Raw genomic sequence first — 72,089 nt, forward strand, 5'->3', positions numbered from 1 at the left:
CATTTCAGAACCTCCTTTGTTAACTTCTTAAGACATTACTGAATATAATTATACATTGGTTTATTGATTTCTTCCTCTACTTTGAACTTGATTGCCTGTTTATTTTCCTGGCCGCGGAACCCAAAACTCAGTAAAGTGCAAGAGGCCAAAAATCATATCTGGTTGGTTTATTAAATCATGCTTGGGCCTACAAGAATGCGTTAAACCGTGGGGGTTCTCAGTAATTACCTGGAGAAGACAGGAGAATGAGGAGTTAACTGCAGTCTAAATAAAAATTAATAGCCTGTATTAAGAGATAGACAGTGAAAATGGACAGAAAAGAATGTAATAAAATGTAGTTTGGAGGTAAAATCTTCAGATATATTGTCATATTTGTGAAATTAGATGAAATGACTACGTGCATTAGCTTTGTCAGGGGAATTTCTTTTCTAAGAAGTGACAGGGACTTTTCAGAAGTTAAAAATAAAGTTGTGGTTTTCCAATAAAAATGTAATATACTCTGCAAAAGTTGCAGTTTAAAGAAACATTTAAAATAAAATAAGCTAGTTTTGACCAGTAGAAATAACCTGTTAAAAATAGACAAATATGCTATAATAAGCAACTTATGATCATTTCCTGCTAAATGTGGTACCCCAGTACAGATATGTTCTCTTTCCTAATCTGATCTTGTTAAGGTGGAAAATTTGGATTGTTACCATGGAGAGGTGACACACAGAGTTGTGGGTATGGCCTTTCGATTAGATGGAAGCGTGACTCTGCTTATTCAAGGTGGGTTGTGATTAGTTTACCAGAGTCCTTTAAAAGAGTAAACATTTTTGGTGAAAGCTCAGAGTTGACCAAGACAGACATTTGGACATGCTTAGAGTACCAAAAACAGAGAGACCAGATGCCTAAACATGGTCATTGGGAGATAGAGAGACCAATAGACGTAGCCATGTGCCTTCCCATGAGATGCTCAGCAAGCCATAAACCAGAGTTTTGTACCAGAGGACTTAGAGAGTTGGTTAGAGGAGAAGTCACTGGCATCAGAAGCTGGAAACAACAGAACCAGGAACAAGGGCTGGTAGATGCCAGCCACATGCCTTCCCATTGACAGATATCAGCCTTCCTTAAGTCAAGCTATCTATCTCTGAATGACTTAGTTTGAACATTTCTATGGCCTTAGAACTGTACACTTGTAACTTAATAAACTTCCTTTTTAAAAACCATTCCATTTCTGGTATATTGCATTCTAGTAGTATTAACAAACTAAAACACTTGGTTTCTTTGAACATATAGTAGGGATCAAAAAGGAATAATTCATTTTTGTTCTTTTTTTCAATACACATTTAAAATATAGTATTGTAACTTCAATAACTACATGAACTGAAAGAAAAAGACAAATTAATCATAACCTAAATTTGAAATGAAATCTAATGAGTGTGTGTGTGTATGTGTGTATCCATGATAAAACACAATCTAGTGAATGAAGCAAATAGGTTAAATTTTAAACCCAACATGAAATTTTTTATGGATATTATCAATTGCCTCAGTATATTAAATTATATTTATCTAGACTTTTGCCAGCATAAGACTATCTCCAGATATTTCTAGTGCATTTTTAATTTATTAATATGATTTCCATATGTGAATAATGGTATATTAGATAAGGTTTGCATTTGGTTGCAAATAATAATTAATTAAGATATACTTATTAACTTTTTTAAAAGTCTGAAGTATCTCAACATCATTTGAATATTCCCAACTGCTAAAGTCTAAGTTATACTAAACTCTAGTGTATTTATTGCAAATATTTTGTTGAGTTTAATTTTTACTTCTTTCTTTTTTCTTAGATGGATGGTATTGACAGTATGTAAAAAACAGAAAAAATATTTTTATGGATAATTTGCTGATGTTATTCTAAACTCCCGAAAATGTAAAAAAGCACAGTTTCATCTAAAGCATCTGTTATTTCATTTTTGTGCCCTACTACATGCATATTCTTTAAAATTTTTATGTATGATGAATTATTTTATATTTTAAAACTTTTTTTATGTTATACTTATTCAGTTATATTATTTTATTGTTTACATGGAAATGTAATTCATTTCTGGAAATCATTTTACACTTGGATGTTTTAACGAATAATTGTAATTCAGTTAACTTTATATTTAATTTAATGTAAAACTAATTCATAAGTATGTAATTTAGTTTGCATGATTTTATATCTATATTTGTCACAGAGAACTAAATCAAATGTCAAATATCCTGATGAATACTTGCGGCAAGAGTTTATAACCATGTCAAATTTTTCTGTGTAAAAAGAGAATTTTCAGGCGGGCAAATGTGGCTCAGGGACAGAGTTCTCACCTGCCATGCTGGAGAACCAGATTCATTTCCCAGAGCTTGCCCGTGTCAAAAATAAATAAGTAAATAAATAAAAAGAGGATTTTCTTTTTTGCTATTGAGTGATTGTCTGATTGCATGAGAGTGGTATTCTTAACCATCTTTAAAGTTTCTTTTTCTGACTAGATAATTTGTAGCAGTCCTCATGAATGTACTAGATACCATTTATAATTAAGAATGAAGGTACCATCTAGGGCAAAAAATAAAAGTTGTCAAGATAATATTAAATGACAGGTGCAAGATAGAAAGGATGCCTATTTTTATATCATTCTGGATTATTTAAGTTGCAGACAAGAAAAAAATAACTTATTCAGTCAAAAAGAAAAGACTTGCTTTTAACCCACTTAATTGAAAAAACCTCAAGGTTGCATATACTGCAAGTGTTGCTTAATCAAGAATAAATCACATTTTTTGTGATTCTCTTGTGATGACAACTTTCCTTGTGCTGGCTTCATCCTCTGAGTGACTGAAGCAGTTTCTTGCATCATATTGGTCCAACACACTTTTAAGAACAAGAAAGACAATTTGTGCTGCAGACAATAGTCTGCCTGCCACATAGATTTTTACTCTTGAAACAAATTTTGCAGATTGGATAATACTTCCTAATGATTGGTTAAAGAAAGTACGATGAAACCAATCACTGTTGACTTCAAAAGTTTAGTCCAGTGGTTTTTCAATCCTGGCAGCATAATAGAACTGTGCAGTTATTAAAAATATAGATATTGTTAATGGCATCTTCTCCTAGACCTACTAAATCAATCTTAGAAGGCATTTTATTATTTGGAAATTTATATTGAAATTATACTGAGCCTGGGTATTTTTAAAAAAATCTTTACAAATTGTTCCAATGTTCTTTATTTATTAAAGTCTTGCTCTTATTCTCTTAAGAATATTGACATATAAAATTTTTCTCTTTCAATATAACATATAAGGTGAAAGAGAATTTATTACTGGGTTGCTAGTCTGAGAAAAGAAAAATGCTAGATCAGTATAAAAAGTTTCATAAGAAACAAAATATCCTGTCACATCAAAAAGTATGTTTTGCTTTGTGTGCTTTTCCTATGTTCCCTAGCTGGTGATATTATTGTAAAATTTTCCAAGATCTAAAAATGGCCTTGAATTTCTTCTGCTTCAGTTGTAAGTCTATTAATAGGATGGGCAGAGAATTGTAATGCTTTGTTGCTTTCAGCTGATGGAGGAGAATAGAAGGACCACTTACTTTCAAAGTGGCACTGAAGTAAAATCATCTCCACCAGATATCCAGAATTGGAGTAAAGTAAAACAGGCTTTAATTTTCTCCTCAGGTTTGCGGAAGATGCACATACATTATTTTTTTAATTATTTTTCACAATACCTGAGCAATTTAAAATTTTGAAGCAATTTAGTTGCTTTTTTCTTAAAGTAAGGATGATGAATGGCATGACTGTATAGCTAACACTTATATTCAAGCATGGATCACAGTTTATATATATGTGTGTGTGTGTGTGTGTGTATGTGTGTGTGTGTGAGGTTGTTACATTGTGGTCCAATAAGGTTCAATTACAGGATAAAAGTTTTCTTATATGGGCTGCAAATGGCCTCATTTTCCCTCAAAATAAAATGACATTCATAAAATAATAATTTACTTTGATAATGTTCTACAAAAAGTTTTCACTTGAATAAATATAATTTTGTAAGTAGCAATGCATATATTATGAAGGAATTTGTATTAAAAATGATTTGGAGATCCATATACCAAAAAAATGTCTAGTATAGAAAATCATCTCCAAAAAGTTAGTTTTAAGCCTATCTGTTCTAGTTTGCTAGCTGTCAGAATGCAATATACCAGAAACGGAATGTCTTTGCAAAAGGGAAATTAAATAACTTGCTAGTTTACAGTTCTAAGGCTGAGAAAATATCCCAATTAAAACAAATCTATAGAAATGTCCAATCTAAGGCATCCAGGGAAAGATACCTTGGTTCAAGAAGGCCGATGAAGTTCAGAGTTTCCTTCTCAAGTGAGAAGACACATGGCAAACACAGTCAGGGTTACTCTCCATCTGGAAAGGCACGTGGCGAACATGGCATCATCTGCTAGCTTTCTCTCCTGGCTTCCTGTTTCATGAAGCTCCCTGAAAGATGTTTTCTTTCTTCATCTCCAAAGGTCACTAGCTGATGGACTCTCTGCTTTGTGCTGCTGTAGCATTCTCTTCTCTCTCTGAATCTCTCTTTCTCCAAAATGTTGCTTGTTTTATAGGACTTCAGAAACTAATCAAGACCCACCAAAATGGGTGGAGACACGCCTCTACCTAATTCAGCTTAACAACCACTCTTCATTAAATCATATCTCCAGGGAGATGATCTAATTACAGTTTCAAGCATACAGTACTGAATAGGGATTAGAAGAAACGGCTGCTTTTACAAAATGGGATTAGGATTAAAATGTGATTTTTCTAGGGTACATACACCATTTCAAACCAGCACACTATCTTTACATGAAAATGTAATGAATGCATTGAGAACATAAATTTAACACTCCATATTCATCTTCATGTATTTAATAATTTATATCAAATCAATAATTATGGACTTTTTAGTGTTTCCTCACCTTAAAAACTTTGGTCAACATATAATAGGTTCAGAACAAATAGCACCAGATGCAAAATAAACTAAGAAATTTGAATTACCCATACAGAGAAAAAATACCTATGAAAATAGAGTGGATCACATTAGAACATATGAAAAAGGGAATGGTGATAAAATTCATTAAATAATTTCACCCACCATAGCAGGGCATTGGTCTCTTTTCAAAATAAAAATGCATACACACACACAATTCCATTGACCCAAAGTGAAAAGCCTATATAATTTCAAGAATTGTTAAGAGGTCAAATAACTGTTTTCTGTGGAAACACAGAAATTGATAAACAAAGAATTTTATTATTAAAAAGACACCACTTATATACTTTACTTTACCTGAATCTCAATTTTGTGAATGAGTTGTAAATTATATTCCTATTGGTGCTGCAACATTGCCACAAACTCAGTGAGTTTAAAACAACAAAAAATTATTATCTTATGGTTTGAAAGTAAGAAGTTCTAAATGGTTTTCATAGGGCTAAAATCAATGTATCCTCTGAGAGGCATTCATTCTGAACACTCCACAGGAGAATCTTTTCTTTGCTTTTCCCAGCTTCTAGCAACTGCTTGCCACTCCAATTTATAAGTAACTTCCTTTGTTACATATCTGTTTTGGTTTGCTGCTGGAATGTAATATACCAGAAATGGGCTGGCTTTTACCGTAGAGATTTATTAGTTTACAAATTTACAGTTCTGAGGCCATGAAAATATCCAAATTAAGGCATCTGAGGAAGATATTTTCTGTGTGGAAATGCTGCTGGCATCTGAGATTCCTCTTTCAAATGCAAAGGCATATGGCTGAGATCTGTGGGTCCTTCTCTCCTGGGTTCTTGTTTCAATGGCTCTTTCTCTCTGAGCTTCTATGGGCATTTTTTTTTCTCTTTTATCCTTATAAAGGATCCCAGTAAAGGGATTAAGGCCCTCCATGAATGGACTGGGTCACATTTCAATTGACCCAAAAGTCCCACCCACTATAGGTCTGCTCCACAGGTATGGATTAAAAATACATGGCCTTCAAATCTGAGCCACCGGTCTGCTGGAGTGTGAACTTTTTCTTCAAGATGCAAAGAAGTGATCATTTTTCCTACAGTAGCTGCTGTAGAGTGGAAAGCAAGCCCAGAGAAGGGAAAAGGGCTTCCCAAGGCCGATTGTGCTCAGTGGGCCAGGCTAGACCAGAAGCCCCCATTCTAGGGCTGCCCAGTGGGGCTCAAAAATAAATAGAACCCTGCAGCAGCCCCCCGAGGGAGGCCCAGACCTCACGCTCCAGGTGATGGCCTCACAGTTAGAATGTGGAAGGGTGAAGGGTTCAGGTTGGTTTTGGTTTTGTACTTTAAATAAAAGCATAAATTGTGTTTATTTCACGAATAGCAAAAAAAAAAACAAAACATGGCCTTTTGGGGAGGTACACAACAATACCAAATTACTATAAAATCTTTCTCCAACTCTGAACCTACTGCCTCCATTTTATAAGGACCCATGGAATCATAACTGGCCCACATGGTTAATCCAGGTAGTCACCCCATCTCAGGATTCTTAATCTCAGTGCATCTATAAACTCCCCTTTGCCTTGCAGAGTAACATTTTCAAAGGTTTTGGAGACTTGGAGGTGGAAATCTTTGAAGCATCATTATTCTCTCTACTGTAGTTAGAACACACTAATAGAAGGAAAGTATAAAGAGAGTAACTCAGTGTTTTAGTTTGCTAAAGCTGCTGGAATGCAGTGTGTATGACTCTGTAGATACTTATGCCTAGGCTAACTGTGGATTTGACTTCAAAAAGCTCCCTGCAATTGCAGTGGGAAAATGTATGGTAACTGTCCACTAATGGAAATTCAGCTAGCATTCTTTTTGTCTTCAGTGTCATATCAAACACCTTTTTGTAATAAGCTTCTGTGGTAACTTATAAGCACAATAGATCTCAATGCTGAGTGTGCACTGAACTGCCACCATTGGGTACCACTGGCCGTCTTGGGCTGTGACTCCTTTGCATTGGACTGTGTAGAATAGCCTGCTGACCTGGCAGAATTCAGCACATCATAAAAATCTGGAAGAGAATCTTCTCATTTAAGACTGAAATCACAGGTTTCATCAATTATCAGTACAATGATTTCATTCTTTCTTAGCCATGTTGTCCTCACTTTGTGGAGTTACCTCTGTGTCTTCTTTACTGTTAATGAATGCAATGTCTGTTCTATGGCTAATGTAGCCTTCTGTGTGGAAGTGGATTGTAAAGACCCAGGGCCCAGACCCCACTACCTCCTCCATTTTGAGAGCAATTCACATAGACACCTACATGACCAGGACAGATGTTAAAGGTCAAAGAATGTTAAAACCTCCTTCCCTAATAATCAAGTATCATGAAAGTCTGCTGAAACTCCACTGTAACCAAATCCCGTGAGACTATCAAATTTTATAAGTTGTTCCTGGGCATGCCTCTTTCTCTCTCTCTCTCTCTCTCGGCTTTGGGAGGAGTGTAGACATTCATCTCCCAACCAGCCACCTTTAGGGAAGATCTTCTTTCTGTCCATTGACTCTTAAATAAGTTGATCAGTAATCTTCTGCCTAGTATGTTAACTGGCTTCAGGGTTGTGCTGGGATGGACTATCTATATTATTATTAGGCATAGAGTTTTTAAGGAATCCACATGGACAATTGGAAACCACAGTGACTGTGCTGGTTTGGGGGAGTGGAGTGACTGGATGGCTGCTCCCATAGCCCCAAGGGGACGGAAACTCAAACCTTAGTCTGAACTCCAAATGGTGTCGACTGGAAGGCAGTCCCATAACCCAAAGGGGCTGAAAAGCTAAGCCTCAGTCAGGTCTCCATCCCTGGTTTTGGCACCATTATAGTAGAGATGGAGTCATTAAGGATTCCACACAAGACATTGAGTCAAATTTTAACAGGTTTATTGAGAGAGAAAGCAACAGTGAGAGCAAGTGGAGAGCAGGCAGGTGGGAGCAAGTGAAGGGAAAGGAAAATGGTGCCCCCTCTCTTACTAACAGCCTATGGTTTTAATGGAAGAAATATGCCAAGAGTGGTATGGAGGTGTTGTGCAGCTGCAGGCATCACCAAGACATATCAGGCTGGTGCAGCTCATAACTTCATGCTCATGGTTATCTGATTGGGCCTCTGGTGGGTGGAGCATTGGCATGTTCATGCTCATCTATCTTGCTGGTACATCAGGTCCTGTCAGAGGACCTGCTTGTAGAGAGAAACCGAAGAGGCCCCCATGACACAGAATCTATTTTGTATGTCAAATTTTATTGTCTGAGACCTGGAAATTTTCTTGATAATAAATGTTTTATCATGTTTGAGGCCCCTGACAGGATGCCAAGGACTCACTCTTCCATGTGAGTTCTGAATTATTTGAAAACTAGGCAGTAAACTTAGAAATCAAAATATTACTAGTGTAACTAAAGAGATTACTTGGAAAAATACTTAGATGTGGCATACGAAATCTACTTCTTGCTTGTAGATCTAACATATTACTCTGTCCATATCTCAGAACTCTCCCCAACAACAGAAGAAATCATGTAAAAAGCTATTCTCATCCAATAAAGACAACATCTGTTCAAGCAAAGTACCCAAATACAGAATTCAAAAAAATCTGTGACCTGAGAGAATAAAAATTCAACAGATTTAGTCCAAAATGATGATGAAGCAAATTGCACATTTTTATCTCACCAGAGAGATACCTTCCTTTCTTTAAAACAGAATTACTGAACACACAGCAAGTGAGAAAAATTGAGTCAGTTATTCTGCATCATGTAGTTGCTCTCTTATGTAAAGAAGCAGAAATTGGGGAGGTGAAATTATCAGTAGTATAGATTGCCAATTCTTCACCCTTCCTTCTATTCCAATTCTTCACCCTTCCTTCTATTCCAATTCTTCACCCTTCCTTCTATTCCCTTCTATTCAGACACTTTGAAAAAAAAATGTTGTGCTCTCTCACTCTGATTCTGAATTTAGCTTTGAGGTTTGCTTTCAAAACAATAAGTTGTTGGCAACTCATTGTAATGGTTAACAAAGACTTTAAAATTCTTGTGTGTTTAGCCTTGCTTACTCTTGCTTCTGTTATCACTATTAGGAAGAAAGAGTCCAAGTAAACTGCTAGTTCCTGAGCAACAGGATGAGAGACATGTAAAACAGAAATGTTTCCAGCTCATAATAAGCAGGTCAAACCACAGGCACATATGTGCTTCCAGCCAAGCCTAGCAAACCTTAACCAATGCAACTAAATCCAGTAGATGTATCTATGAGAAGTAAATGTTTATTGCTGGATGTCTCTTGATTTCAAGATTTTTGAAGCACAGCCTTGTTAAGTCAGCAAACAATGAGTAAAAATGATTTCCCCCTGTTCTAGTTTGCTAGTTGCTGCAATGCAGTACAGAAAAAGAATGGCTTTTTACAAAGGGGAATTAAAAAGTTACAAGTTTACAGTTCTAAAGCCATGGAAATGTCCCAATTAATGCAAGTCTATAGAAATTTCCCATCTAAGGCATCCAGGGAAAGATACCTTGATTCAAGGAGGCTCATGAAGTTCAGGGTTTCTCTCTCAAATGGAAACGCACACGGTGAACAGCATCAGCGTTTCTCTCTCACCTGTAAAGGCACATGGCAAACACAGCAGCATCTGCTAGCTTTCTCTTCAGGCCTCTTGTTTCATGAAGCTCCCCAGGAGGCATTTTCTTCTTCATCTCCAAAGGCCACTGGCTGGTAGACTCTCTGCTTCATGGTTTTGAGGCATTCTGAAGCTTTCTCCAAAATATTCTTCTTTTATAGGATTCCAGTAAACTCATCAAGAGCAACTTAGAATGAGTAGAGACATGTATCCATCTAATCAATTTTAATACCCACAGTTGATTGAGTCACATCTCCATGGAGATAACCCAGTCAAGTTTCCAATCTATAGTACTGAATAGGTATTAGAAGAAACCATTGTTTTGACAAGCGGGTTGAGGATTAAAACATTGCTCTTTTAGGGTACATAAATCCTTTCAAATTGGCACACCCCCTCATCAATGACATTATTTTGGTCCCCAGTCTCAATAGATAACATCTATCTTTCCAGTGGTATTTTTTAGTTCAAATTGTCAAGAAAGGAAACTTCATAAACATATTATTTTGTCACCAGTTCAAATTATATATTGCCTATTGGCCTAATGGAGTGGCTATTCTTGTGACAGGTATAACTTGGATCTCACCCAATTTGTTCCCATCGGGTTTTCTTCCCACACAGTTAGAGCATCAAATTGTGGACATGTAAATCCACAAAACTTTATTTTATGATCTACAACAACTAAAGTCAACAGAAAGTTTCTGAGCATGCTAACCTAACTTAACTTCTTTGTTTCTAATTCAAATCATTCTGGGTATCTGCATTTGCTGTGAAATTTCAGCTAAATCTCTTCCCCAGATTTTCCTCTGGGTGGGAGTATTTAGAAAATATATTGTTGTGTCCCTAATATTCAAAAGGCTTTAAAAATGTACCCTTATCATAATGAGGAAGCCATATAATAACCAAGAAAATTAAAGGTATTTTATATTCAGTTCTATTTTAGATACCCTGCTGCACTTCCCAAATTCCAAATATTATCTTGAGTAACCGATTTTTGGTAACAATTTAAATATTCTACAATTTGATATTTCAAATATATGTCTCCACACAAATTTTCAATAATCTGTGTACCTTTCTATCAATTTATTATTATTCATTTTATTTCTTGTAAATTGTCTTGAATGCTTTTTGTACTCTGTGAAATTGGATTCCCTTTAAATGCAACATCAGTTACTCAATATAAAGCACTTTTAAAAATAGAACAAAACAAAACTAAAATAAATTAAAAAATTTATAGTCACAACCATTGGAGATCCTTTACATAAAAAAATAGCTTTAGCCAGTTCCCTTTTATAGAAGGAATGAGGGGAAATTTACCCTAGAAGATATTTTAAGGGGACATTGTATTAAAATAAGGTATCTAATAACTCAAAAGAGAGGAAACTTCATATAGCAATAATATATATAATAAAAAAATATATAATATTTTGTTTCTTTCATCTTTAATCCACATAAAAAATGAACTCCATAACAAAAAAAATAAAAATATAAAAGTGATATCATTCCAGAATTTGGTGAAAAGACATCCATGTTATAAGGAATTATGATAACAAATAATTGAAACTAAAGGAAAACTATTAAATTTTAATTACTGTACCAAGAATATACTTGAGATGTTTTGAATGTATTTATAATGAGAAATTATTTTCCTGTATTAACAAAAAATAACATTATAAATATAAGTTGGTTTTAGCTTCTTGCAAAATAGAGTAAGTAAAGGTCTTCTGTACAATAGCTGTGTACAAACAGCCACCCTCAAAAAAAATTTAAAGGCTTTAAACATTTGCAATTTTAAATGCAGATTTTCTTCACTTAAAATTTGCAGAGAGAAGTAATTTCAGCAAAACCAAAGGGACATATCATAGAATAAAGATGTTTTTTTCAATGAGTTTCTTTATAGCTACCTCAAACCTGAAATATTCAATGTAGTGGAAATAAAAATAAAATAAGTAAACATAGGTGATGTTCTTATAACTGGTTGCAAGCTGGCAAAGGTCCCAGCAAAGTCTTGTTCCAGGTTCCATTGTCTTGACGCTAAAAGAATTTAGGGGTGAGAAGGCCTATAAAAATAGGTAGTAAAGATTATTAAAGAGAAAGCGAGAGAGTACAAGCTAAAGAGATAATGCGCACATGGTCAAGGAAGAGCATGCACTGAATGGGAGTGGGTTAGCTTGTTTTATAGAAAGGTTTTTCCTAGCAGCAGGTTTCCACAGTAACCACTAGAGGTGACATAGTTTGTATTAACCAGATGTTTACAAAGCTATCCTTGTTTGAGAAGAGATAACTATTGACTCTGATGGCCAGCTCCCTTGATATGCAAAATTTGTCTTTTGACAGATGTTTAAAAATTTTTACAACTCCAGTCTTTCTGTTATTAACTAAGACTTTGCTTCAGGTCTATAATTTTAAAACTTTTCATGGCTAGTAGAGGTTTCTGTGGTTAGGAGAGTTTTGGGGGTTTTAGGGGAATTTTTGTCCCCTGAAGTTTACAGATGCAGTTTTCAGTGTACACTACTTCCTTTGGAGCTAGCTAAGAAACAAAGGACTTGCAGTTCTCCATTAACTCTTTTAAGAGGTGGGTAGGAAATTAGGGACTTACAATTGTCTGTTAACTCTTTCAGAGATGGATAGGAAACCAGGGACTTGCAGTTGTCCTATTTAATCCTACTTTAACCTTATTTAGAGAAAGTGTTTAAATAATAAGTGTACTTGTCATGGTCAGGTTCATGTGTCAGCTTGGCCAAGTGATGGTACCTGTTTGTCTGGTTGGGCAGGCACTGGCTTGTCTCTTGCAATGAGGACATTTCATAGAATGAAATCATGATCATGTCAGCTGCATACACAGCTGATTCCATTTGAAATCAGCCAAAGAGGAGAGTCTTCTGCAATGAGTGATGCTTAATCTAATCACTGGAAGCCTTTTAAGGAGGATTCAGAAGAGACAGGCTCTCTTCCTGCTTTGGCTGGCAAGCCTCTCCTGTGAAGTTGTCCAGACCCTCCATCGAAGTCGTCAGCTTCACAGCCTGCCCTGCGAATTTTGTACTCTGGGTTCCTGCGGTAAACGTGAGACACTTTATAAATTTTACATTTGCGAGTATTCCCTGTTGATTCTGTTTCTCTAGAGAACCCTAACTAATACAGTGCTTTATTGAAATTTTATAAAGGAAAATATTTTGTAGCTCCTGGTATTATAAATCACATCAAAATCGCAAAATAGGAGAAACAGTACAAATGAATTATGGATATGTGTTTAGTATCACTCCCAAAACTATTTCAAATTAAAAGAAATGTTAATTTCACACAATATAAAACAAATTCTTTTTATAGGAAATCAACATGCTAAATAGCTAAACTACTTCCTTCATAAGTAATCAAATTAATGGAGATGTTAAAAATGAACGTATTTATCTATCATGTTGACAAAGGGGTAAGAACAGTCACCTACGCTAATGAAGAGGTGAAGATTCAGTAACGATTTTGAAGATATGGTTTATCTCATCCATCAGCATTATTCTTTACAAATTTTACCTTTATGTCCGTACTTAAAACTTCTTATGGAGAATTAAGATTGCACAATCTGCTATTTTATTCTAGTAATTAGTTTTTTTATATTTAAACTTTATTTCCTGTGGAATTTATTTTTGTTAACTATGTCATTTTAATATGTCTTTGTTCTTTTTGATGTATGATGACATTTTTAATTCATATATTTTAAGTGATGCTATATTCCCGATAGTTATGATTAATATATCCCCATTGCATATTTAGTCAATTTTAATATACCTATTTACTTTTTTCATATATTGACTACATATCAATATTGCTACTCCTTCGTTCTTTTTAAACATTTTAATGTATCTTTGCTTCACTTTTTATTTGTTATTTTCTGTCATAAAAATATATGTTACTTGTACAAAGCATAGTCAGAAATTTAGTCTGAGAATATTTTCCCTTTAACAAGGTCACATTTTTGACCAATCAGCTATGTCCAGTAAAGTTGAAGATTCAGACTAACTCCTCTTTTATGTCTCTGGTTTCTTCTGCCTTCTCCTATTTTCAGGTTCATCCTATTCTACACAGCAAGAAATTAATTACATGCTGTCCTATATGTTCGTTTTTTTTTCTTTCTATACTTCCTCCATACACTAACATAATCCTTTTTTCAATTTCAACTAAATATGAATCATTTCCAAATTTAACTGCAATCAGCCTTTTCCCAGAAAACTGGGATACTTCCTATGCACCTCAGCTTTTTCAACATGCGTATTTAAGTCATGATTATGTCCAAACTACTTTAATTCATAAATATTTCGCAAGTTTTTCCTACTTCTCTGTTTCCACTGCTGCCTTGGTTGTTAAACAATATCTTTAGAGGCCATCCAAAGTATACAAGCAATGGCTCACAATATCATCATATCATTTTGTACTTATCACCATGACTATTTTTAGAACATTTGCATCACTCCAGAATAAGAAATAAAAAGAAAAAAGACAAACAACATATATCCCATACCTTTTACACTCCCTTCATTTATCACTGGTATTGCAATCTACCCAATTTTTTACCCTTATTCCTCCCCATTTCCTATTTATTTTTTTACTCATCAGTCCATAACTTGTATAAAGGGCATGTCGGCCACAAGGTTTTCACAATCACACGGTCACAATGTAGAGCTGTATAGTTATACAATCATCTTCAAGAATCAAGGCTATTGGAATGCAGTTGAGCAATTTCAGGTACTTTCCTCTAGTCACTCTGATGCTCCATTTATATGATGTATAACAATAACCTCCAGATAACCTTTCGGCTCTGTTTGAATTCTCTCAGCTACCGAAATTTTATTTTGTCTAGTTTATCTCTTTCCCTTTTTGGTCAAGAAGGCTTTCTTAGTCCTGTGATGCTGGGTTCCAGCTCATCTCCGTGACTTATGTCAGGATCTTAATTCTTGATCCCCACTGGAGACTTCTACAGTGAACTCTATTTAATCCAAGTTGGCTTTCAGGAAGTAATTTTATATCCATAATGGAAATGAAACCATTTATTCATTTATTAACTCATGCATTTAACAATTACTGGGCATTATAATGAGTTCCAAGTATTAAAATGAATTAGACTTGTTCCCTGCCCTCAAGGAGCTCACTGTCTGGTGCAAACTAGCACTTTGTTCATTTCTGCTAGTCACATGCTGTGTACCAGTTATCTGTTATGTGGTTGGCTCTCTCCTGGATAGGACATTCCATCAGTAAATATTTGTTGAGTGATTAGTTGTAGCTCTGTCTTCAGCCTCCATAGAATTGAAAGCCTTTAATGAAATAATTTCATTTCAAACCTGTACTGTTTCTTCAGATGGCCTGGAAGTCATGGTGCAGAGCGAGAAGAAAGCAAAGCCTCTTCACGACATAAGCAGCAGCAGCCATTGGAAAGTGCTGGTAAAAGGTTGATTCTGTCAGAGGAAATGTCAAATTTGATGAGAGGAAGGGAGAGGAATGAAATACAGGATGAAATGTGCAGTAGAGGAGGATCAAAATGGCCCTGTGAAAGTGGCTAATGATAGAGGGGTTGCGGTGGAGGAGACAGAAATAGGAGGTAGGTCCTGGGAGGGGTGGTGATGACTCCTGGGTCTAAGAGTTCAGAGACAGAGGCCAGAAAGAGGGGTTTGTGTTTAAAGTAGATGAGAGAAATGCAGGAGGCTGCAGGTTAGAAGCTAGTGATGGGGGAGAGGGAAGAGAAAGGACAGAGTGACAGAATATTACTGTAGCAGGTATAAAATACAACAGAAGTGATGCTCTACTGGTATGCTAGATTGAACCATTTAGCCCCCCAAAAGACATTTTCTTAATCTTAATTTGTGTTTCTGTGGGCATAACTCATTTGTAAGTAGGACCTTTTGAAGAGGTTAAGATCTGGACTACTTTGGGAATAGGATCTTCTGTGATCCTATTTAGGTGTGAACAAAATTGAATTAGGGTGGGTCTTAATCCATATTCCTGGGAGTCTTATTCAGAGAAGGCAGAAACAGAGAAATACACAGAAGACCAAAGATATCACATAGGACAGAGGTAGAAATAGAAGCCAAGGGACACCAAGGATTGCAGCAAGCCAGCACCATAACATAACCGACTTTGGGGAGAAAACATACCCCTGCCAACAACTTGATCTTGGGACTTCTAGTTTCCTACATTATAAGTCAATAAAGTCCTGTTTTCAAGCCAACTCATTATATAGTGTTTGCAACAGCAGCCTGGCACACCGAGACAGTCAGTTCCAGACCTAACCTTTAAGATGATTGCCAGTTTGGTCTCCTGGAGTCCTGAGCAACTCTATCTTCAACCTGCTCACCAGTAGTCCACTCAGACCCCTCACTATTGAGGTCTGAGCATCTTTCAGTGCTGAGCCCAATTAGGTTACCATAGACACCAGCATGGTGTACTCATCCCCACAAACTACTAGTTATATAAATACATATGTATTTTATATGTTTTATTTTTATAAATAAAAACTAGTTATATGGCACTCAGATCACCTAATTTCCAATCAAGCTCCCTTGCAATTATACTATTTTGCCATGTATGAAAAGGCCATGCATCATGTCTACAGAGGGCATATGGTGATATTTAAATTAAGTAGCTTACAGAGGAGTACCAGGGTAGTTCAGTGGTTGAATTCTCGCCTGCCATGTGGGAGACCCAGGTTCGATTCCTGATCCATGTACTTTCCAAAAAACAAACAAACAGACAAGCAAAACAATAAAAAATTCAACAAATGATGCTGCAATAATGGGATACTTACATGGAAAAATAATGAAATGTGGCCCCACCACATAGAACACACACACAAAAAAATAATAACAAAACAAAACATAGTTTACAAAGTCCCAGGCCCTGAGAAGGGTCCTGGAAATCCTGGAAAAAAAAACAAAACAGTAAATCTTGCTCTCAGGAAATTTACATTCCACTGGAAAAGGGATGGCAATTCAGTCAATTGGTTTTTTTTTTAAATGAAGCACCAACCATGTAAAAGATGTATATTAGGACCTATGAAGAACACAAAAATTAATGAAACATTGTCTTTGCCCTCTAAGACCTTAAGCTATAGTGGAAGACACAATGCATGTAAAAGTAAAGAAGTAACTAGTTGTTCAAAAGCAGAACACAAATACTATAAAGGCTTTAGGGGGTAAGTGTCAGGAGAGATTGAGAAGGCTAAGAATAGACACAAATACACTTATGACTGAGCAGCCCCATTCTAGAGAAACCCCCACAATTCAATAAAGAGATATGGATGTCTTGCTCACTGCGGTAACTGTTGTGCCTAGGAGGTGGGAGCACCCTAGGAATGGATAGTAAATTTGATGTGTGCATATGATGGAACACTTTAAGCATAAAATCTTAAATGGCAGGATTTTCTTGTTTCACATTAACTTCAACTATAATCAAACCTATTTGCTATCTGACAATATCATAGTGATATTTTCAAAGGTAATATCTGCTCTAGTCACTTACTCTGTTTCAAACACTTAGATTCTTAACCTTTGAAACCACAGGCTACTCTCTACAGGTTTATTTCATTCTATTCTCTACTGTCCTCACAACCATGACAGTAGAAAAACAGAAAAAAAAAAAACCAGATTTTCTCTGCTTCTGTAATATTCTACTTCTCTCTCCTATGTGACATTACGCAACTGCTTCCCAAATCTATCTGGATATGCTCAGAATTATCCAAATAATCAATGTCTAATTCCTCAGGAGTTTAATTCTTAGCTTATTCCTTTCCTCTCATAATTTACTATAACACAATTTTGCCAAGTTCTCTACCATTTTACAATGAGGATTGCTTTCCTCCAGTTTCCAATAATACATTCATCATTTGCTTCTAAGGCCTCCTCTGAAGTACCTCTAACATCCACATATCTACAGACAATCTCGTCAAAGCAGCTTAAAGTTTTTCTATACCCTGCTTCACAATTCTTGCAGCTTCTACCCATTATTCGATTCAAAAGCTGTTTCCACATTTCAAGTGTTTGGCATAGCAGCACCCAACTGTTCATTAAGAAAAACTGTCTTAGTTCCTAGCTGCTAAAACAATTACCACATAACAAGTGAGGTTAAACAATGGGAATATATTTCTCACCATTTCTATGCTGAAAGGCGTGCTCTCTCCTGTAGTTGGTAGTTTCTGGCAGGCTGACAATCCTTGGGGTTACTTAGCATTACCCTCACCTGGTGATGTTCTTCCTTTCGCCACTTGACCCCTTTCACTTCTGGCTTTCAGCTCTCTCCATGGCCTTCTCTCTGTATTTATGAAAGTTTGTAAATGACTCCCATGATATGATTAAGATCCAACCTCATTCAGTCAAGCCACACATTATCATCTTTAAGAGATCCTATTTGGAGTGGATTCACATCCATAAGGAATTTGGATTAAGTACAAAAATCATTCTAATTTTGGAGTACATAGGTGAAGCCATCACAAACTCTCACTGATTTTTCAGACTAATCCTTACTTATTCTATAGTGTCAATTCTTGTTTTTCTGCCACCCATTACTAGGATAGGTTAGAGAAAACATTGACACCTCTTAAGGGACAATCCCTAGCCCTTACCTAACCCACCTTCTTCTCTGGGGAAGTCATAGACCCAGGCTAAGTGACCATCCTCCAAGGCTTCTGCTAACCCCATCTCCTTTTCTGTTGTGTGCCATTCATTCTGCAGCCTGGAGGAGATGTTAAGTTTAATGAAAGGCTGGCAATACCTTAAACTTAGAAACTAGAAACAAGTAGCTCCAGATGTTTATCAGAACAGGAATTCTCAGTGGTAGGACTCCGTTCCCCACTAGTGGATAAAAAACACACTCAAACAGTATAGATTGGTCTCTCTTCTCTGGCACAAAAGTGGGGTATGGCGCATGTAGAACAGTTTTTGCCCATCCGGGAGACTGGCCTGGCTGTAACAGGGCTTCTTCCCCTGCTCTTTAGGACTTTGTGTTGAGTAAGTGACCTGGGGTTTATTTGTCCTTTCTGGATTCTTTATACTGTGCAAACATTTTCTGTTGTGCCTTTAACCTGTGTTCCCATGTGATATTTTAATAACTCCCTCCATATTTGGTACATTAAATAGTGCTAGAACTGTCATTGTTGACAACTATGGTTATGATACCTGTAGATCGAAACCATGGAGACTCTCCGATATTGCTGTGTTTGGTATTTATAATGTAGATGAATATTTATATCTGTTAATGTTAAATTATATAGCATTACAATATATATTATAACAGCAAGAAAACAATGAGACCAAATGCAAGCTTTATTTAAGGAACTTATTAGCATACAATTTAATTTTGTTTGATATGGAAGAGTGTAACGAAAGATAGGCCAGCTCTATCATAGAGTAAAATTTATGGCCAGAACAAAGGGTTAAGGAGATCATGTCTAAATAGCAAGCATTTTAAGAGAAGGGTGCACATGCATGTGCGCAAACACACAGACAGATGTAATAATCCAAAATTTTGCAGATAATAATACATGGCAGCAACTCTCATTCTAATGGGTGTTACAGTATCAAATATAATTACTAATAAAATCCAATCCCACTCCCTTAACCCTCCCTTTAGTTTTCATCAGATGAACCATTGTAAGCAAAAGACAGAGCACAATGGTGTAGGGTTGAATCACTGAATACGGCTTGCAAGGTGCCTCCCTGATTGGCTGTATTCCAGCTATAGGAAATGTGTTTTGCTACCCATATAAAGCCTGTCAGTCTTGGCCCCTTCAATTCTATCCCTGCTGATCATGTTGAGATAGAATTGTTCCATTAAAGTGCCATTTCAAATGACAATTTCATGTTTTTTTATATCATCTTTGTAATTATTTTATTTGGCAATATAATTTAACCTTGAAAAGCACCGCATATGTTTTTTCACATATTTTGAGGCTTCTCAAACTTCTAGATTTGTTAATAGAAGTGGATGACTTTCACAGGATATGAAACCATTTTCTAAGCGTAGAAGAAGGTCTGAGAAAAATTCACTATAAAAATTAAAGATGGCAATATCACACTCCCAATATTTCATTTTTTATGGCATTCTATTTGTGTTTGGGGCAGAATGAAAATCTATTTTTATTATGCTTTCTGAGATGGCACTCTGAATTTAAGCCCCATTTTCCATGGCTTATAGCTTTTCCACTGAATACCTTTGGGGCCAAACTTCATCATGCTGGTTCTTAACCTAGAATAAAATAATTCAGCAAGTTGAAGGAAATTCATTTCATCGTTTTTGACTTAAGTTACTGCAGGGAAATTCTTTTTGGTTGCTCAAAACTAATATATGGAGCATTCTTATTCATGAATAACTTGATGAATTATGATTTTAAATGCAAATAGCATGCAATTATGTTCTTCTACAATTACGAATATATAATCACATATGAAAGAATAAATTAAATGTAATGCATATTGTACTATATCCCTCAATTCATATAGTACAATTCTGTATGATCTACCAAACAGATCAGAAGTTCTGAACTATGGGCTTTTATGGGTGGAATGTTGTTTTGAATCAAAATGAAAAATATTTTCAGGAAAACTAACAACCTATTAAAAAGTCAGGATTTTAGTGGCTATTTAAATGCTATCTCAATGGTTTATGCAAACTGTCAAAATCCCCCAGTCTCTCACTTCAGATATGTATATATAAGGCTATTTTATTTTTATATCCATTTATTAAATATCAGGTTTTGAAAGGGTAATAAAATGAATAATCATAAATGATGAAAATGTCTAAGATATGTAATGGCTCACTCAGATTAATAACTTTCGGAGTTCTCAAATGTTAAGAGGAATATTTATACTTCCCCAACTCAGCCATTAATTTACTAAAAACAGTTACTTGGGCTGTCTGGAGATTATTAGATGTTTGGTATTAATCAGTACTAGACATGATACATTTCAGAAACAATTTGAGAAATTTGGATGGACAGGGATCAACATAAGTATACACATGCATACAATATGTGTGGCTTTATCACACATACACACAGAGACACATAAACACTGTGTGCATGTGTGCATATATAAATATATGCATAATATAATATGTATATGTATATATAACCAATGTATGCTGACTTTATAGGAATGTACACAGAGGTACATACAGACATACATGCATATGACTTTAAAAAAATTGTCTCCTAGTTTTATTCATAGTTTTTCAATTTCTTTTGGAAAACATTCAATTGCATAAGTTTGGTAATTGTTATTTTTTAAATATATATCATCATTTTCCTAATTATAGTGCTAAGTATTTTTTTAATCTCTACAGTTCAGTTTTTTTTTCTTTTTAACATACTCTTTAAAATACATTTTTATAAAAAATAAGCCTATAAGTGTTTTGTGCTATACTCAACTTGATTCATTTCTTATATATCTGAGGGCATTCCTTATGTATTTGAGGGAAGATATATAAGGCAAGTACATAAATAGTTAACAATATGAGGTGGAAAAATTAAAAAGTATTTGTGAAGGATGTTTTTTTTCAGTTACTGAAGTAGGAGAGATATTAGCAGTAGATCTTTCAGAAGAATCAGAATTTATAATGTAGAAAATATAGAATATCAAGCATGTTCACTATATCAAATGACATTTCCGATGTTTATCTTTAATAGTTGTTTCTTCAGAGATTATAAAATCAGAATGTAAAAGAAGAGAAATTATAACATTATTAAGAACCCTCAGTTGGGTCAGTTCCAAGTTTTAACTCAAGTTCCTTTCCTTTTTGATGCACTACCAGAATGCAATTACACAATTTAAGTTTCTCCTACCCAATGGATTTACATTCAAAATTTTAATTTAGTCCAAAACACCTTACTAAATGGCTTCCAATTGAGCCCAATAAAATTGTATTTGAAGATTGGTTGATTGGAGCTCAGGTCTATGCAATTATCTTTCCCTTGCCATTCAATATCACATTGTAGAGTGTATTAGTATTACTATCATATGTCAATTTTGAGGTTATTGTTGCTTTATTCTGCAATTTATATTTATTGATACTACTTTATCTAATGGTCTTATTCAGTATTGACATCTCAAAAATTTTTAATCTGGGCAAAGTAACTGGCACTGTCCATGATCAATATGGCACAATATATTGGCCATTTTTCAATCTATTCAAAGTGGACAAAGACATAATGCTAGAAGTTAGGAGATCAAGTGTGGTACTATGCCCTATTTTAGTGAAAGTAAGACTTGCAAGAAATGGGTTGGTTGCTTCTTTTGCATTTTAGAATTTACAGTTATAAAATCATAAGCCCTGAGATGTAAGATCTCAGTTCAATGAATGGACAGATAATCAATGTTGACTTTAAAGTTTCGTTATCTTTGGTAGCTACAGGGCTGACCAAGGTAAATTTCAGTTAACATAACAGCTTTTGTAGGTGTATCAAGGGAATGTTATGAAATTTACTGGAAAGTAAACTTAAGAATTGGGATAAAAAAAATGCATGTGTTCTGATATATCTGATAATGTTAAAACCATACATTATCTCAGCCTTTTCTTGCCAAGGGAAATAGCTCCATTTTCATGGATGAGGAAAATTTATTTTATCTCATACATGCATTAGCTTGTTTTACTTACCTGAAATTATTTGAATCTTTAAATATTTAGGATTTCCTCCATTCATCTCATCTAATATATCTGCAACATATATTTCCTTCTTCTTTATTTTATTAAAATTCCCTCCACTTTATTATTTTTTGTAAACTTAGTCATTTGACTTTATTCCCAAATTAAATAAAAGAGCATCAAAAATGAAAGATGGCTGCAAAAATACATTTATATTCTATAATATGGATTGTATCTGATTATGTTAATTTTATTGGAGGAATATGGTAAATGAACAATAGATTTCTTTTTTATATACCAGTAATTGCAATAAATCCAAAGTGCTTAGCTTTTTTTTATATTGTCCCATATGAGATCATTAGAACGGAAAAGGGTGGCATTTTGATTTTGAAACAAACTTTTAGGCTAAACCGAGTTTCCACAGTTATCTCTTCTTTTCTAAAGTTTATGTTATTTCTGTAGGTTGATTTTCATGTCAGGTTGGAAAATCTATTCATCTCCTCTCATGAGAAGTTCTCATTCTTCAATAATATAATTTTGATTTCTTTTCAAAGGTCATTGGTGAGATATAACAGATATACAAAAAATAACCAGATCATTAGTTAATATTTTGATTAATTTTCACAAACTGAAGATACTCAGTAAGCATCGTGTAGAACAAGAAATAAACCATTAACAGCAGCAACAAGACTCTACCTTCCCCAGAGAAACTATCATGATTTCTCATAATATTTTGGTAGATTGATTATAAAAGTCATCACAGTTCCCCACTGATTACTGTGATCAGATCACTGATCATGTGAAATTGTAGCTCCTCTAATCAAGATGCAATCTAGTTCAACAAACTTCAAATTTCGACTAGCCTTGTGACATTTTCTTGGACACTACAATGTGATGGAAATGAGTTTGCCAGTTTTGAAGGTCTTGAACTATCTTAAATGTCTTGTGCTAATTTTTCTCCCTCTTGTCTTGGAAGGCAAGCATTTTATCACTGAACCATCCATGCACCCCTGTTTCATTATGTTTTTATGTGAAATTTCCCTGGCATTCTTCTTTTTCTACTTGAATATTTGCTAATATTTTGCTTAGGAATTTACAGCTTTTCTTATTAGACTTATTAGTCTGTGATGTTTTTTTTCTTTTTTTAAGAATATTTTCTTTGTAAGCGAAATTATGGGTTTACAGAAAAAATATCATGCATACAACACAGGATTCCCATATACCATCCCAACAACAGCGATTTGAATTGGTGTGGAATATTTGTTACAGTTACTGACAGGACAGTTTTATAATTGTACTATTAAAGTCCATGGTTTAACATTGAATCACTGTTTGTATAGTGTAGTCCCATGGATTTCTAAAAAACGTCTTTTCTTTTACCATATATATAATCTGACATTTTATATTTTAATCGTATTCAGATATATACTTTAGTGTTGTTAATTGCATTTCTGATGTTCTGCTACCATAACAACTTCTTAACAAAATATTTCCATCATTCCGAGTAGGAACTCTGTGTATTTTAAGTCTCAACTTCCCGTTCCATATTCCCACTCCAGCCTCTGGTACCCTATATCCTAGGTTCTAACTCCATGAGTTTGCTTATTCTAATCATTTCAAATCAGTGAGATCATACAATGTTTGTCCTTTATGTCTGACTTATTTCACTCAATATAATGTCTTCAAGGCTCACCCAAGTTTCACAGAGATCAAGATTTCATTCCTTTTTACAGCTGAATAATATCCCATTGCACGTATATAGGACATTTATTATCCATTCATCAGTTGAATGATACTGGGTTGCTTCCATCTTTTAGCAATTGCAAATAATGCTTTTCTTATTTATCAGTCCCCAAAGGATTGTCATTTTTGTTGTTCTTTTCTAAGAACAAATTTTTAGTTTTGTTGATTTTTAATTTTTTGTTGTTTGTTTTCTATTTCATTTAGTCCCACTCAAATCTTTGCAAATTCCATCCTTCTCACTTTTAGTTTAGTTTGCTCCTGTTTTGAGGGTAGGTCTTTGGAGTCTTCCTTCTTTTTTAATGCAAACATCTAGAGCTATAGCTCTCCCTCCAGCACTGACTTTGCTGCATTCCATATGTTTTGGTGGGTTATATTTTCATAGTCATTCAACACTTTTCCTAATTTTGTTTCTGATTTCCTCTCTAACTCATTGGTTGTTCAAGAGTGTGTTTAACGTCCACATATTTGTGAGTTTTTCATTTCTCCCTGTTCTTCATAGCTAGATTCATTCCATTGTGCTCAGAGAATACACATTATGTGATTTCAATCTTTTTAAATTTGAAAAGACTTGTTCTGTGACTCAACATATGCTCTATCCTGAAGAGTGATTCATGTACATTTGAGAAGAATGTATATTTTGTTTTCTTGCGGCAATATTCTATGTTTGTCAGTCTGGTCTAGTTGGTGTGGTGTATCATTCAAGTCCTGTACTTCCTTGTAGATGTTCTGCCCATCATTGAGAGTGATGTGTTAAGGTTTCCTATTATTAATGAAGAATTGTCAAATTTCTCTTCAAATCCTCAGTATTTTCTTCATATATTTTAGAGTTATGCTATTAGATGCATATATCATTATAATTGTTACATCTTCTTGTTGAATTGTCCCCTTTATCAGTATATAATGACCGTCTTTGCCTCTTCTAGCTGTTTTTAGCTTGCAGTCTATTTTATCCAATATTATTGATTATACTCTCCCCAGCATTTTAAGTGTTTCCACCAACCATCTTGCCTCTGTGGTTTCTGTTGAGTGATTGGGACTTAGTTTAATTGAGACTGCCTTGTATGTAAGCATTGCTTTATCTTGGAACCTTCAGAACCCTCTCTTTGTCCTGCTATATTGGTTGCCAGCTGTGCCAACATTATGAAGTCATTTAAATTCTCTATGACTCAATTTTCCCCTTTTATACAGCAAATATAGTAGCACTAACTTTCCCCTATAAAAAAATTAAAGTATTTATGCACCACTTTCAAACCACAGTAGGTGCTTAATAAAGTTTGCATCTTCATTCTTAGAATTACAATCCTGTTTTTACTCCTATAGCAATACTTGCATGGAAATTTTGATTTGAAATTTAATTTCAGATCAAACACTCTATAAACATTTAACAGGTTTAGCTTTCTATTCTTAATATTATTTCCACAAGTATAAATACATACATCTGAAGGCAGGCCACAGTGGTTCAGCAGGTAGAGTTCTTGCCCGCCATGCCTGGAGACCTGGATTTGATTCGTGGTGCCTGCCCATGGGGAAAAAAAAATCTACATCTGATATCTCTCTAGAACAGTGCTCAAAAATATTGGTACTCAGAAAATATTGTTAAAATATTAATAATATCCATTTGCTGTTCACAAACAGTCACACTCCAGGAAGACCTAAAAACAGATAGTAAAACTATTTTTTTTAAATAAACATATAAAATTATAAAAATGTACTTTCAACAATTGTAATAAGTAATCCATACCAATGCAATGTTTGAATAGGGTGGTATATCAGAATCCTGTATTTTGTGCGTTGTTTTGTAAACCCACAACTTAAAAAACTGAAACAACAAACATAAATCAACATATATATGTATCAAATGTATATAGGCATTAAATATATAAATATAATTTATTTCTCTCTCTCTCTATATATATATATAATTGATTGTTTAAACAAATAATGTGAAAGAATGTACCAAATACTTAGTTTTCTTGCTTTTTTTTATGGCACTTCCCAATTAATCACTTTGTGCAATTAATTTGATTCTTATACTATAACATCCACCTCTTTCCATTTTTCTTCCAGTTAAGGAAATAAAGAGATTATAATGGATGTTTATTTTAGATTTTTCCCAAAAACTATATGGTAATCAATTTTGCTTCATCTGTTTAGTTACAGCTCATTTTACTGTAAGAATTTTATAATAATCAATCATCATATGCTTCTTCTTACATGAAAGATGCATGCATTAACTACAGCCTGTTTATCTTGCTTTCCAGTCAACAATTGCAATGCCAAAATAAATTATAGTAAATTATATTTTTCAGATTTTGAGGTAAAAATTGATGACAATTTGTTAAAATTCTAGAACAGACAAATTGGAAAATAGTCAAATAAAGTAACCCAAAACTAAAGCTCATTCATTATATGAAATTATTGAGGAAGAATTAGTGATGAAAAATAAACAGTTTTAATGTATCTATATTATCTGTTCTTGGATTGTATGTACCTGTGAAAAAATACACTCAAAATTTCACTTTCTTTGAATAACTTTTCTTATTCTGTTGAGGTTTCATTGTCCTTTTAAATAATACTTTCTTAAAATCATTTTACATATCCTTGGGGATTCTTTGAATCTCAACTTTCATATAAATTCTCCACAATAAATATTTGTTAATGAATAAGCAGATAAGTGTAGGAATGATTTACCTTTTTTATAATCTTTTGATTGGCAACTTGCTTTAAAATTGGCAAATTCATTTTTTGCATTTTTAACTAAATGATCTAATGGATGTTTTTAATATAAATTATAGAATACAGTATGGCCCCTTTAAGGAAGTATTCTATGGCAGACGCACAAAAACATGTCATTATCTCCAAGACACTGGAACTTGGGCATGTCTGTTTTAAAGTAACTATTAATCAATTATTCTTTTGTCATCTTGTCAATTTTTAAGGTAGACATTAACTTAGAATGTTTTAACATGTTCTTTGATTTCAATAGTAGAATGTTTAGAACATTTGCATTTGATGATTACCATTTCTTTGTTTAAAATTTACCTTCTTTGAAGGAAGTGCTATTAGTCCTATATTTTAGCAAGTAATTTTTGCTTTTTGATTTTATGTCCTGTAATACTTTAAAGTTTGTTTGTGTGTGTGTGTGTGTGTGTGTGTGTGTTTGCCCAGAAATAATGTTAGAAAGACACAGATTATCTAGCATAGGGAATTTACTTCCTACTTGATGAATTGTATTATTGACAGCATTTATAATCTACGGTTCCTGTCTGTGTAGTGGTAAATAATCTCACAGTTGGATACACAAAATTAAGTGACTTAATGGATTTATAGTTCAGTTGATTGAGGTCCATAGGTCTTAGTGCACTTCTGGAAGCATTTTATTTCTCCTGTAATTGTCAGTCACTGTCATTTCCACTTGACCGCTGTTCTGTAACTAGCCAGAATGTAGAGCGCTTAAAATGTTTTCAGGGTAGTGGTAAAATGGTGTTTATAAGTAACTTTACAGCCATATACACACCCAAAAACATACACATGCACACAAATAAACATTGCAGTTGAATTTTCTTTACATTATTTGGAAAGCCAAGTTTTTCTTTCCTGATAGGATTGGTATAGATCTGTTTATAGTTAAGAATACAACATCATGTTGCTTTCTATTTAAGTGCACATAAGGGAACATCCCAGATACCAAAAATAAAGAAGTCTTGAGAGACTAATTTTAATAATATCAGAATTTCAATGCAGAAATCAGAAGGTTACAACAGTGAAAATAATTCTATTAAGTACAACCATTTGCTGCTTTTATTTATTAAGCCATCTTAAAGTAGGTTGGTCATTTTGAAAAAAAATGCACATCTTTCATTCTTTGAAAATGCACTTGTATGTTTTTTGACAACCCACATCATCTCAGGAAAGAGATCAAATCTTGGGAAAGTAAGTTTGGTTCAAAACGATTTAGTGTTAATAGTTCAGAGCTGTTAGGAGCTTGCTTGAATACAAGAGTTTATTTTTCATTTTTCAGTGCCAGCAACTTTTTGATTCAAAAATCACAAACACAGCATCTTTTTTTTTCACTGACTCTGTGTAAAGGCATTAGCAAATCTCAGATAAATCCCAGCTCTACATTCTAAAGGAGTTCTGAAAAGCGAGTTGAATTCCAGATATAAACCTCAAACTGGCCACTGAAATAGTTTAACACTGTGAGAGTTAGGCAAGAAAACTTACTAAAGATCAATTATGCTCAGTATCTTCTATTGAAGTGCCTTAGCTGTTAATGAATAAAAATATGCATTTTGTATTATGCAAATATTACATTATATTTAATACTTCCTTTATATTCTGTAATAACATAAATACAAAATTAGAAGCATACTTTATCACATGTATGAATCAAATTTAAAAGACAGCAGATATGTCTCTATTTTTACAATAGTAAATACGTTTTAGAACAAAAGGTTTATTCACTAGTAATAACATCATTAAATTATTACATACAGAAATGATTAATAGGTGGAGTCATGGAGCTCATATAAGCACATATTAAATAAAAACTAACAACAAAGGAGATACTTTTGAGAGTTTAGGAATTATACCATAATTTGACAAAGAGAAAACAATAGGGAGTGAAAAAAGCTTTTGAGAGCCCAACCCCTGAGACAACTGCACACTTTTGAGCTATATACACTAGTGTATGTTATTTTCTTCTTCAAATCTGTGGTCTTGCTATTTTGCTGTTTAAATATGACCAATGCTTCTGTTGACTATTGCATGTCAATCAAACTTGCAATAAGCAGACTCCCTGAGAATGTATTTAATTAGAACAAATACATTGGAAGGGTTTGAAAATTAAAGACAAGTAATAGATACTTATGTTATTTGTTGAAAAAAAGAAACAAAAGCAGAACATTCAAGATATATATGAGAAAGAAAGCTGAAGCAATGTGATTATAAAAGAAAATGTATATGGAATGGATGCCTAGGTCAAAGAAAGAGTTGACTGCTCTGGATCTGGCAGATCAAGATTATAGAATGATTTGAGATCAGGAATAATGAAATAAAGCAAAATTAATGCTGAACTACTGGCATCAGTGAGCACTGACACCAGGTAGTAGTCACTCAATTATAGAGTCAGGTTTAAAAGGAGGATTCCAGGTCACAGGAAAACAAAGTTGCATTCTTGCAGAAAATAGAGGAAAATGAAAAAGCAAAGACTTGAACTTTAGAGGACTGGTTCACTAACCCAGTTATGATAATTGGTGTCTAAAGTGAAAGTTGAATGGGTTGTAGCACTCAGGTAGAGATTGAGCGCTGTGCAAAATCTCTGTATGAGAAAATCTCTGTATTGGGATGAATAAATTGTTTGATAAGGAAAAATGACCGAAGATGCTGAGTTTATTTGTGTGGGAAGGAAAGCATGGGGTGCACAACACAGTGCGTAGTTTTCTATCACCTATCTAAGCTATGTTATGGGGATTAAAGTTAAGTTATCTTTATCAAGGAACATGCATTGGAGATATTTGGGAGTTTTGAAAAATTTTTGAGCAAACTAAAATCTACTCTGAAGGAATTAAATATGCATTACAATAAACAAGTAGGCTTATAATGTTCTCTAAATATGGAATCTCTCACCCTTGAAGAGGGTTTATGGGTCCTCAAAATTTCTGATGCTGATTCTTGACAATTGTAATATTCTTATTTTCAACAGGAAAGTTTGACTTTTTAGTGCTTATATCACTTAGTGTCAAATCAAAGCATTAAGTGTATTTTTCAAATAAATTTTAGGATCTTATTAAACGGAGAGAAATTTAAATTGGCTGATGTTTTATTTGGTCACAATAACTCTCTCATTGTTGATTCCAAAATAATTTTAAATAACCAATTGCTGTTTACTTCTGAAACTCAGTTTACCATTTGTAATTTATTCTTCCATACTACTTCTGAAATGCTCATGCCAAAACCACTAAAATGATTCTTGTTCATATTAAGTGTACCCCTTAAAATTCCCATTAGTAATGGAAATAATGTCATTTTTATATTTTATAGTTCTAAATGCTACCGTGTAAGTGCTTATTGTTTATATTTCAGTGCCTATGAATATGTTTATATTGGAGCTATATTAAATAAGGAGATGTTCTTAATATAATTTTCACAGAGAAATATTGGAAATTAGGTTTCAAACCAATAGGATTGAATAGGTCAAAAGCTTAAACTACTTCTGAAGGTCAATAAATGTAAAAATCTAAGGAGAATGTATCATACAATAATATAAATATTTTATAGAATAAGCATATAAATATGTATATAAACAGAGAATTGCTATTTAGATGCTTGCTATATTCCAGTCCTTTCTAAAACATGCACATTTTCTACAAAATGATTACTTCCTAGTTAACATATCTAGTTTCCTTTGTTGATGTATCTTTTTTTTATAAAGAGATAGAGATAAAATTGAGAGGGCATTTTTTTTTCTTAACTTCCTACTGATGGAGCTATAATAAATGTTTCAAACCAGATAGCAATATGTTACTGAACTGAAAATAGATACTTGAAGAAAAACAATGATTTGTTATGTATATATTATTTACCAAATTTGCTAAAGCAAATGCTTTGCATTTTTTCCAGTATTGTCTCTAGTCAGCAGTATTACTGGAAAAGATAAAACAAAAAGAGACAAAAGTAAAGACAAACAAAAAGCTAGCTAAAACATTTTTGATAATGAGAATATTTCATAGAAAAGTGTTAGCTCACCAACTATATGGATTTTAGATCTTCAGCATAGGGATTTTTAAAGCATTGACTTTATTACATCAATTGAATGAATGTGTTTTAAAGTCTGTTTTATATTTATGGAATGTAGTGTTCAAACAACTTCTATAATATTTTTGTGGATAGCATTAAGTTAGTATCATTTTTTTTAAGATCTATATGTCAAAAAGACTTGATAAGTTATTCAAAGACTCTATCAAGATCAAAATATTAGTATATGCCAGTAATATTTTTAAGTTTTTTACTAATTTTTACCAATTCTATATTTTTTATAAGAATTTAGTGAAAGCTTAATAAAAGAAAAGGAAATAAAACAGAATTATGCACTTCTTGCATCATTATTCCAGAGGAAAATAATCCAGTGATCCAAACAAGGTTAAAGACAAAGCAAATATAACACTATATCTTATACAATGCTAACATTAGTTTGGCAACTCATACTTTCAGAGATTCATATCTAAACCATTTTTAACATTGCACAGATGTTATTATAAGGAGTTTGATGTAGTCTGCTTATTTAATCATTAATTATATATGCAGTGATGGGAATTTGGAATAGTTAAATGTGTTAGTAAAGATTTGCAAGTGATATTTTCACTTTATCTTGTTATTTAGCTGAAAAGCCACAAAGATAAATTGATTTCTTCTAAGATTTTGCATATTCTATTTTCCATATGTAGTAGTTAAAATTGTATCAACTATTTTCAACTAAAAATTTTCATTACTTTCCTCATTCATATTCATGGTAAAGTCTTGTTTTTACAGATGCTAATTCTATATTTCTGTAGGATGCAAAGGTAGAATTGTGAATTAGAATCAAGGAGCAATTTAAATATTAAATTTAAAGTAAAAAGTACAAGGAATGAACATTTCTATGGATAATATAAAATGAAAACAATATACAAAACTTTTCTGAGCATTAAAATACTTCAGGAAATCTTCAGATTTATTTCATGATTACAATTTTAGATGTTTTTCTCAAAAGAAACATAATGAAGAAAATACATCAAACTTTGTATTCATAAAATAGAAAATAAATTCAATTATTAAAATCAAAATGAATTATTATTTTTTCACTTATTACAAATGGTTTTTCAACTTATAAAATGATTTCCACATGTGGAGTTTCATAAAAATATCTGTTCTTTTCTTGCTATTATAGTGGGATCAAGATTCAGGAGATCTGAGCTACAGCTCAAACAGGAAACAGGAAAATTCCTGTTTATTTTTTGACATTTCCAACTACATAGATTTTGATGCTATTTAGCAATTTTTATTCCATTTATAGTCAAATGTCTTTCATTTATTTATTAACATATACTTCTTGAGTTTTTCCAAGTGGCCTGCGTAATACTTGATACTCATCCGTATCACTAAATAATATCTACAGCTTGATGTTTCCTAAATTTTTAAAGTAAGCAGTTATGTTTTGAAACCCAAGCTCAAATATCTCCACTTGAAAAGGCATTTTTAAATTAACAGGGCTCAAATTGAACTTCTCCTATTTCCACCAAATCTGAATCATTTGGTAGTCATCCCACCTTCGGCAACATTATCTTCTCCATTGCTCTGATGATTTTTTCTCCTTGTTTTCCTCATACACTCCATGTCAAATAGGTCAAAGGTTACTACTGGGTCTAACTATCAAAACGAGATGATAAATACTAAGTTGAATGTGTATAGAGGCACTCAGAAAAATTGAATAAAAGAATCACTGCGGCCAAATAAACGTTTGAAAGAATCCTGTACATTTGGGAATATATCCCAGCTTTAGTATGATTGGATTGGCCTCAGAGGATTCCAACAATTTTGCTGAGGAATAGAGACAATGATTTCTTAATAGACAGAATGCAATTTAAATATAAGTTTTGGATGCTTTAGAATTAATACAAGAAAACCACAGAATTATGAATTTTACATATAGGTCATCAAAATTTTTATTTAATTTGGCTAGTCAATGTTCAATCTAAAGAAGAAAATAAAATTTTAAAAAAGATGTACAATTATGTTAAAACACTGAATGAAGCTGATTGTGAAAATGTTAGAGGGAGGAGGGCTGGGGGCACAAATGAAATCAGAAAGAAAGATAGACTATAAAGACTGAGATGGTATAATCTAGGAATGCCTAGAGTGTATAATGATAGTGACTAAATGTACAAATTTAAAAATATTTTTGCATGAGAAAGAACAAAGGAATGTCATTACTGCAAGGTGCTGAAAATAGATGGTAATTAATATTTTTAAATTTTGACTTATGTACGAGACTAAAGTAAAAAATGTCTATTTGGTACAAAATTTTTATTTTAACTAGTGCATTTCCTAATATAACTTATGTAGACAGTTTAATTGAACACCATAAGTACATGGAACCTTGAGTAGGACATGAGATTTTGTTGGTTTGTCCAGAGTGATGACCCAATAAATCCCAGAGTGATTTGAACAGTGAATAAAAAGGTATTTGCAAAGTCCCCTTTGGGTATGGTGAGACAGGGGGAAAATTCAACTTTCCCAAGTTGAATTCTTAGTGTTCTCACAAGCAGTGTGGACAATCAAAGCTATAAGCTGAGCCCCCAATCTTGACTCATATGAAACTTAACCCCACAAAGAATAGGTCAAGCCCATTTAAAATTAAGCCTAGGAATCACCCCCAAGAGAACTTCTTTTTTTGCTCAGATGTGGCCTCTTTCTCCAGCCAACACAACAAGCAAACTCACCACCCTTCCCCTGTCTACATGGGACATGACTCCCAGGAGTGTGGACCTTCCTGGCAACGTGGGACAGAAATCCTAGAATGAGCTGAGACTCAGCATCAAGGGATTGAGAAAAACCCTGGAATGAGCTGAGACTCAGCATCAAGGGATTGAGAAAGCTTCTCAACCAAAAGGGGAAAGAGTGAAATGTGACAAAGTATCAATGGCTGAGAGATTGCAAAGGAGTTGAGTCGAGAGGTTATTCTTATGCATTAAGTAGATATCACCTTGTTATTCAAGATGTACTGAAGAGGCTGGAGGGAACTGCCTAAAAGTGTAGAGCTGTGTTCCAGTAGCCATGTTTCTTGAAGATGATTGTATACTGATATAGCTTTCACAATATGACTGCGTGATTGTGAAAACCTTGTGTCTGATGCTCCTTTTACCTACCTTATCAATAGATGAGTAAAACATATGGAATAAAAATAAATATTAGGGGTAACACATGTTAAAATAAATTTAGTTTGAAATGCTGGTAATCAATGAAAGGGAGGGGAAAAAGATATGGTATGTATGAATTGTTTTCTGTTTTCTTTTTGTTTCTTTTTCTGAATAGATGCAAATGTTCCAAGAAATGATCATGATGAAGAATATGCAATTATGTGATGATATTGTGAATTATTGGACTATATATGTAGACTGGAATGATCAAAAGTTAAGAATGTTTGCATTTGGTGTTTTTTGGTATTAAAAAAATTAATTAATAAAATGTTAAAAAAAAGATGTAACCAAAAACAACCAATTCACGCAAATGATTTGCTACCTCCCTAGTCCGAGCCAGCATATCTCATCGTTGAATTGCTCTGATATCCTTATAACATACCTCATTACTTTGTACCTGCCTCATTAGAATCTGTTCTCAACACTGCAGATTTAAGGGTCTTTTTATAACCCAAATCATATCATGTCATGTTTCTACTTAAAACGGTTCAGTGATTTTCCATCCCACTCACGTTAAGAGAATAAAATAAAGTGGTCTCCAAGGAATCATCATGATTTTTTTTTTTTTTTTTTTACATGGACAGGCACTGGAATGGCATGGCATGGCAGGTGAGAACTCTGCCTCTGAGCCACTGTGGCCCGCCCCGTGATTTTCTTTTTATGTGTTTTGTTTATGAAATGTTTACTCAGCTCAGATATATTTTAGTTACTCCCTTGATGCTATTAATATATCTAGAGATTATTTTCCCCACAATGTTTATTGAATACTTCATTTTTTTCTTGCTGAGTAGAAGTAAAAGCTTAGTCATATACCACACTGCCATACAGCCTTGCACCCAAACTCTGTTTTATTTCTTAATCTATTTGACTTTACTTTTGTCATTATTGAAAATTTAAAGTCACTTCAACCATGAAATATGTAATAACTGTTAAGGAACACTTTCCCTCTTTGCTCAACTTTCCCAGACTCATCTACATTCTTCATTTTAGAACAAGATTATTGAATCTCTGTCTGCAGTTCAAAATTCTGACCTCTTCTAAGATTTGGAGCCTCTAAATTATGGATTTTAAGGAAGATCCCTTCCCACATCTTAGTTCAGAAGGTTTACCGTTATGTAGGATTCTCAAGGCCAAATGTAACACCAAAGAAGAAGCTCTGAGACAAATGCTGCTGGATTTTAATGGAATTTACAGTGAGTTTAGAGATCAGATTGGTAATAATTTCTATCCTTTCAATATTATATTGTTTTATTCAGGAACATAAGGGCAGTTGTCTATAATGGTGCCTTTTTATGCCCCTTGGATCATACAATTCTGATGCCATTATAAAAATGTCTATAAAGCTCTTCCTAGTTTTCTACTTTTGAGAGCAGCTGCTATTGTTTGGGATTATCTGTTCCTTAAACGTTTAGTATATGTTACCTTCAAAGATTAATTTTACTTTTACTTTTCTCACAGTTGGTGCAAAATTGACATCTGCTATACAAAGGACACACCAACAAAGTGCCAACTAAGCCTAAACTCTAAGGATGGTGTCGTGGTCAGGTTCATGTGTCAACTTGGCCAAGTGGTGGTACCTGTTTGTCTGGTTGGGCAAGTGCAGGCCTGTCTGTTGCAAAGAGGTCTTCTGCAATGATTGATGCTAAATCTAATCACGGGAAGCCTTTTAAGGAGGATTCAGAAGAGACAGGCTGTATTCCCACTTCAGCTGGTGAGTCTCTCCTGTGGAGTTTGTCCAGACCCTCCACTGGAGTCGTTGGCTTCACAGCCTGCCCTGTGGATTTTGGACTCTGCATTCCCACGGTCATGTGAGACACTTTTATAAATTTTATATTTGCGAGTGTTCCCTCTTGATTCTGTTTCTCTAGAGAGCCCTAACTAATGCAGATGGTTTCTTTTTTTTCTATACCTTGGAACTTTTGTATAAGACTTGAATGATCTCTTCCATGAGTATTTGATAAATATTTGTAACATAATATTTTATCTATTCTTTTCATGACTATTCTTAACAATTTATTCAAATTCTTATTTGATGAGAAACACCTAATGTTTTCAATTTTTCCTGAATTACTTTTGTATAGATACATAGGAATATAGCCATCTCAATTTTAGCTGATCATACTTTTCTTGTATTATTTGTCATTGAACCATCTGTAATTTTCCCATTTTGAGCCCAAATATTTAATTTGTGTGTTTATCAAACTGTGTTAGAGTATACTTATAATTCTTCACTACAAAGTATCAGTCTCTTCCTTCCATTTTTCTCTGCAAGCTGTTCAGTATTCTTCTGGACTCGAGAAACAAAGAACAGTTTTTTTTTTTCAGACTGCTCCTGGCTGCTGGTTAGCTGCCCTGAAGGACAGACTGAGCCCTGGAGTTCTACTCCACTTTCTTTCCTGGAAGTTCCCACTGTACCAGAATTTTTATGAATGTATATATTTTTTATCTTGCAAATATCTAGGAATAGCACTACATTTTACATCGTAAGTGAATGTTGAATTTTTCAAGAAACTGGCAACTGTTTTCAAAAGTGGTTTTATCATGTTATATTCTCCCCATCTATTAATAAGGGTTGTATTTTCTCTATATCCTCACCAACATTTGGTTATATTGCCTTCAATTTTAGACATTCTAATATTGAATATAATTTATAGTGGTATCTCATTGTGGTTTCAATTTGAATTTCTTAATGTCTAATGATATTTTGGGCATTTTCTATGTGCATTTTCTACCAATATATCTTCTTTCATAAATTTTCACTTCACGTCACTCCCTGTTTTTTAAACTGTGTTTTCTTTAACTGAATGTTGAGCTTTTATACTTTGGGGATAAATATTTTCTCAAGTATGTAATTTAAAATACGTTTTCCCAATCTGTGACTCCTATTTCATTCTCTTAAGGTATTTTTGAAGAGAAGAAATTCTTTAATGACTCTCTTATGATGGCATGTTGATATCATACCTCAGAAATTTATGTTTAATCTAATAACTCAAAAGATTTTTCCCACGTATTTTTGTCTAAAAATATTAGAAATGTATATGTCACTTTTAAGTGTATGATCTATTTACAACTAATTTATTTTTTGGTGGATAGTAGATCTTAAAGTTCGTATAGATAAATGATAGATGATAGGTAGATAGATAGATAGATAGATAGATAGATAGATAGATAGATAGATAGATAGATAGTTAAATGGGAGAGATAGATAACCAAATATTTCACCACTGTATTTTGACAAGTGATCTCTCATCACTGAATGCCTTTAATCTAAAACCAAATGGTCACATATGTGTGGTTCAATTTCTGGAGTCTCTCTTATTTTTCTATTAATTCATTTGTTCATTTTGATGTCAATGTCACAAAGGTTGTGGTCATTATAACTGTACAATAAGACCTGAGATTAGATAATGTTAGTTATCCAGCTTTGTCAATTTTTTTTCCAAAGTTGTTGTGAATATTCTATATCCATTGCATTCCTATATAGAATCATTTTATCAGAGTTTTCAAATATTTCTGCTGGTATTTTGATTAGGGTTGCATTGAATTCACAGAAACCTTTGTAATAACTGAAGACAATATGTAGTCTTCAAGTCTATGAATTGTATATACCTATTTTTTAGTTCTTTCATGTCAAGCATTAATGCTTTGTATTTTTGTAATGGGCCAGTGCTACACAACAGTGGTCAATTTGTCTGTCTCATATTTCTTATTTTTTGATGCTATTTGAAGTGGTGATTTGTTAAAATTAAATAGCCGATTGTTTGCTGCTACTGTACACATATCTAATTTATATCTGTACATAGACAGTATTTCCTACAACCTTGTCAAACTTTTTTGAAGAGTCTATGATATTATCTACATAGATGTGTGTTTCTCTTTATTTTCTATATGATGCATTTTACTTCTTTGTCTTGCCAACTGCTCTGGATAAATCTCCAGTATAATGTTGAGTAGAAATGGTGAGAGCAGACATTTTTGTCTTATTTCTGATCTTAAAGAAAAAGTATTTCATAATTAATTTTAAGTTTGGCTGAACTTTTTTGTGGATAGCTCGTAACATGGAGAGACAGGACCATTCTAAGTTTTCTAAGATTTTATATGAAGAGTGATGCTGGATTTTGATAAATATATTTTCTGAATTTATTTAGATGCACATGTGTGTTTCCTTTCTCTTTTAGTATTAATAGATATGGTGAACTACATTAAATGCTTTTCAAGTGTTTAACTGCATTTGCATTCCTGCAATAAATCTTACAACATCATAATCTTTCTATGTCTGCTTATGTATCTCTCTTTTTTCTATCTCTTTATCTCTGTGGTCAGATTTTATTTGATAGTTTTGTTAAGAATTTTATATTTCTGAGGTATATTTATCGGTAGATTCATTTTCCTGAAAATGTTTGGCTTCCAATTCATAGAATGAGTTGATAAATATTCCTTTCTATTGGATTTCTGCATTGGAATTGTATTTATATTGAACTGTGTCATGTGTCTTGTCAGTTTAAGGTTTCTGACTATGGGAGCTGACCTTTTTTCTAACAGTTTCTGTACATGAACAATCTTCTTTGGCGTTCTTCCCATATTGCAGCAGCTATAAAGCTTTGATCTTGGACGCAGCCCTGAGAATTATAAATCAGTAGTCTGGGATAGTGAGGAGATACTATTTCACAGCTATTTCTCAGCCTAGGAAACAGTCTGAGACTTTTAGAATGGGGTAATGGTGGGTAGTTTCTTCCATAAATAGAGGCCAAGGGATGAGTTTTTGGCAAAGGCCTAAATTTTACTTTTTCTATTTGATTTTCCTGGTTTTACTACCTACTCCATGACTCGTATATTCTGTCAGTTTGCCACATCTTTCAGAAAACAAAGGAAATATGAGGCTTTACATTTTTCAAGGATTTGTAATTTTTTTTTTTCTTTTTACATGGGCAGCACCAGGAATCGAACCTGGGTCTCCGGCATGGCAGGTGAGAGCTCTGCCTGCTGAGTCACTGTAGCATGCCCTAGATGTGATTTTTTTTTTTCTCTGTCAATGTTCTTGGATCTTTGAGGATAAACGCCATCTAAAAGTAAGTCTTACGCCGCTATCTTTTTTTTTTAGATGCATGGTCCAGGAATTGAACCCAGATCTTCCGCATGGAAGGTGAGCATTCTACCACTGACCCACCCCTGCACGGCATTATCCTTTGAATACGGTTTCTTATATGAAAACATGAAATTCTCACGAATTAGACAATGTACAGATATTTGCTAATATTTCTGAAAAAGCTCTTAAGATTCAGACTTGCAAAACACATTTTTTGAGATGCAACATAAAAGGTATTAGTGCAGCCAGGTGGTTCAACATTATAACAATCATTGACCAAGCTACCCAGAAGAAATCCTCAGTCAATTCTTTGTCAGAGACTCTTACTTGTGAAAAGTATTTTCTCTTTATTTTTTTCTATTATTATTTCAATGACTAAACAAATAGTTATGCATTTAAGTATATGCATGTGTGTGAGCTGTGTATTTTTATGTTTTTTGTGATGAAGTCATGCATAAAACTAAGTTCACTGCACTTGTGTAGCATATATATATTGCATGTGTGTGTGTGTAGCTTATATTTATCTTACATTCTAGGAAATATTTTTCAGGACTAATTTTATTGCATGTAAGAAAAACCAAACTCAAAGCGGGGATAGAAAAGGAGAGGAAGGAAAGACAGTAGTCAGAGAGAGAAGCAGTAACCAGGGGAAAAAGGTAATTAAATCCATAACTCAATGCCTACAAGGTTATTCTTTCTTTATTTTTCTCTCTCTCTCCCCTTTTCTACTTTGTCTAATTTGTAGAAAATATTTCCTTTATTACCTTATTTCTTCCCTGCTGACATAGCTATAACCAGTTTTTATTATTGCAATGTAGTAATTCTGAAATATGATTGAAAGACTGCTCTTTGTTATACTTGACTATATAATTCCAGATAAGGAAGCTAGTTATGTTGGCTGTGCCATCTAGCCATCCATGTGCCAATACCCTGGCTTGGAGAACCTGGAATTTTGGTTAGATGATTTGGCAAGTGTCCTTGTAGCTTCACCACATCAATTCTGTCACGTATTTGATTCTTATAGAATTTTAGCTCATCACATTTCTGCTAAAAACGAACATTGACTAGATGTGGGCAGGTTCCTAACTTCTGTATTTTGAGATATAAGATAAAATTTTGTTTGACAATCCAGTATTTTTCCTTAATTGAATACTGGTGCCTGTCTTGCTGGTCTTTTTAACCCTATTGCTTCCATCTATACTGCTTTTTTTAATGAAGATTTTGTCATATTACACTGTGAAGATGAAGGGTACAACCTAAAAATAACAGAATAGTGAACTGAAAGCAATCAGAATCCCTGGGCTTTGAAAAAAAAAAGTGACTTGAATTGTGTGTCTGAATTTTGTGTGTAAAAGAAATAAACCTTTTTCTTTTAAGCCACTGTTACTTAGACTGTCATTTACTTACTTGAACATAATTCTACTTGATATATTTACCTAGTTGTTCCATAAGAAAGCCTCTTCCCTACATCTCCTTCTGTGAGTTTGCCAATGAGAAATCAATTCCATCTTCAATATAAACCGTGATTTTTTTCTAATTATTTTCACAATCACCACTACCATACCTTAAACCACCATAATTTTTTACGTGAACTATGACATTTACTACCAAACTGATATCCTTGCATAGATTATTGGAAAATTTGTGTCCATTTCCACAAGTCAACCCATGCACTCTTTAGTAAACTTCACATCATGTTGTTTTATAATAATTAATGCCCCAATGTTATAATTGCACAAATAATTAAATTCAAACTTCATAAGCCAGAAAGAAACTACATTATTTCATCTTAATTATTCCACAAATCTTTCTCTCACTGTAAATTACAAGCTATTATTTTTGTGTTACGTGTACATATTTAGCTTCCTAACATTTATCATCAAGAAAAATCACTGGTATATCTAATATAGTGTCAAGTATCATTTGTATGTTATTGTCAAATGTGCTCATTTGTTAAGGAAGGTAATTCTGTGTAGGACACCCTGGGTTTTAGCTTTACTAGTATTTTCCTATGACCTTATACAACTAATGGTTATCTAAATATATGTGTATTCCTTACAACTTCATCTGTATCTGAGTTTGAATCTTCAGCACTTAAAATCCTAACCTTGTTCAATTTGGTTTCCTATGCCTTTTACATTTCTTCATGAATCTGCTTTGACTCCTAAAACCTGCAGTGCATCAGGTAGTCTCACTGCCACCAGGATTCTGTTATAGCTAAATAGAGTGGCAAACAACCTCTTACCTTTAGTATCAACTTTACTTGATATTTAATTTATGGTGGTTTTAGAAAGTGTTCTGGATAGTGCAAAATTCCAGGCTACCTGAAGAATAAATCCACAGAATTTACCACCTCTCCTCTGGAATCTCTGTACTATATTATTGTAAAAGGGCACACCCAAAGGCTCAGTAACTGCCTCTAGAATTTCAATTGTAGATTATTTATATGTTCTTCTATGGATTTTATACACACAAACATATATATATATATACACACACATATCATATATATCAAGTATTAAATTACATATATATCAAATAAATATATGCTATTTTGCATATGTATATAGATTTACATATTTTATAATTCATTAATTTATAATTATGGTAATATACACAGTGCATATATATAGTATACATGCATGTTTGTATATGTATGTACATTTTTGGCACCTTTATGGTATTAAATTCATATTTAGCAAGCATATTCTATAAAGCACACAGTCATAGTGCGAACGGAGAAGTAACTTTCAAATTTAACAATTTTAGCCAAATTCTAGGCTTGGAGTCTTGGCCATAAATTTGGAGGTGGTCTTATCTTATCTGTTTCTCCATATCTTTATCTGTTGAGTGGAAATCTCATTCTATTACCTGAGAAATGAAATGACAGTTAATTATATAAAATGGTACCTGGGTGGAAATTTTACATATCCTAGTGTGTTAATCTGAAGCAGTTATATACCCCAGAAAAACTGTGTTCTTCAATCCTGATTCAATACTGTATAGTAGAAAACTTTGATTAGATTGTTTCCATGGAGACTGACTCAATTGTGGTTGTGAACTTTTGGTTAGATTGCTTCCATGGAGACGGGATTGTGCACATTCAAAGTGGGTTTTGATTTGCTTACTAGAGTGTTTTAAAAGGGGAAACATTTGAACAAATCTTAGTTGCAGAAGCTTGAAGAACAGTTCTTTCAGAGCCAATAGAGATGCAGACATTTGGAGAACCACCAGAGAGAGCAGACCCCCAGGAGCCCTGAAGATGGTTCCTGTGTCTTCTCATGAGATTCTAAGCAAGCCAGAACCAGAGTTGTGTCCCAGAGGAGCTATGTGAAAGCCCACAAATGCTTAGAGAGGAAATCAGAAGCAGGAAGCCATGGCAGAAATAACAAGGACCAGAAAACACTAGTCACATGCCTTCCTATGTGACAGATATTGGCCTTTCTTGAGTCCAGGTACCTATCTATGAACACCTTAGTTTGGACATCTTTATAGTCTTATAACTGTAAACCTGTAACGCATAAATTCCCTTCATAAAGGCTGTTCCATTTCTGATATATTGCATTCCGGCAGCTTTGACACACCAAAACACCTAGATTTGTGGAAAGACTATCATGAATGGGGTTACAAATAATGACAACCTAACAAAGCATTAAATTCCTAGTTCTGCCATTTTTTTTAAGCAAGCAGAAAATGTATTAGTTACACATGTGAGAGGACAAGTGGGCACTCTCACAAAGACAGAGGTGATGGAAATGAGAGGCCCATTTCTGCCCATTTCTGATCAAAGTGTTTAAACCTTCTAAAACCTTCCCTATTCTCTGGCATTTACTGTTTTTCACAGTAAACTGAAACTACTGGATATTAGATATTCAGCTATGTGTTTATTTTACATTCTTTTGTTCTGTTCTAAGTAATGTAAGATAGATTTTCCTCAATAGTTGAGGACTTCGGCTCTCTGATATTTGTCACGTGGTGGACATTTTCTACAATACCAGCCTGTATCTTATATGTGCAAAATTCCATATACATATATGCATATATATATATTATCTTTGGAATTTATACTGTGAATTAATTTATTTATCCATTTTCCTATATTTGAAAAAGTTCCTCAAGTTTGTGATTTCCTTAAACATTCCAATTTTTAGTATTGATATGTCTGCTACACTGCTTCACATGTAAATTTGTTTTGTCTACAGTTTGAGTATCCTGTTGTTCAGAGCAAATATTTATTATTTTAGCTTCTCTCATAATTCTCTCATGCAGTGTGAATGAAAAATATTGAGATATCTGGATCTTGAAGGCTCCAAGTAGATAATTTATAATATGTTAGTATGATTTTTAACTTAATGCATTAGGTTTATTACATGAGAGAGTATCCCTCCTTCATATTGTGAAAATGTCTTTCCATATGATGAAGAACTATTTTACAGTTTTCCTGTTAGTAGGAAGTGAGAGGTGGCTGGAGTTGGAAATTGTGAAAATTTGTACATTGGCATAAGACTGAGTAATTACAGATTCCACCACTTGCTCTGTTCATGGAGGTTTCATTACTATATAAAAAAACCACCTCGATTGTAATAACATCTCTTGAAAATACGAAATTTCTTAGATGCTTCAAGAAGTTCAAAGATGTTCACTGTGGGTAATGCAACTGAAAAAGTCCCTTTGAGATAAGAACTTAGGTTCAGAGGCATGCATTTCTTTTATAATGTACAACTATAAAAGCTTTAGTGGAGGAAGGTGGAGGAGGGTTTTCTACACTATTATAACAATACGCAAAATTCTGTGTTTCTTATTCAGACATGTTTACAGCCCAATTTATGTGTTGGAGTTGGAAGGACTTGTCTATTTACATCTCATCTAGGCATATATTGATTCAGATACTGAAGCTCAGATCAGTTGCTGACATTATTCCTTTATCTTATTCCTTCAGTGGAGGGATTTACAGAAACCAGTACTTAGTTCAGTATTATACTCATTATTTTATCCAAAATTGAATTTAATGTTGAACATCCTTGCAAATAAGGAATTTTTATGAATATCTTAGAGGGAATTAAGGAGACAGCAATGTTCCTATATATTTATTCACTATATCTTCTTTCCAGAAGATCCCTTAAACAGTCAAAACCCAAGGAATTTGCATAGATTTAACTATATGATGTTTTTGTTTAGATATTTCCCCTCTTTAATTTGAAGTATTTGGAAGCTTTTTACATTATTTATTTTTATTCTGCTTTCTTAAAAGGAATTTGCTTTTAATATAAGTTCAATCACCTATACAGATTTTGACAGTGAAATGTTGGCAGTGTGAATCACAAGATGTGATAGTGGTAACCATGTCAACCTCTATTAAGTGTTTCTTTGCCTCCAATTAAGCCAAATTCTTGTTGGCACTATTTATATATTAAACTCAGCTGGAAAATTTTAAAACATACCAGTGTCAAGACCATAATACTGATAAATTACATCAGGATTACTAGGCACGAAATGGAATCATCTAAATTATTTAAAAGTTTTTCAGTGGACTTAAATTTATATCTTTTTTTTTAGAAAAACTGATGCAATGGTGAGAATTTTTTATTTTGATATAGATACATAGAAAAATTGGGTGCTTACAGTTTGCAGCTATGACAGATGAACTAGTTTTAGATGTAGACTCCAGCTGTTTGCCCATTTGAAAGGATTTATGCATCATAGAAAAGCTATACTTCATTCCTAATTCCATTTTGTGGATACAGCCTTTCTTTTAATCCCTATTCAGTACTATAGGTTGGAAACTTGATTAAATTATCTCCACAAACATGTGACTTGTCCGTTTTTAGATATTAACTTTTCATTAGAGGGAGATATGACTCCACCTATTACAGGTAGGTCTTGAGTAGTTTACTGGAGTCCTTTAAAATAGGAAATGTTTGAAAGAAATAAAGAGCCTTAAGAACCACAGAGTCCATGTAGCTAGAGACCTTTAGAGATGAAGAAGGAATATGCCCCTGAGGGAGCTTCGTGAAGCCTGGAGAGAGAGCTAGCAAACATCAACCTGTTCTCCACATTCCTTCCCAGTTGAGAGAGAAACACTGAACTTCATCGGCCTTTCTTGAGCAGGGTAACCTCTTGTTGGTGCCTTAATTAGGACATTATTATAAACCTGCTTCAATTGGGATATTTTCATGGCCTTAGAACTGTAAATTTGCAACTTATTAAATTCTCCTTTTTAAAAGGCATTCCAGTTCTGGTATATCATATTCATGGCAGCTGGCAAACTAGAAAAAGCTGTAAACAGCTATGTACCTAGAAAAAAATAGTAGGTTATATTTATTAGGCCTTAGAAAACAAACAGTAGAAGAATCTGAGCTATAGGGAAGGTGAGGCCCATGTTCTTTCTAAGTGTCTGCATTAGGGCAATATCCCAAATTATGATTTATGGAGAAGAGATGCAAACAAATACCAACAATCTTTCTCAGTCAAGGAGGCAAAGATAAGAGGTTGGGGGCATGGAGAGAACTTGAAGAAGGATCTTAGATGGGAGGTTTCAATTCTACCTGGGGACTATTCCTTATAATTATTCACTGAGGATAAGACTGCACATAGCTAGGAATAAATTCTATAAAACCTACCATATAAGAAATTTGAAGAGCTAAAAACTTAACAGAACTATCAGAATTTAAATAGTCTATGAGAGATTTGGAGTTCCAACCAAATTAAAGTGGAAAGAAATTTAGTTTCCAAATTAAAGTGGAAAGAAATTTTTGAGAACTGACGGCATTTCATTGAGATCCCCAAAAGGTCACATTTTAGTCTAAGGACCATGGCCTAGCAGTAAGGATAAAACTGAGATAGACCCAAAATAAAACTAAACCTGATAATATGAAGAAAATCTACTGGTACAATGTTCAACATATTTTAAAAGAAAACAACATAATCCTGGCTTCTTTCTATATAACATCTACTATTTTAATTGTAAAATAAAACCTTGCTCAACAGCAGGAATATAGAACACATAATCAAGTCAATATGTACTTGTAGTGGATGCAACAGACCTCATAATAAACCAGGAGTTGAAATTAGCTAAAAAGGGTTTTAAATCACTTACTATAAATAATATAGAAATACTATAGTTCAGAGATGGACATAATGGGCAAGCAGATAGGAAATTACCCAAGTGAAAATGGAACTGTAAGAAAAAATCAAATGGGAATTAAAGAACTTAGAAGTATGATAAGTTAAATTAAAAAAAAACAGAAATAATCACAGGATGGGATAAACAACATATTGGATTTTATAGAAGAGTGAACATAGAGGCAGATCAATAGAAATGGTAAAAAAAAAAAAAAAAATAAGGACCAGAGAACAGCAACAAAAAAAAAATTGAAAAAAAATGCATAGCATTTGTTATTTTTGTGAAATTAAGTATCTATTTAACTTAAATTTAATTACAACCCAAGAAGTAAAATGTATTGACCTCAAAAATTCTTAAATTTGGTTAAATCCAACATAATAATTTGAATCATAAAACTTGATGAACCTGAATGAGAAAAATGCAAAGAAAAGTACACCAGCACATCAGCGTGAACTATTGTATTTACAAAGGTAAAGAGAAAATTGTATGCAGGCAAAATAAAAAAGGATTCATTATATATTAGGGAAACTATTATTAGAATAATTCCTAACTTCTTGTCAGAAACACTGAAAGCCAGAAGACAATGTATCATTTTCACCTTAGCCACTGACAACAGCAACAAGAAACACTAGGCAAGGCAGATTCTACATCCAATAAAAAATACAGTTTAATCTTTACGGAATGTTTTAAATACTATTTTAGCATAATAAAAAATTCAGAGAATTTATTTCCAGCATATATACATGAGAATAAATGCAAACAAAAATAGAAAAATATTTAGAAAAGAGTCTAGTAAATCTGACAACTTAGATTATATGGAAAATTTCCTTAAAATGTGCAATTTACCAAAAATGACACAAGAATCAACAGAAAATCCAAATAATTCTTATATTGAAGAAATTGAATTTAATGAACATTTGATCTCAAAAGAAAATAGACCATATTTTAATTATTTAATTCTTAAACAATACAATTCCTGTGTACAAGACATTCATCATGAGGAACTATTCTAAACTCATTTTTTGATGACAGCAAACACTAACGTCTGACAAGATCACTTTAAGAAAGCAAACAGAGGAATATTCTTCAGAGCAAATAGATCTCAACCCAAATATTCCTAAAGATTTGGAGAAGGATCAAAGGAGAAGGAAGAGTTATAATGGAGAAGATAGGATGTAACAAATGAGTATAACTGCTGAATTATAATATTGGCATTTCTTTTAGCCTATAGTTGCTTCGAGCAGTTAGAAGGACAAACCTGAAATTGTGGAACTGTAGCCCACACCAAACTTTGGAATCTGTTCTATAACTACATCTGAAAATGTACTTTGAAGTGTATTACTTTTTTTATATATATGATATATTCCCCAATTAAAAAAGCATTAAAAAGTAAATCTCATAAAATAAGCCCCAAAATTTTTGGTATGGATCATACACTTAAGCATGAATCAAAAAGTATAAATTATCTAAAACAATACCTGGGGAATTTTTTTAACCATTTGATAAGCAAAATATAGAGCACACAAAAAAGACTAATCATAATGTAACCAAGAAAACAGGATTTAAGAGATGATTTTGATTACTGAATCACTATATAAATATCCCTTTTTGTTTTCTGGCATATTAGAGTAGATAAAGAAATAACTGAAATCTCTAAATTGTAATCCAGCTGCCTTGATCTCTGATAATAGCTGTATGGCCCTTATCTTCTGCCCCTGTGATTACAAAAATCTTGTGACTTTCATCTGTGTCTAGTTATCCAGTTTTTCAATTTAAGAGTCTTATAATGACTAATACAGCCCATATTTTTGCTAATGAAGGGTCTTGGTTCTAACTAGAGCCAATCCACCCCAAGTCCCACATTATCTTGACGACTAAGACTGGATCTAACCAAAGTGGGTCCACCTTACTTGTGCAGTAGCTTCGACTTTAATCTCCAAGTCACTTATATCTCACTCAGCCATTTTCTTTCATGTATTCTGTGATTTAGCATATAATAAAACTGCTCATGCTCAATAATCAGAATACCTCTAATTACATCATCTGGGGCCATAGTGCTCAACCCAAATCCTGTCCACATTTTCTCTAATAAAACTACCTGAATTATTGCAATTCTGGGAGACAGATTTTGGACAGTTGGGTTGTCAGCTCTCCTACTATATGCCTAGTAATAAAATCTTTCTCTCTTTGAAACTCTGGTGTCTCAGGAATTGGTGATTAGGCATATTGGGCAGACGAATCCATGGCATTTGTCAGGTAACAATAAGAGGGAAATAAAGAATAAATTAGATTTTCCTTTATTATAAATCTCTGCTTGTCCATATGAACTGTTAAGTAAATGGAAACTCAAGAGACAGTGCAGAAGACAATATCTGCAATAACATTAAAAAAACAATATATTTTAAAAGCATGCACCTTTTTCATATAAATAAAAAATAAAATAAAAGTTAGAAGGGAAAAAAAGTAACCATTCAAATGAGTAAATGACTTAGACATACACTGATGTACCTATACATGATGGAACAAAGGAAGATATAAAATGAAGTTATGAATGGCTAGTATGTAAATTACTACTCATCAAGAAAGTGAAAATTAAAACTCCAAAAGAATCTCACTCACATGCACTATAATAGCTAACATTAAAAAGTTAGGATATAGAGTTATAAATTTAAAAACACCTATTACAAGATTCAGCAAAATCAATTGTAAGTGTTTTTACCCAAAGGAAGTGAAAACATAAGTCCAAAAAAGACTTTTGCAGTCATGTTCTTAGGCACATTATGTATAAAAGCCAATGACTGGGAATAGTTTAATAGGAAAATGGAAAAATAAATAAATATTCATATAACAAATACTACTTTGTCAATTTTAAATAATGAAATTGATATCTGGAACAGTATTGATGGATTTCAGAAACATCATGTTCAGCTAAAAAAAAAGTCAGACAAAAGACCTACTTATGAATCATTCCATTTAAATGAGCCTCCTACACAACTACTTAATATATGGTGATACAAATAAAAGCAATGATTGCCTATGAGCAGGAGAGATTACCTGGAATGGCAAATGAGGTAATTTTCTGAGGTTAAGTAAACATAATGTTATCCAAATTTAGTGTAAGTTAGTAGGATGTTTATATACCTTCAAAACATATTGAATTGCACATTTAAGCTCTTTTCAGTTAGTGTATGTAAATTTTACCCAGAAACTGTAAAATATCTAAAGAAATAATTCTTAGTAATTAGACACTAGTTATGTATTCATTTTATTCATTGAAATTTCAATCCCCTTTGTTATGATATAACCCACATATTTTATGAGTATTCAATTATCAATGCTCTAAGCAAATGTTCTTGTTTGCTAGCTGCTGAAATGCAATATACCAGAAACAGAACAGCTTTCAAAATGGGGAATTTAATAAGTTGGTAGTTTATAGTTCTAAGGCTGAGAAAATGTCCCATTTAAAAGGAGCCTATAGAAATGTCCAATCAAAGGCATCCAGAGAAACACCCTGGTTCAAGAAGGCTGATGAAGTTCAGGGTTTCTCTCTCAAATGAGAAGGCACATGGTGAACACAGTCAGAGTTTCTCTCTCAGCTGGAAGGGTACTTGGTGAACACAGTCAGGGTTCCTCTCTCATCTGGAAGGGTACATGGCAAACATGGCGTCATCTGCTAGCTTCTCTTCTGGCTTCCTGTTTCATGAGGCTCCCCTGGAGGCGTTTTCCTTCATCATCTCCAAAGTGCTGGCTAATGGACTCTCTGCTTCATGGTGCTGCAGCATTCTCTGCTCTCTACGTACCTCTCCAAAATGTTTCCCCTTTTATAGGACTCCAGAAACTTATCAAGACCCACCCAAATGGGTGGAGACATGTTGTCACCTAATCCAGTTTAACAACCCCTATTGATTAAATCACATCTCCAGGGAGATAATCTCATTACAGTTTCAAACATGCAACATTGAATAGAGATATTTACCTTTATGAAATAGGATTTTGATTAAAACATGGCTTTTCTAGAGTATATACATCCTTCAAACCAGCACAGCAAAGAATGTATTTTAGGCTGTTTTCCGTAATATTTACCTCCTCCCAACTCATTCTTCAGACTTTATCCAGGATGACTTATTATTTTAGGAATTTTAATATTATTAAACTACTGCTATATTTAGTATTTTAGACTATGAAATTTGTTTAGTCCATGCTTAGTCCTTAGAACATATTTTATAATCCTTACCATTACTTTCCTTTAAAATATGTAGATTATGGCATAATATAAATTATATATTATATTATATTCATATAATATAATATGAAAAAGTTTGAAGACAGCAGGTGCCCTTAGATGTCCTAACCACTTATCTGGGTATCCAGGAATACTTATGCTAGAAAACAAGCAAAGAGTAGCGTGTAAGTATTCTACCATTCATGTATTGCTAAAGGGAACATTAACTACCAGGAACTAATCCTGGGCAATTTATTTACTTAGTGGTAAATTTCCCTTCAGTCTAATATCCTTAACACAATTGTAAATTTTTGAGCATAACCAAAAATCATAATAGGTTTATAAAAATATCAATTTAAAAGCAGCTGATTTTGAATTTCTTTAGTTGGTCATGGTTGTGACGTATATAGAGGCAGCCTTTAGAAAAGTAATTTTGATTGTAGTGTCTGGCACTTTATTTTGCTTTGTTAAAGCTTCTGGAAGGCAATATACCAGAAATGGGTTGGTTTATAACAATTGGAATTTATTAACATATAATTTATAAATTCAAGGCTGTGGAAATGTCTAAATTAAGGCATGAAAAGGAAGACATCTTCTTTGAAGAAGGGTTGCTTGCATGCAGAGTTCCACTGTCAGACAGCAAGTCGCATGGCCAGTGTCACTGGTTCTTCTGTCCCATGTTTTATTGCTTTCAGCTTCTGATTCAGTGGTTCCTCTCTGAGCTTCTATGGGTCTTCTTTTAGCTTCTCCAGGTCTTTATTCTATGCTTTTCTCTTAATTTCATCTCTTAGCTTCTGTACAAATTCTGTCCTCTTATAAAGGACTCCAGCGAATGGATTAAGACACACCCTTGTTCAAGCCTGAGCTGATATTATCTAATCCAAAGGCCCCACCTACACTAGGTCTGCATTTACAGGAATAAATTTAAAGAATATGACCTTTTCTAGTGTACATGGTCTTCAAACTACCACACACTTAAAGAAAAAGAAAAAAAAGTAGTTGTCTTGTGACTTCTAACATTATAAATTGCACACATTTTGCAGCCTAAGCAAATTTTGCCTCTCAGCAACTTTATCCTTTAACCATCAAGTATACCTAGACACAGCACCCTAGAAAGGTTTGATGGGGCCAGGTTTGAGGACATACAGAATGTGATGTTCCCAGTGCCTCAAAATTAACCTTGATAATGTTTATAATAGATTTAGATTTATTTGACATTTTTATGACTGACACTTGGTCATCCTGTCTAAATGCAGTATGTTATCTTGATCTGTATATATAAGAAGCATTGTAAGAAGGTAAAAAAGAAAAGGAACTGTGTATGCATATCAATATAAATACATATGTGCACAAATACCTATACGTATATCACCTATTGTAGACACAGCTCTAGCCCTGCTAAGAGGAAGATTATAAAGTAATAGAAGGTCTTGCTCTATTTCTTATATTTTATGTCCTTCTTGGCCAAGCTGCAGCAGAACATTCAACTGCCTTTAATGACTTTCATTGCTCCCTCTTATTTTCTAGGTTAATGTCATATTGAATGAGCTAATGGCATAAAATGTTCTAATAGTTCACATACATTTCATATAAGAGGTAGAATATTTTACTTTATTTGCATATAATTTTTCACCAGTGAATTGGCTGCAGCATTTTGATGTTTTGAAATTTCTCAATTTAATTGAGAAGGTTAAAATTGGAAAAATGCTATTTTCCAATGGAAGGTTGTGGTTATAAAAGAGTTCACCTCCTACCACCTTTAATGATTGCAGGATATGTTCTACAATTGGATAGGCAGTGGTAGAGAAGTTTTGATTTTGATCTGCTACCACTTTGCTTTTATAAAATCTATGATAACTATACCAAGATAAGAGTACCCATCAATTATAGTAAATGCAGGTCCATGAAATGTGTAGTATTTAATTCTTAACCAACATCAAGTTTTTCTGCTCTGAGTTGCATGAACCACATCTCCAAGTACACATTATAGAAGCAAAATTCAATTAAATCACTTTCTAAGAATTCCAAAACCTGTAAGTTCAATTTATTTAATTAAAGAATATTTACCTGAAACAAGAAATGATGTCATTTCTCAGTATACAATTTTGAATCATATGTATTTTTCCCTAGGCACAATAATATATTAGAATATTTTAAATAAAGAACATTTGTTAAAGTAAGAACAATAAATAAAAAGAAGGAAGCAATAGTGTTCACATAGTCAGGTCTTAAGGAAAAATAGTGCTGATTTCTCAAGCTTTCCTCCTGGAAATTAGAACATTGTCAATTGGGCTATAGTTCATGATATAGCTCAGCTTTTAGGGCCCCATAATCTTGTTGTTCCTTTCAGATCAGTGAAGTTACACTAGCGTGTTAAATTGGTTTCCTTAGTGCAGAGCCTGAACAGGTTATTTCTGTGGGAGTTTTATATTAAAGAAACACTCTCAGGAGAAAGGGATGGAGAGAAGCAGGACAGGGCAGGGGAGGAGGCTGGGCAAGGATGTTGTCTAGACTAGGGAATAGCTTCAGCCTAGTGCCACCACTTTGCTTTTATAAATCTGTGGTAAGTATTCTAAGTTACGAGGGACCACTAATTATAAATGCAAGGACTTGAAGCATGTATTGTTCAATTCTTAGCAGATATCAAGTTTTTTTTGTTTTTTTTTTTACCTAGAATCTTGTAAAATGAGGAAGTATTTGTTTGGTTAGGTGAGAGGGGAAAAATTCAGGCGAAAGAACCAAATATGACAGCCAACTGATATGGGAGGGAGCCTGCAATTAATTATAGTGAAAATAATGACAGGATATAAAAAAGATGGGAAATTATTAGCTTTATGTAAGCAAACATAATGCATATTCATCTTGCCATGTCTTAAACATTTTCTCATTTTACTTAAACCCTGATGACATCATCCACCATTTATTTTTCATCTTTTTCAGTGTAATACTTATCTTTCATAGCTTCTGTGACACTGTGCTCTACTACTTCTTGATGGCTCCCTCTTTAAACACTCTTCTTCACCCACATTTCTCCTGTAGGATATGCCTTCTACCCATGTCAGCATCAATGTGCTTCTTAGAACAAAACCCATCTCTTCAGCCACCACAACTGCTCCAATCTTTGGTATCAGAGATCCAACTTGACATACTGTCAAGGAAGTCTAGTAAGCATGTGAAACTTACAGTATCTTAAAGTTAGTGTTAATACCACCAACATCCCAACATTTTATCCCCCTCTCCACCAGATTTGATTGTTTCCTAATCTTCCTATTCTCAGTAAATTATATCTGATTCTGGCAGATACACAGAACAAAAGCAAAACAAAACTACAAATCATCAACTTTTCCCCTTAAACCCCTTATTCAATCTATCAGCCAAGTATTTCAGTTTTATATCTAAAATACATCTTAAAGCCATCTGCCTACTTCTCTTTGCACTACTATCACTCTACTTCTACTCTACTCTGTTGTCATTTCTTTCCTGTTCATTTGAGACACCTAATGAACCTTACTGCTTCTACTGACAGATCCTGTAATCCATTTTAAAACATAAATCAGACCATATTATCTCCTTAATTAAATTCTTCAGGGAAATCCTTATTATGGATTGAATTGTGTCACCCCAAAAAAAGAAATGTTCAAATCCTAACCCCTGGCCCCATGAAGGTGACCCCATTTGGATAAAATAATCTTTGGATGTATTTTTTGCTAACAGGAGTTCCAAATGAATCAGGGTGGGATTTACTACAAGATGACTGGTATCCTTATATGCAGAATAAATTTAGTACAGTTAGTAGGACCCAGAAATAGATGGCCATGTAATGAAAGCAGAGACTGATTTAAACCAGAAGCCAAAGAACATCATGGATTTCTGGTCACTGGAAGAACCCTGCATTCTTTAGTGGAAACATGACCCTGTGGACAACTTGGTTATGACTTTTAGCTTCTGGGAATGTGAAACAATACATTTCTGTTTTCTAAACCAATTATTCTTTTGTACTTTGTTATAAAATTAAAACAATCCCATTACAATTAGAATAAAATCTAATGTTCCAACCATGAACCTTCATAATCCAGTACCTGAATATTTTCCTAACATTATCACTTACCATGTTCCCACAATTCACTAACATGTAGACACAACAGACTCACTGTCCTTTTATGCTTTCCCGTATCACATCATACCTTTGCATTTATAGATGCATTCTTCTAATGTTTAGCTTCATTTATAATTTATCAGTATCAGAAAATATTTTGCTTACATTGTTCTTTTTCTTTTTCCTATTACTCCCCTTCTCATACTATGATGTCTTCAAAGGTCATAACTATGACTATCTTGTATAGCTGAGCAAGTTTAGCACTTAATGACATTTGTTTAATTAACAAGTATAATTTTGAAAACCTCTCAAAGGTTAGTATCAATAACTCATTGCTTTTTATTATGACACTCAAAACCGCCTATTTACATGAATCATCTAAGGTGAGTAATAGCAGAGATTAAATGTTGCATCATATTTCCTTTGTTTTCTTTATACCAGGGTTTGTATCATCACAAAAAATAGTGTCAATATTCCCTCAAGTGTTTAACACTTAGCCTGTGATCATTTTATTAGGTAGGTCTTGAAAGTATTTCTCAGTTCTTTACTCAGTCTCCTTCACTAATTGGGAGGTAATTTTCAGCTTAAGACACCCCATAGGATTGGAAAAGATAAGCAAAGAATACTTCATTAACAATCTGCAATATTATGCTATGAAAAAAGAAGTAGATTTTTATGTTTCCTTGGAAAGTACATTAACAGTACAATTGAATCTTTGCATTAGGTTTCTAAGTAAGAATTGTAATTCACACAGGGCTACTTTCTTTTTGAGAACACTTTCTAATCTTCAAACAAGGAAGTCATCCTTCATTTTAATGTTGGCATATTTGATGCATTAATATGTAAGACATGGAGCTTAGATTTCCTGTTGAAGTCCTGTTACATCCCTTAGTTCTCTCAGGAGATACCTGTCTTGAAAATGAAGTCAAGATAGACAAATGACAACTCGAAAGACAGTTGTGTGTGTTTGTTGTGCTTTCAATGAAAGACAAATACTAGATATACCAACATTTAAGCTAAGAACATAAAGAAACCTCTTTTCAAGTAATAAGACAAAGGATAACATTGCAAAATTAAGTAAGGAAAAATTATTTGAACATTCATATGTTAATAACAAACTTACAAAGATAAAACCACCTTTTGAAATGCTTTCTGTAAAGTCTTAGTGTTAAAAAAAAATAAGAATTGCTTGAGCTGCAGGAAATTCAATTTGAGACAGACACTGTGGGAATGATCTCATCCAACTTTCCAACAAGGATATCAATCACTGTTTTTTCCCTGCCATCAGTGCTGTTTCCCTTACTTCCAGCTGTTCATTTGGTAAGTTAGTTGACTTTCATTGCTTATGATTAACTTGTGCTTTATTCTTCAATGTTTTTAAGACCTTTAAAAAGGTCTTTAAGGAGTGGAAAAAAATACTGTATTGTCAATAATATTTAACCTGATTAATCAACAATCAGGATAGTTAGGAGACCAAGGCTCACACCTACTTAAATAAGAATTGCTTAAATCAGGGATATTAAATTTATTATAAAATATCATATATATTTTCACACTTTTAATTTTATTTTATAAAAATCAATTGTGCTTTCCTTCATGGATTCATTGCCTAAAACTAGCTATAAAAGAAAGACCGAACCCTATAGTTTGTTCTTTAATATTGCAGTGTCTGTGAAAGTACTTCATATTTCAATAGGTTTTTATGAGACACTATGCATTAACTTCCAATGATAGAGACCGTTTGCTTACAAGCATGGTGTTTCATAATACTGAATTATTGAATATGATTTAGCTTGAATTTTTCATTTCCTGGATATTGACAAAAATATTTCTGATATTTAAAAATATTAATATAGTACCTATATTTTACCATGTTATGTATCAAAAATAATCATATTCCCAAATTAACAACATGATTATATAACACTACTCATATTTTTTTAAAAGAGGCTTATGTTTCTTTAAATGTAAATATTTTCTCTACATGTTAAATATAATCCTTTTCAATATCCTACTAAGAAAAATTATTCCTTATATAACTTTTCATTGAAGTTTTCCTTTCAGGATTAAGATATTTTTCAGTTATATTAAATGAAAATTAAAAAAATCTTTTATAAAAGTGAATTTAGCATTTTATCTATGTGAGTGAAATGATATATCATTTATTTTAATTAGAGAAGTTGTGGGTTTACAGAAAAATAATGCATAAAATGCAGGGTTCTCCTATGTCACACTATTATTAAAGTCATGCATTAGTGTGACAAATTATTACATGCGATGAAAGCACATTTTTGAATAATACTACTAACTGTCAATGGGTTACCTTAATGCTCACTGTTTCTGTTGTATATTCATAAAAATGAATGAATTTTAAAATTTTATTCTAATAACGTATATACAACCTAAAATAGCCCCTTTATGTACATTCAAATATATAAAAATTGTACTCATTATACTTATGTCATGCTACCATCATTAATGTTATTGTATGTATCACAAGTACATTTCTTTTTATGACTAAATCATATTTCATTGAGTGTATATACCACATTATGTTCATTCATACATTAGTTGATAGGCACTCAGATTGTTTCCATCCTTTGCCATTTATAAATCATGCTGCATGAACAACATTATACAGTTATCAATTCCAGTCCCTACTTTCAATCCCTATTGGCATATACCTTCAAGTTGGATTGCTGGGACATATAATACTTCTACATATAACTTTCAAAGGAACTGCCAAACTGTCTTTCACAACAGTTGCAACATTTTATAACCCCATCAAAAATGAATGGCTTTTCCCATATACAACCTCTCCAACATCTATAATATTTCATTGCTTAAAAAAATAGTAGCCATTCTAGTGGCTGTGAAGTAAGATCTCATTGTGGTTTTGCTTTTCATTTCCCTAACAGCTAATAATTTTGAGCATCTTGTCATGTGCTTTTCGTCCATTTGTATATCTTCTTTGGAGGGATATCTATTTAAGATCTTTTTAATTGGGTTGTTTGTCTTTTTGCTGTTCAGTTGTAACATTTCTTTATGTATTCTGGAAATAAATTACTATCGAGGGCGTGTTTTTACCAATATTGTCTCCCATTATATAGTTTGTCACTTTACTTTCATGATAAAGTCATTTAATACACAAAAGCTTTAATTTTTATGAGATCCAATTTATCATGTTTTTCTTCTGTTTGTGCTTTCAGCGTAAAGGCTAAAAATCATTGCCTAACACCCTGTTGATGTTTCCCAACGTTTTCTTCCAGGACTTTGTTAGTTCTGGCTCTTATATTTAGTCTTAATCCATTTTCATCTAATGTTTGTATATGATGTGAGAGTGAGGTCTGCTTTCATTGTTTTGCATATAGAGATCCAGCTTTCCCAGCATGATTTGTTGAAAATAATTTTCTTTTACAACTGAGGGTGTTCTCGCCATTGTCAATATTGTTGAGGCAAAGAAGACAGGTGGAATTCTTCTGGATCCCAGAGTTTTAAAATAGTTCATTCAGACAGTTTCTGCCTGTGCAAGAGTTTTTCTGGTGGAGGGACTGATTCTTGGAGTTTCCTACTCTATCAACTTTCCACAATCCTCAAGGTAAGTGATATGTAATTTATATTTCAATAATCTGCATGAGATCTGTTCTAGTTTGCTAGCTGTCAGGATGCAACACACCAGAGATGGATTGGCTTTTAATAAAAGAGGATTTATTTCATTAGTTCTTCAGAGGAAAGGCAGCTAGCTTTCAAGTGAGGTTCTTTCTTATGTGGGAAGGCATAGGGTGATCTCTGCTGGCCTTCTCTCCAGGCCTCTGGGGTCCAAAAACTTTCCCCAGATGATTCCTTTCTGCATCTCCAAAGGCCTGGGCTGAGTGGAGTGCTATGATGAGGTATGCTGAGCTGCTTGGGCTGTGATACATTGAGCTTTCTCATTTAAGCACCAGCCAATTAAATCAAACATCATTCACTGCAGCAGGCACGCCTCCTAGCCGACTGCAGATGTAATGAGCAACAGACAAGGGTCATGTGCCATTGGCTCATGTCCACAGCAATAGATCTAGGCACCTTCACCTGGCCAAGTTGACAACTGAATCTAACTACCACACCATCTTATAATGCCATGTAATATTTATATTGGTGACAAAATTATTTGGACACCAAAATACAGTTGAATATATTTATGAATTTAATTTCGTATATTTATAGACAATGAAATCTGTGAATACTGATATAAATCATAAATATACAGAATTTTGCATAGAATTTTAGAGTGACCAGTGATTCCCATGGGCCTGGTTATGAATTGGGTATTTAAACCTCAATAACTTTTCCTCTAATGGATTTACTTGAGGCTGCTTTAGTACAATTTAATTTGTTCAAAATATAAAGATATTTACTGAAATCATAGGTGAGAAGTTGGGAAAAAAGAATATATCATTTTAATATTCAGTAAAGAGAGAATCATAGAACTTTATATTTACATTTTCAAATAGATTATAGTAAGTTATATGACAAATTCATTTATTCATTAATTGAGCAGGATATATCATAGTAAAGAAGGTAGAATTTCTATATCTACAGAACTCTTCCAAAGCTGAGGTTTTAGAAAAAATATAGTATTTGAATTTTTTAAAATAAAAATTGGTGGAATTGAATAAAAAATATCATGTTTTATAAGAAGCTTCATTGCAGATATTTTTTCAAATATAAAATTAAGTACTAGTGAAAGTATGTAAACGATTAAGAAAAATATCTTTTATAAAAAAATTATTTATTTAATGTGATGAATTCCAAACTCCTGGGCCATATAAGTCCTTGTTTCGATATTTTCTTGTGTTGCATTTAGCTCTATCGATGTTTGTGTTAGTATTTATATGTTATATTATATACACACGCACCTCACACTTACTTTTATGTGATTTTTATTTCAAAATTTGATTTTGAATTAAAAGATAAATACTTATAACTAAAAATAAACTTGGCCACTAGTAATTTTAATTATTTCTCTCCCAGTTATTCATTTTTATTGCTTCCAATAAAAAGTATTTGTGCAATCTCATCTACTAAAATGCCACAGCATACTCTTTTTTAAGAACATTTTTATCATAATGTATTTGTTATAATAAATCTATGAGCACTGTGATGATGATTTTAATTCCATGTTCTAGCCTAGATTACTTTCTTTATTTCCAAATAATAATGGTTGCAGTTTTTGAATGGATTTTCATCTTAAAATAAAACCACTTGAAATTTTAGCTGAGCCACCATGACCTGCCCTGGCTAGGTTGTTTTAATTGAAATCTTACCTACCCAATTCAAGGTGGGTCTTAATTCTTTACTGGAGTCCTATATAAGAGAATAAAAGGAAGACAAATCAAGAGAGAGAGAGTTTAGAGAGAAAAATGCCCAGAGACATTGGAGAGTGTCATTGAATTGCAAGAGAGAAGGACCAACATATACTGTGATGTGCCTTCCCATGTAGCAGAGGAACCCTGTATGCCAGCAGCCTTTGCTCAGAGAAAGTATCTTCCTCTTGATGTCTTGATTTGGACAGTTCCATAGCCTTAAAACTGTAATTTTGTAAATAGTAAATCCCCATTGAGAAGCCCATCCATTTCTGGTGTATCGTATTCTGGAAGCTTTAGCAAACCCAAACATTAATATTCTAGAGAGATCTTTCATTATTTAAGACTAGCTCACGTCTTACAAAAAAAACTACTGAAACCGAAGAAATATAATAGGAATGCATATAGTTACATATTCATGAAGAATTTCAATCTCTACTACAGTATGAAAAAATGATTTAAATATTGGCCCAAATAATACAACTATAATGCAATTACTTTACCTTCATAATTTATAACATTAACTCTCAGATTTATGTATTTCTGAGTACTCAGATGGGGAAGACAGGAGAAATCTCATTATATTCTGTTGCCAATAAAGAAATAGAAAGAAAAACTTTTAAGAAGTAATGCTGAGATCAAAATCTGTGACAATATCACTATGATAATCTATAGTGTTGATTTTCTTATTTTCTCCGTGTCGATTTTCAATATTTTCTCCTAGGCACTTTTAACTCTCACCCTTTGTATTCATCTTACAATATCTTAACCATTCTTGTGCTTCAACTTCCTATAACACAGGAAAAAATGTTTAACATAGTGCTCTTCTGAACGGTTCATTTTCTTTATATTGAATTGTGTTTCGCCATTGTGTGTACTTCCTTTTAAAAACCTTAAATTTTGATTTTTGTTGTTAAAATACATAGTTTTATGTTTTCACAATTGCTTTATTTTACTAACATTCTTTACAATCTTCACAACTAAAGTGACTTTTCAGTGCCTGCAAATAAATGTAACCATTTTATTTAGTTTTGGCTTCCTTATATTCAATTCCATTCAACTCAATATGCACAAAACTGAGTCCAAACTCTGTTCTCTGAAGAATTGTTTTGTAAACTGTGTTGATTATATAATGTAATTATTCTCTATTAATTCATTTGCCTAAGTTTGTAACTTCAAAGCTTTCCTTGATTGCTCTATTGCCTTAAGTTCCTACACCTCAAATTAAACCCTATTTCTTATCATTTTACCTCCCAGATACCTGTCAAGCATGTTCACATCACTCCATCCTCATTGCCACTGCCATATTTCAAAAGAAAATTTCCTAAAAGTTTTCTTTTCTTCTCTTCCTGTTCATCCATTCATTTTACACTTGTTTGAGTGGTCTTTCCAAAACGCAGTTGTGACTTCCTATTACTCTTAACTGTAGTGTAAACTCTGCGACAGAATTGTTAAAACACTACAGCATGTCTCCTTTTACATCCACAGACTTATATCTAACCACACCCTTACTCAAACCTCATGTTTCCAGCTATGAGTAACATCTTCCTGATCGTGAAATATAGAACATTTTGTGTAGTATCTTAATTTTTGCATACATCTTCTCACTCACATAAGATGCTCTTTTATCCTCCTACCCGTCCCTCAATGACTAGAACTGCTTTCTTGTTCTAGCCACAGATCCATCTGTAGTGTTTGTTAAACTTGCTGTGTGTTTACATATTTGTTATCAGCATTGTCTAAAGAAAGAAGAACTTAATGTATAAATATTAGCAGATCTTTTATAGAAATTGATTCACATCACTGACAAGATTGGCAAGTCTGAATTCCATATGCTACAAGCTGGAACTCCAGTGCAGGTGAAGTTGTATTCCGTAGGAAAATCTTCTTGGTTAAAGTAGAGGCAGAAATTCTTTTCCAACTTCTGAAATTCTCTTTTTTGGCTTTCATTATGTACATTAAATAGCATGAAAGTATTCCCCACATTGTTGAATGCGATTTTCTTTGTTGATCGCAATCAGACTTCTATGCAATCAGCTGATTGTAGATTCAGATCCATATAGGAGATACCCCCACAGTAACGATCAGGCCAGTGCTTGCTTGACCAAACAACTGGAACCATAACCTAGCCAAGTTGACACATTAACTTAACCATCATAACATTAAATCTTGTATTTCCCATATGAAATATTTTACAAAATGTCCCGTAACTTTCTGGCTACATTTTATGCCTCCCACTGTCTTTATCAGATGTCAGTGGTACTGTGAATTTTGCTTAACTTTATTTCTGCATTACCTAGTCCAGAGCCTGGTGCACATTTAATACTCAAAATATGTTTATTTGAAAAAATAATATATTAAAAAATAAGTCACACCACATAGGTATGTATGTACCTATATATATATGCATATACATGTATATGAGCTGTTTGGCTACAGTCTGAAGATAAAGACATTGTATCCCATCTAGAAGTCAGTAAAGAATGAAATAATCTCTTATTTTGTTGCAACCTTCCCAAAATTAACCTTCATTTCATTCACAGCAAATAGTGCATAACAGCCACTAATAAAGTGTTACAAAAAAATCAGAGCAATCAGAAAACAGATTAAAAACATCACATATGTAATTCAACACTAATAATACTTAATCATCTTAGTAATGCTACTTCAAGGTCCTATTTTTTGTTTAAATGTTTGTTTTCTCTACATAAAATGTATCATCCATAATTGCAGAGAAGAATTCTATTCATCCATGAGAATTAACACTATTGCATTGATTAACTGCTTGTATTCCTCAATTATAGCTGTAAATGTTGTTTCACTATTAGTTTCCAGAAAATAAAGTATATGGAAAGTAAAACAACAATTTTCAAGCAATGTCTTCAATTATATTTTGTTGGGGTTGCAAACTTATTTTTGTCTTTTTGTAGCTAAATCAATATTTACAATGTAATTAGCTTGATAATAATAATAAATGTCTTCATATGTTTAGTCAGCCATTTAATTGAACTCAAAAGTTACAGCAAATATTTTGTTCCTTGAAACTTATTAAATACTGGGTTTGATTATAATATATAATGGGGGATAAGTTTATTTTGACAATAATGACATAACCTTGTATAAATGATAGTGTTTGAAATTAGTAAAAGGCATATATAGAAATATGATGTAGCCTATAAATGAGAGAGCCTTGCACATCATTACATCAACATTGGCAGTTTTTTTTTTTCCATTAAGAAAGGGGATAATTAGGAAAATAGTAATACAATTTAAACTTTTAATTCCTTCAAACATCAAAAAAGTTTAAGTTTAATAGTAATGTTCTCATGGAATCTTGATTCCTCTTCTAGCTCCAGGAATGAATAAAAATAAATTCTTTTTTTTCACCCAGTTGGTTATCCCTTTAGGTTGACATATGTACTCCTGCTAGTCCATGAAACTCGAGTGATGTCTTTATGGGGGGGACCTCCTCATTTATTTTCTTCTTAGGTGAATAGATTATTTGAACTTCCCAACCTCCAGAATATTTGTTATATAAGTAAGAAATTCTCTTATTGTTTCAGTCATTTTGTTGTTATCATCATAATGTACTTCATTTTACTACCACTGAAGTGATTATTTTAAGAATCACTTGAATATCACATATTATATCAAACTGCTTTGGAGAAATTATTTATTTTAAATTATAATGAATGTGTAGTATTGAGGGAAGTGATAGCTTTGCTGCAAAACATTTAAATGATATATATTTGCATGTATGTGTATATATTTCTTTTCTGAATATCTCTACCTAATCAATCTTTATAAAATTTCTGCACTTAAAAGTTATTTTTATTATATACTTGTATTAGTCAGAGTTCTCTAGGGAAAAAAAAGCCAAGAGGAAATATCTGTAAATATTATGATATTCTTATAAGAATTGTCTTCTGTGCCTGTAGGGATAAGTAAGTCCAAATTCTTCAGGCAGGCCAATGGCTGGGAACTCAAATGACGGTTTTTGATCAATTACACAGGAGAAGCTGACTACCTCAATTAGAGGTGGAAATTCTTCTGACTGCTGATACCGTCACTTCTCCTTTAAAAGCTTCAGCTCATTGGGTGAGATTTCTCTTATTGCTGGATGCAATATCCTTAGCTGAACTTTGTTATAATCAGTCATTGAGGCAATCAACTTACTGATGACGATACCCCATGGAATGTCCACATAATAACAATCGGGCCAATAAGTGCTTAAACAATAAAAAGGGCACCATAACCTGACCAAGATGACACATGAATTTAACCACCACAGTATTCATGAGCACAGGTCGGCTTTAGTTTGACTGATTTTAGCTGGATTCAGCTGGGCTAGTTCAGTTCAGCATTTCTTCATTCAGGTTCCCAGGGCAAGGGAGCACTATTTCCATGGGGTATTTATTCCATTGGCAAGCCCCAGAAAGCCAAAAAATTCTGCCATATGTTTTAAAGCAGTCATATTCTATTAGTCAATGCAAGTCACATGATCAAGTCTAATTTTTCCCTACCAGAAGGCCCTGTAAAGACACATGGGAAATAGCACAGATGTCTAATCATCGGGAGGAAGTAAAGTGTTAGATAGCACAATGATGTTTTTTCTGCCTTTACTTCCAAGGGAAATGAAAATTAACTTACTAAAATGTTCTTGTAGACCTTGACTGACTTTGCTTTTATTCCAGAATTGTAGTTCTCCATTGACTTCTAAAAACATAGTATTGTAACATTTTTTTTTCATGCAGGGATTGAGTTCAAAAGTTTGAGTTATATAGAAACAATATCAATACTATTTAGATGACCAAACCTGAAAAACCAACCATTATTACATTTTTATTAATGATTTTGAAGCTAATATTTCTCCATAAGAATTTATCCAACCTGAACAAGATTTTTAGCTACCATCCCAACTCTTAGAAAAAGGGCCTCTGACATTGAACCTTTGATGATGATGATTCTAGCATCCAAATAATTCACCATCTTCGAGTCTTTTAAAGATAGTAATGAAAACTATTCTGAGATATGTGGATGTTTGCATGTTTTAGAACATCAAACTGTCTAAATTTTACAGTATTGGGCGGGCAAAGGTGGCTCAGTGGCAGAGTTCTCACCTGCCAAGCCAGAGACCTGGGTTTGATTCCCGTAGCCTGCCCATGTCAAAATAAATAAATAAATAAATAAAAGATATACAGTATTTATACGTGAATGAATAAATAATATATTTGTTAAAATAATAAAATTAATTTGCCAATTATATGTGAATATATCCTTAATAATATATCTTTAGTCTTTCTAAAAAAATAAATTGTCTTAACTTACGCATGGTATAATCAGAATAAAGAGACATACATACATTAGTCCACTGGGGAAAGTGTGGATAACTGACTAGGAGATATGTTTGGATAAAAATATAATAATAAACAAGCCAGAGGAATTAGCTTCAAATTCAGGTAAACCCAAAAGAGAAGAGAGAAGCCATGTGCAGCATGAAGAGTGTTGCCACCCTAATGCTCAGTGAGGGTGATGTCTGCATCCCGGCACGTGCAAAAAGGCTGCCATCATGTCTACATTCAAAAAGGGAGAAGCATAGACCCCAGTGTTCTAGGAGAACAGGACTGCTGCCTAAATTCTTGGAAGGGGTGGGACTTCCACTCCATCAGGCTCAGAGGACAAAGCAGTGATCCATAGATGACTTGCAGACTTTGAAATCTAATGGAGCTTGCCCTGCTGGGTTTCAGAATTGTTTATCACTAGTGACTTCTGTTTTCTTTACAATTTCTCTCTTCTGGAATGGGATTGTGTATTGTATGCTTAACTCATCTGTTTATTAGAAGCAGATAACATGTTTTCTAAGCTTCAGAGATCTACGAAAAGAGGAATTGTGTTCCAGGAAAGACCACACACATAAACAATTTTGATGGGACTTTGTATTTATCTTTGTTCTCGTAATAAAATTTTAGGGATGTTGAGATGGGAGGAATATATTTTGCATAAAGGGGGGACATGTCTTTTGGGGTCTAAAGGGAAGGCTGTGCTGATTTAGAGCTATGTAGTCCAGAAAAACATACTCTTAAACTTAAATCATTACCATGGTTGTGAAAGCATTGTAACTAAGATCTCTTCAATATGTTACTTCAGTTAAGTTGTGGCCCAAATGAATCTGTTTGTGCTTTTAAACTGAATTACTGGAGTTCTTTATAAAAAGAGTGAAAGTCAGAAAGAAAAAAAAAATCCAGGAGAATCAGACAGAAATTAAAAGTCAACAGAACCCAGAAGAGAAGAGAGAAGCTGTAATTGAGAATCCAGGATTTAAAGAATAATTTTTATTAGTGAATCATTATATAGATTTTCCTTTTTGCTTTATGGTATATTGGAGTAGACAAAGTGAAATATGTGAAATTTCTCAATTGTAATCCCACTGTCTTGATCTCTGATAATAATTGTATAGCCTGTGTCTTTTGTCCCTGTGATTGTAAAATCCTTGTAATAAACCTTCATTTGCACCCACTTACCCAGTTTTTTAACTTTAGAGACTTGTAACCACTAAGGACATCACTAATATTTATTAATGAAGGGTCTTGGGTCAGCACAAAACTAATCCATTCCAAGTCCAAAGTTGTCTTGGTAACAGAGACTGGATCTAACCAAAATGGGCCCGCCTGACATGCACAGCAGTTGAAACGTTAACCTACAAGTTACCTATACCTCATTATAATACCAAAAATCACACCCATCATCATATTAAGGCTGCCATTTTCTTACATACATTCTGTGACTAAGCATGTAATCAATCCGTGCATTCTCAATAACTGTATCACCCCTAATTACATCATCTGAGGCCACTGTGCTTCTTATCCTAAAACCTGCCCATCTTTTAATTGTATAAAACTATGAGAATTACTGCAGATTGCAGAATGAGATTTTTGGCTGGTAGACCATCTGCTTTCCTGCTACAACCCTAGTAATAAACTTTTCCATTCTTTGAGACCCCAGTGTCTCAGGAATTAGCCATTTGGGCACATTGGGCAAAATAATTCACTGCCTTTGCCTGGTAACACAGCCAGGGGAGATTTCCATGTGACAGAAAAGCCGACAACCTAGGATTCCAGGCAACCATCCACAGAAAGCTAACCTTGATTTTAGACTTCTCCTAGCCTCAAAACAGTGAGCCAACGAATGCTCGTTGTTAAAACAACTCATTGAATGGCATTTGCTTTTATCAATGAACAAACTAAAATATTTTCATAATATTTAAAAAAGTGTTGTTCTCTATGTATATCAGTTTGTGATAGAAACTTTCTGAAATATTGTTTCCTCTGTATATAGGGTCCTGAATAAAAGGACAGTTTCAGAATATATTTTTAATATCTTGCATTTCTCAAAAAGGGAATAGAATTTCAAGCTATTACATTTTGAAAAGACTTATAGATGAGCTATAATGCATTACTGTATATTACAGTCAAAGGACAAGTCTTTTAGAAATTGAAATTAAAAGTGTTTTATTTTACTCAGCAAAAATTATTTTTTTAAGTGTTCACAGGTAGTTAAGCTTGGAGGCAGTTCTACATGGGGAAACATTAAATGGATACATTATTTTTGTAAAAAAAAGGGACTATTTCTCTCCTGTGGTACGTACTATTTGGCTTCTTTGGATTAAGACATCCTCCTCCTCTGTTTTAAAATCCCCATCCTCTAAAACTAATGTAAGAAGATGAATTTATTTTCAGCAGAAACAACTGGAGTGATTTAATGTAACTGTGAGTAAGATGATATTGAAGAGGGAGAAAATTGGTCAAACCCAAAATGTTGTATGAAGTTAGGGCAACTGAAGGAAATATTTTTTTAAAAATAAAATTTGGCAATGTTAGATGTTAGTTCCAGGCAGGGAGGTAGTGTAGTAATAGTAGTTAAGAATGTGAATTCTGGGAATTGGCGGCTTAGTAAGACGCGCGGATCTTAGTTTCTTCTCCAGGACACCTACTAGGGGAGTAGAAACGATACAGAAAGCGCCCAAAGCCACAACAGAGATAAAAAAGACAGCGTACCCCATCCTGGAACGGCTGGCTGGCTGAGAGAAGCAGCTCGGGTGAGATCGCCGAGGCGCGCGGGCCTTACCGGGCGGGGTGGCAAGCGGCCGGAGTTACTCCCTTCCCCCTTCCCGGGCCGGCTGGGAGAATTGGAGAGGCGGTCCCCTGAAACAAAGACGGCTGGCGCCCACACCACGCGCAGCCCCCGGACCAACTGAGAGAATTGGATCGGAAACCCCCAGGCCACGGAGAACGGTGACGGGTGGGGGAGGCCCCTTCCAAACCCGTGACTCCCGGGGAACGTGCACTCTCTCGGGCGGGCCGCTGCCGCTGGCGCCCTCCCGCCACGCTTGTTGCCCAGGGCCGACTAGGAAATTCGGACGGGCTCTTTCCCTGGCTGCAGCGACCAGCAACCCTCCCTGCGTTCGGACCCCGGGCCGGCTCAAGCCGTTTCGGCTAGCGAACCCCCCGGACGGCGAGAGTTTTCCAAAGTTTAAGGTCCCACAGCACCTTTTACTGGTGGGACCCGCAGACAAACGTGTGCCACGAGCGCCACCTGCTGGGCAGGATAAGAAAAACAGAACGCAGAGATTTCACAGAAAAATATTACAACCTTGCTGGGTCCAACACCAAGAGAAATCTGAATAAATGCCCAGACGCCAGCAGCAGAAGATAACTGTCCACGCTCAAAAGATTGAGAATATGGCCCAGTCAAAGGAACAAACCAATAGCTCAAATGAGACACAAGAGCTGAGACAACTAATCCTGAATATACGAACAGAAATGGAAAACCTCTTCAAAAATGAAATCGATAAATTGAGGGAGGACATGAAGAGGACATGGGCTGAACATAAAGAAGAAATAGAAAAACTGAAAAAACAAATCGCAGAACTTATGGAAGTGAAGGATAAAGCAGCAAACATAGAAAAAATAATGGATAGCTACAATGATAGATTTAAAGAGACAGAAGATAGAATTAGTGATTTGGAGGATGGAACATCTGAATCCCAAAAAGAAACAGAAACTATCGGGAAAAGAATGGAAAAATTTGAACAGGGTATCAGGGAACTCAAGGACAATATGAACCGCACAAATATACGTGTTGTGGGTGTCCCAGAAGGAGAAGAGAAGGGAAAAGGAGGAGAAAAACTAATGGAAGAAATTATCACTGAAAATTTCCCAACTCTTATGAAAGACCTAAATTTACAGATCCAAGAAGTGCAGCGCACCCCAAAGAGATTAGACCCAAATAGGCGTTCTCCAAGACACTTACTAGTTAGAATGTCAGAGGTCAAAGAGAAAGAGAAGATCTTGAAAACAGCAAGAGAAAAACAATCCATTACATACAAGGGAAACCCAATAAGACTTTGTGTAGATTTCTCAGCAGAAACCATGGAAGCTAGAAGACAGTGGGATGATATATTTAAAATACTAAAAGAGAAAAACTGGCAACCAAGACTCCTATATCCAGCAAAATTATCCTTCAAAAATGAGGGAGAAATTAAAACATTCTCAGACAAAAAGTCACTGAAAGAATTTGTGACCAAGAGACCAGCTCTGCAAGAAATACTAAAGGGAGCACTAGAGTCATACAAAAAGACAGAAGAGAGAGATATGGAAAAGAGTGTAGAAAGAAGGAAAATCAGATATGATATATATAATACAAAAGGCAAAATGTTAGAGGAAAATTTTATCCAAACAGTAATAACACTAAATGTCAATGGACTGAATTCCCCAATCAAAAGACATAGATTGGCAGAATGGATTAAAAAACAGGATCCTTCTATATGCTGTCTACAGGAAACACATCTTAGACCCAAAGATAAACATAGGTTGAAAGTGAAAGGTTGGGAAAAGATATTTCATGCAAATAACAACCAGAAAAGAGCAGGAGTGGCTATACTAATATCCAACAAATTAGACTTCAAATGTAAAACAGTTAAAAGAGACAAAGAAGGACACTATATACTAATAAAAGGAACAATTAAACAAGAAGACATAACAATCATAAATATTTACGCACCGAATCAGAATGCCCCAAAATACGTGAGGAATATACTGCAAACACTGAAAAGGGAAATAGACTCATATACCATAATAGTTGGAGACTTCAACTCACCACTCTCATCAAGGGACAGAACATCTAGACAGAGGATCAACAAAGAAATAGAGAATCTGAATATTACTATAAATGAACTAGACTTAATAGACATTTATAGGACATTACATCCCACAACAGCAGGATACACCTTTTTCTCAAGTGCTCATGGATCATTCTCAAAGATAGACCATATGCTGGGTCACAAAGCAAGTCTTAACAAATTTAAAAAGATTGAAATCTTACACAACACTTTCTCAGACCATAAAGGAATGATGTTGGAAATCAATAATAGGCAGAGTGCCAGAAAATTCACAAATACGTGGAGGCTCAACAACACACTCCTAAACAACGACTGGGTCAAAGAAGAAATTGCAAGAGAAATTAGCAAATACCTCGAGGCGAATGAAAATGAAAACACAACATATCAAAACTTATGGGACGCAGCAAAGGCAGTGCTAAGAGGGAAATTTATTGCTCTAAATGCCTATATCAGAAAAGAAGAAAAGGCAAAAATTCAGGAATTAACTATCCATTTGGAAGAACTGGAGAAAGAACAGCAAGCTAACCCCAAAGCAAGCAAAAGGAAAGAAATAACAAAGATTAGAGCAGAAATAAATGAAATTGAAAACATGAAAACAATAGAGAAAATCAATAAGGCCAGAAGTTGGTTCTATGAGAAAATCAATAAGATTGATGGGCCCTTAGCAAGATTGACAAAAAGAAGAAGAGAGAGGATGCAAATAAATAAGATCAGACATGGAAGAGGAGACATAACTACTGACCTCACAGAAATAAAGGAGGTAATAACAGGATACTATGAACAACTTTACGCTAATAAATACAACAATTTAGAGGAAATGGACGGGTTCCTGGAAAGACATGAACAACCAACTTTGACTCAAGAAGACATAGATGACCTCAACAAACCAATCACAAGTAAAGAAATTGAATTAGTCATTCAAAAGCTTCCTAAAAAGAAAAGTCCAGAACCAGATGGCTTCACATGTGAATTCTACCAAACGTTCCAGAAAGAATTAGTACCAATTCTCTTCAAACTCTTCAAAAAAATCGAAGTGGAGGGAAAACTACCTAATTCATTCTATGAAGCCAACATCACCCTCATACCAAAACCAGGCAAAGATATTAGAAAAAAAGAAAACTACAGACCAATCTCTCTAATGAATACAGATGCAAAAATCCTCAATAAAATTCTAGCAAATCGTATCCAACAACACATTAAAAGAATTATACATCATGACCAAGTAGGATTCATCCCAGGTATGCAAGGATGGTTCAACATAAGAAAATCAATTAATGTAATACACCATATCAACAAATCAAAACAGAAAAATCACATGATCATCTCAATTGATGCAGAGAAGGCATTCGACAAGATTCAACATCCTTTCCTGTTGAAAACACTTCAAAAGATAGGAATACAAGGGAACTTCCTTAAAATGATAGAGGGAATATATGAAAAACCCACAGCTAATATCATCCTCAATGGGGAAAAATTGAAAACTTTCCCCCTAAGATCAGGAACAAGACAAGGATGTCCACTATCACCACTATTATTCAACATTGTGTTGGAGGTTCTAGCCAGAGCAATTAGACAAGAAAAAGAAATACAAGGCATCAAAATTGGAAAGGAAGAAGTAAAACTATCACTGTTTGCAGACGATATGATACTATACGTCGAAAACCCGGAAAAATCCACAACAAAACTACTAGAGCTAATAAATGAGTACAGCAAAGTAGCAGGTTACAAGATCAACATTCAAAAATCTGTAGCATTTCTATACACTAGTAAGGAACAAGCTGAGGGGGAAATCAAGAAACGAATCCCATTCACAATTGCAACTAAAAGAATAAAATACCTAGGAATAAATTTAACTAAAGAGACAAAAAACCTATATAAAGAAAACTACAAAAAACTGCTAAAAGAAATCACAGAAGACCTAAATAGATGGAAGGGCATACCGTGTTCATGGATTGGAAGACTAAATATAGTTAAGATGTCAATCCTACCTAAATTGATTTACAGATTCAATGCAATACCAATCAAAATCCCAATAACTTATTTTTCAGAAATAGAAAAACCAATAAGCAAATTTATCTGGAAGGGCAGGGTGCCCCGAATTG

The sequence above is a fragment of the Tamandua tetradactyla genome, chromosome 9 (assembly GCF_023851605.1).
Source record: "Tamandua tetradactyla isolate mTamTet1 chromosome 9, mTamTet1.pri, whole genome shotgun sequence".
NCBI lineage: Eukaryota > Metazoa > Chordata > Mammalia > Pilosa > Myrmecophagidae > Tamandua > Tamandua tetradactyla.